Source organism: Abramis brama (genome assembly GCF_963993115.1).
Source record: "Abramis brama genome assembly, chromosome: 23".
Lineage (NCBI taxonomy): Eukaryota > Metazoa > Chordata > Actinopteri > Cypriniformes > Leuciscidae > Abramis > Abramis brama.
In genome coordinates this window covers 10,606,923-10,662,152 of record NC_139985.1, presented here as the reverse complement: position 1 = coordinate 10,662,152, position 55,230 = coordinate 10,606,923, and the positions used below count along the sequence as shown (strand labels likewise).

Below are 55,230 nucleotides of genomic sequence, written 5' to 3'. Positions count from 1 at the left end.
CAAGAAATGTGTTCATAAACATGGAATTCTGCTTAAAATCATGTGTGAGATGAAATTGCAAATTTAATATCCATAAAAATAGTCACATTGTTTTATAGGTATACATACAAACAATAAATGGTAGCTATACAATAGTTGCAAGCAAAGCTTAAATTGGAAATATGCTGATATGTCTGCCAAAAGATGTCATTGAGTGATGAGAACATGAGTTCATTTACACTTTGCTGAGTTGCAGATGTGAACTTTCAGTAGTTAAATTGGACAGAAAAATAACACCATGTTCCTTTTGGAACACACATTGTGGTCTTGGAGACCAACTTTTTTATTATTAAAAGGGTGTAGTGTACCATATTACATGTACTTTCTCTATTTCTGTCTGAATTCTGGTACTTTTCATTTGCTATAGTACTAAAGCTTTACAGAATATTGTGAATATCAGTTTTTCCAGATTAAATTTACAAAAATAACTTCAACTCAACTGGAATGTTCAGAAATGTTAAAAATCTCTTTGTACAGTGCAGATTTGTAAAGTTTTAAATAGGGAATTCACAATGCATTTGCTAAACCAGTTGGTGGTTAGGTTTTTTAAAGAAGGTTTTGTTTTTTTTACATCATTGACTGATCAAAATGTTTGTGATAAGAACAATTGTATATCATAACCGGTTGCCACAACACTTTATATGATATGCATAATTCATCAGACAGTAATCAAAACAAAAGTCAGTTCTGGTGACTTGCGGAATAAAAATGATTGTTTAAAACCACATCATATTTTAGGGCAGTCCTGCCACCAACACCCTTACAATCTCTGGGTGGTTGGGATGATAAATGGCTTTAATAAGTCTGTAGCTTCAGGATACACAACAGGGAAATGAAAGTAAAACAGCTTCTATGTATCCATGTTTTGGAGATTAACAAATAGTGTTTTTAATCGTCTGTAGCCCAAAGTCTTAGTGTCAGACGTACAGAGGAAAGCATTATTTCTCATAATTATTTGTTTGTGCCACTGAAGTCATGTTCTTGTTAGACCATTACAGTCCATGACCATTTTCCACACTCTTTCTGACACTTACATTAAACAAGTTGTTCTGTTACTGTACTTGTAAGACTTTTGTATGTATTACTTCTGCTGTGATTGTCTAGCCTTTTACCAAGAGAATTATAATTTTGTAATTTGTTCATGATAAAAAAAATAGTGTAAATATATAACTATTCTTCTAATTTTGTAAAACAAATATATGAAAATATAAGAAATGTATATAAGAAAAAGTTCTTCTCTCATCTTACAAACAGGGTCACTGTGAATAGCTAACAGTTTTGTAGCCGTTCCACCAGTAACTGGAGATCAATGTTCCCGAGGAGCTGCGAATTATTGTGGGTTTTGATCGCACAAGTATCGGCTGACAGTGCCATGCCACATTTTATTTCAAAGAGCTCGCAGTGACAATGGCTTCTGGTAATAATAGTATATGTTTCCCCTCCTGGAGAGGCTGTGAATGCTATCTCCCCACACCATCTCATTCCATCTAAGCCTCACACAAACCGCTGACATATCACACAAATGCCTCCTTTATTAGCTGGCAGTGATTGTTTGCTGAATGAGAGAGTGGCCCCAAGGACCCCAGCAGACATTCCAGCACAGTGTTACACTTACATGACATAAGATGAAGGTATATTTCTGTGGAACAGGTCTGTACTGGCTGCTGCTGAGTTCACTTGCTAGGATGTGGTCTGAACAGAGATGCTCACTACAATCGTTAGACGAAAACTGCTGGATATCCTTCTCTTCACTCTAGTTACAGTTAGTTTTTATCAGATTCCACTATAGGTTAAGATTAGCATAACAGTCAATGTAACAGGATAAACTAATGTATGTTAACCTGAAGAAATTATTTGATACAACCACATTTGGTTCCACTTGATGCTCTTTGTCAGAAATGGTGAGTAGAATGTCATCTTCCCCCACCATTTAATTCCACATTGGTCAGCCAGTGCAGGAAGAGTTATTTAATTAACATCTCTCTCCTTGTGTCTTCATCTGACATCAGCACAGGCTGCCCAGCTGTGTTTTTCTGAAGAGAGAAGGACATGTACACAGTCTCCTCTGACCCAGCGCTGAACTGTGGAGGCAGCCAGTGGAGCTTCATGAAGCTTTGTTACTCAACTAACCTGAGCATGCAGAACTGACAAGGAAAATCATTACATTAGATGGGATTTTCACACGGAACACATTCATGCATTCATAAATGGCAGAATGGAGCAGAATACTGGCATATCTCAGGATTATTTTTCGAATTTGACAGCATCTTAAAAATACAGCACTTATGGTGCAAGATGCTGACAAAAAAAAAGTTACGACGTGATGCAGCAGCCAAGACGTTTACATAGACAAATAATTACAAATAGCACAATGCAATGCATGAACAGTCTGTAACCAGCAAAACAACAAAAACTTTGTTTTTTGTAGTATGTAATTTTATTGGTCTTACTTGTATATTACTTTATTTTATATATGTATTTTAATATTTGAAGCACAGATACAAATCCTTCAAGTGGAGATTTGACTGTTCCAACAAATGGTCAATTCGAAGGTTTCAGTCCAAATATCAACTTTCCATTCTTGAAGAAGCTTCAAGCTGTCCAAACAATGATAGTGGGGGACAGCAACAAGCAACATGAGGCAACCCTGGGAAAGGGGAATGCGCCACTTGGAATAGGGGTAGAGGGAAACATTTTTATTTTCCTTTGCCTCAGAAATATGAACTTGCTTCCCACATCTGTTTGCTTACACTTGCGCCATTGCCAGGTGCACAGATCTACCAGGCCAGGGCGATCACGATGACTTCATGCGGTATACAACATATATTTTTAAGAAATCCATTAAGACTGATCATGACTAAGAGGTGGAGATTAATTACTTTTGGGGGGTGTTTAACTCTTTCTCCGTCAGCGTTTTCTTTCTTTCAGTTTCCAGCCAGCGGCAGCATTTTTTTATCATTTTTATGGCACCCAGAATATTTTGTTGTATGAATATCTGAGCATGCAATGCAACATATCAAAAGAAAGAACAGAGCCTCTTTTTTAAACAACAATAACATGCATACATGCATGAAACAGTCACTACAATATGCATAAGCAATGCTTTTATTGCTTGTTTCTGCTTCTTTTTTGTATGTGTTTTCCAGAGATTATGTACTTTTTCAGAAGATGTGTGATAGCACCCCCTACAATATAACAATGAAAACACAGAAAGCTAGAAAATTCCGTCAATGGCGGGGATGCGTTATCTGCGTCCGAAATCTTATACTCTCTTGAGTAGGTTCTTCTTTTGAATAAGTAATTACTTAACAACTGCTAAAAAAGTATGTTCTATATAGGCTAGTATGAATGTGTGTATGAATGTAATCCGGACGTATGCCATGCTGTCATTATCATGTGACCCACCAGTGTCAGTTGCTTGTGCAACCTGAGCAACTGTAATTGTATTATAGCACTTCAAAACTGGGTCTGATCCATTACACTCTCTTTCTTGCTGTGCCAAAGTTGTCAGAATATCAGTCTCACAGACAAGTTGAAAGGTCATTGCCGAGTTTGTCAGAAATTCAGCTTGCCAGTATTGTTGTTTCTTTAAAGAGCCCTCTCATTTACCTGATATCCACCGAACAATGTTGGAGTCGGAAACCTTGTGCTATACATTACATACATATATTCTGTCTGTATTCTCGTGAATGGCTGCGATAGTATGAACGCAAAATGTTGCCACTCCTTGAAGACTCTCTTGGCATGCAGTTCAGCCAAACTCTTTTCCCTGAAGAATCTGCATCTTGTTTCTTGTTCAAACTTGTTTTCTGGAAGGAGCTTCAGTGAAACAGTACTCAGCTGGTGTTGCCAGTTGAAATTACTAAGCCACGTAGTCAGAGTCATTATGCTATTCACCTCGCTTCGCAGTGTCATAAAGGTGACCTCGTATTGAACTGGTAGATGGAAAGCAGTGGTTTTTATCACTGATCCAGAAACCTATTTGACAATCAATAAATGATCCTAGTGTACTACATAAAATGGCAGCTTACTTGGAAAAAATGAAGAAGAAAAATTCTTCCACTAATGGAAAGAACATCCAAACAGTTTGAAGAGTCACAGAAGTATTATGCAACATTGGAATTTGTCATGTGTACTTGTTCTTGTTTCTCAGTAGACATGCATGATGAGACACATTTCAAGCCAGTCTGAGTTGATGATGCGTTAAGGTCTCAATAAGCCTTGCTTCGAGGTTCTCTTTGTCTTAGTGAGCAAACATTGCAATCATAAGCATCTTAAGGGATTAAAGGTAGAGACGTTCGTTTGGAAAACATCATTGAATTGTCATGCATGAATTGTATAACTTAAGTTATACAGTAATAGAAGAATGTACAAAATTGAGACCATTTAGTCACCAAAGTCTAGTATAACCAGAGTCATTACTGTACTATGGAATTGTCATGCATGAATTGTATAACTTAAGTTATACAGTAATAGAATGTACAATATTGAGACCCTTTAGTCACCAAAGTCTAGTAACCAGAGTCATTACTGTACTATGAAATTTTGAACAGGTAAACCCCAGAGCCAGGTAGGTCACATAACTCAAAGAGGAAAACATTGCTCATGTTTCCTGAGCGCTCTTAAATCTCTGGGGTGTGGTGGTGCTGGGGAGTGGGGGGTGAACCAGAAAGAGGGCATCAAAAGTCCCGAATCCCTCTGGGCCCAGAAAGTCTTGGCTTGCTGTACTTATCATACAGGACTCAGGTCTGGTGCCTTTGGCGTTGAAATCAAACACTTGGCCTTGAACTAGGGTGAACTGTGGGGTGATTCTTAAATTGCAATTATTGCACAAATTTGTCATAAGAGGAATAATGAAGCTTCTTGCTTTAGGGCTTCTCATCTCAAAGTATCATGCCATAAAATGATGATCTTTAAGTGTATATTTTCCGTCATGAATACTGGTTGTAAAACTTGAATCATGTACGATTTGGAATAAGCCAAGAAATGTTACTCAGTAATGGGTATTTATTGAAAGCAACAAGCAAACATCCACAAATACCTGAAGTGCAACAGTGTAAATGTGAATGTGAATAATTAAGTGATTTCTCTTGCTTTTGTCACTGAATACCGTTTGCGGCTGACTCAATTGTTTTAATTTAAGTGATGCAGAGTTTATCTGTCATCAAAGGGTTCAAAAAACAGGCTTGCCATGGTTTGCTCTGTCACTGCAGTGCTAATGTTTTTATTTCTTCTTTCAAGGAGACCATCAGAGATGATCGACTACATTCCTTTCACTAACTGCGCTCTTGTAGAGGTGATGAAAAAGAGTGAATTAATAATTCTAATGCCCTGATGGCATATTTGACCAGTAATGCAAATATGTCACCCTAAAGCAGTTTTCATGCTTCATTTTGCAATATAAAGCAAACTCACACACACATTATTTTTCTCGCACGTGCATTCACTGACACTAGCAATATTATTGTCACACTTATTTAGACTTAGTAATGTTTACGGCTCAACTAGTATGACTTTGATAATACTTTACATGAATCTTTTCTCAAATCCCATTTACAAAAACTAAAAAAGGAAAGCATCACAACCACCCATTTATCTATTCATTTCATATACCACAAGTAGCAATAAAACACTTTCAGATCATACAAACATGTAGATGAAAGTGATTCACAGAAACCCTAATAAAAGTAACCAACATCCTCCTCTGTTTAGAACTTGAGGCACGGAAAGAGCAAATGTACACTTATCCCTGTGCTTAAGGCCACGGACATGGCTGCTTTACCTACATAATCCTGCTATTATTTCTGTTCCTTTCTCTGAAAATTACAGTTTTCACCGCATTAAGCTGGAACTGCTCCTGTGCTGATGTGTTCACAGCCTTCCCATTTGTTTGGCCTCCAGTGCTCAGTTCGTCTTTGACTGGAGTCATTAACACATTCTTTACACATCTAAAGGGATGAAGCCAAGAAGCACACTTCAGTCTTTTAATGTAAAAACACCTACCTCCACCTGGGCTGTGCACTTTAAATATCCCTCCAATATTGTTCCTCTATATTCCACAAATTGGGTTGAGGAACAAGCTGGCACAGGCCTGGGAAGACATTATACATGGAGTGTAATTTTAGACACATGCCACACATGATGAGGAGAGGCCAGCAGGGAGGGAGATCTGTAATTAAGAGCAGTTTGATGGTATTTCCTATGGCAACATGAGAGATCAGCTTCATTGTAAAGCCTCACGGGACCTCCTGTGTCGTACTCCTCATTCGGCTACAACTGTCAGCAACAAAACTCACAACCATTGGAATGTGTTTTAAGTGAAAGTCCAAATACCCAGCCCAACCTCCAAATAAGCACAGACCAACATGCACACGCATACAATAAAGAGATTATGTTGTTTTTAAGAACTTGAAATTTTGATGCTAGAAGGTTGGGCACATTCACAGGTTTGGGTAAGGCAATTCCTCTACACCTTTTCTCTTCAGTTTTAGAACCCTTCTGATGTTATCTATATTAAAAAGAATAGTTCACTCTAAATAAAAAAAAATGAAAGTCATACTGGGGTGCATTTCCTAAAAGCATCGTTAGCCAACGATTGTTGCAAGTTCCATTACAAACACAATTCAAAGATTAGTCTAGTTTCCCCAAAACATAGTTCCAACGAACATTCACAAACAGCATCAGAAAGTTGTGTAGTTGAAACTATCGACCGGTGGTTAGAAACACAGTTCCTTGTTAGTATGATTGTGAACTTTTATATATATATTTTATACATATATTTTATTTATATATCCATTTCATTCTACGTCTTTTAGTTTGTCAAGAGAATTAAAGCACCGTTTTGGAAGAGTGTGCATGTGCGTATGTCCTTTAGTACCTTAGGGGAACCTCGGAGTGAAGTAAGAGGGAAACTGCACTGGAATCAAACATCTGGAAAAGAAACAAAACAACGGAGAACAAAAATAACAAAGTAGTTCTTAGATGTTATGTCTAATTTGCATATATACAGTGCAAGCCAGTACTGTTGCATAATACATTTTGTCTATTTTCCATGATCATAGGCTCAACTATAAGCTTTTGTTATTATACTAAACATCTCAACATGTTGTTCTGCATGCTGGTGTTTTTGTCCATGGGGGTGAGATATACAGATTGTAGCCATCTTTGTCTCATGTGACACCATGTAAGGACCATGATACTCCAGCATGTAAAATAAAGTCATATTATGTTCGAGAAAAAAACTTGATCTACATTTTTGCAGTTCTCTTTTCAAAGGAAGAGAGCAGTAATACTGCTAATCCTTTTTCAAAATACTAAGTTGCCTTAGACCCCCAGGCTCTGATACAAGACATAATTTGAGTAGAATTTTCTATATGTTCTTTTGTCAAGCTCTTCTTGAGATGAAAGGCTATATGACACTTTAATACTGTTTTTTTCTTCTTCTAATTACTATAGAGGTTGTGCACCTGTTGAGCAACCATAGATGTTTCCTATACTTTTGTGGTGTGCACAAAGAAAATAATCAAAGAAACCTAATGCATAATGTCAGATCTGTGAGTGTTGGCCACATTAACAGGATTAGAGTCACTAGAATTAGTTGTTTGGTCAAGCATGATACAGAATGCCATCTGTAAGACTTTATTGCTGATCAAGTAGTAAATAGAAATAAAGAATCATTACACTATAGCTTCACCCTTCAATGACTGCAAGCGTTTTATTATATTATCACGTAATCAAATTGCATAATTTGCTTCTCAAAATATCAGTCTCCATTCATTTTAATTGCATGGATTAGAAAGAAGCTACGGAGCCCCTGAAGGGATGTGGTGGTGGAAAAACTTTTAGGATTGGAGAATTATTTATTTATTTTTTTTCAAATCTTTTGCGTTCCCCCGAGAAACTTTGCGTTCCCTCGCAAAACTTTTGCGTTCCCTCACAAAGTTATTTGCGTTCCCACGCAAAACTTTTGCGTTCCCTCGAAAAGTTATTTGCGTTCCCACACAAAACTTTTGCGTTCCCTCGCAAAGATATTTGCGTTCCCACGCAAAACCTCCGTAGGCTACGTTAATGGAGCGTTTCATAGTGTTTGAACTTGGACTCAAATTTAAAGAAATGCGGTCAGAAGTTGGCAATATATTCACAGGCTATTCGAACTTCCCGGATCAATATTCTTGAGCTAAACATTGTTAAAACACAAACCCAATTCCCCAATTCTTGTTACAACCCAATTCTCCTCAAAACAAGCTTTATAATATAAATTTGTCTCTAACCAGACGAATGAGAGACAAGTCCAAATAAGGGGCCGTCTGCAAAGTGCAAATCCCAAAACCCTTCTGCACATTTTATATTATTAAACATATTCAATAGCTTCACTGTGACTGTCACCAAATTCAGTTCACACATCACTGTTCTCCTGATGGTTATACTACATTACTTAGTTTGATTTAAAAAAAACTACATAATTTTTATGATTATTTATTATGAAATAAAATCACTTCACCCTTTTTAGAAAAAAATATTAAATAATTGGGTTGTAGCTCGTTGTCTAGGTTACTGTGAGTGATTGTAAAGGTGTCGTTTGTGTTTTAACAACGTTTAGCTCAAGAATATTGATCCGGGAAGTTCGAATAGCCCAACTTCACTGAACTCCTTGAGTTAAGCACTGACCGCATTTCTTTATATTTGAGTCCAAGTTCAAACACTATGAAACGCTCCATTAACGTACGGAGCTCTGAAACACTGCCAGCGGGACATTAAACAGGAAGTGTCTGTCCGAGCTCAAAACAGGTTTTGCGTGGGAACGGCACGCAAATATCTTTGCGAGGGAACGCAAAAGTTTTGCGAAGGAACGCAAAGTTTCTCAGGGGAACGCAAAAGTTTTGCGAGGGAACGCAAAAGATTTAAAAAAAAAAAATCTCCCATCTTACATTTTTTTCCACCACCACGTCCCTTTAGGGGCTCCATAAGAAGCAGAGTATTAAAAATTTTCTTTTTTGAATGAATTAATCCATCAACAATTTCATTTAGTTTACTCCATGCACTTACACAGGTGTTTGTATGCGCTACAGGGTTGAACTCTTGGCACTCAAGCAATCATAAATGAAGGGACGCCACTGGCAAATTACAAGTGTATCAGTGGAACATTAAGTGTCTCTCTCTCTGTGCCATCTGAGAACAATTAACATTGTTTGTTGTCTTTATGTTTAATATCCGAGGTGTGAAATTAAAGTCATAAGTTCTTTGAACGTTCATCCACAACAATACCTGCTGTGCTGCATGTATGCTTGTGCTGTAACAATTTAATTAAAAAACGTTATTGCTCTATACATGACTTAAGTATTTTAATAGATTAGGGGGAGTAATGACAGTTCTCAGACTTGTCCCATCTTGTGAAAAGTGTGCAGTCATTTATTTAGGTAAAGGACCGACACACACCTACTTCATTATCTACACTGAATTAACAGCTCATCTCACCCAAAAGTTAATTAGTGACCTCAATGAAGTCATCAATGTTTCCCACTTATCCTAAAAGTGATTAGATGGCACAATCATGACATTTGAAGTTGATTAGTTACCAGACCATGACATTTCTCGAGGACACTGCCAGTCTTCTGCGGCCTAGTCCCGGCAAAGCTCCAGCAGTAGCTTCACGAGCTGGCAGCTATAAATCAAAGGCTTCTGTTGAATTCCAGGTGCGCACAGGTGCGCCCACAGTGGCCCGTAAAGTGTATGTTAGCTGGGGAAGACTCGGTTCACAACCGTCACACTGCTAGACAGGCGTTGACGTTAAACGATGAATGGTTTGGCAGTGAAACAGCGCAGTTTATAGGAAAACATTGCGGGAATCTTAATTAGCCTTTCAATGATAGCCTTTTGGCATTAACAGTTGCTGGCAGACAGCATGATATTAAACTCAAGAACAGAAGTCAGAATGAGGGTGAGGTGCATAGGCAATGTTCTGCCATCATGCCGAACACCTGGCTGGCGGTTTAAGTTAACTTACACTTTCTTGCAATGCACCCATACAGGTGGCTAACACGCTCAACTGCATTACATAGAAGTGATGCTGGAAGGTAATATTTTGATCCCTGCGCATCTGAAATTAAGCAGCCATGATAACATAATGGGGGGAGACACACATTGGCATGATGACAAAGAAACGCAACTCTGAGACGAGAACTTTCACAGAGAGTTTCTGTTAACTAAATGGCTTCATTGTGAAGGCGTAATGAACGGAGACTACTAGATGAGGAATTTGTCTCCCCTTAATTGTTCTTCTAACACTTCTTGTCTCCTCCATCTACAAGTGTTAAGCTCTCCAACGTCATGCCATTCAGAATGTGGAAAAGAATCAGGAGCCTGAGCCAAAAGAGAGTAACATCCAAAAGGTTTTTCAAAACCACACAATATTGTGATTCAGCTCATGGTGACTGGGTGTCGATGTTACTTTAACCAAGGCTGTTTGGCCAGCTGCCCTTTCACACTGCTGCCTATTGATGAGTTTTCATCCGATTCTCAAAGGAGCGTTTTGTGGTGATTATTCAAGGGGTGATGCTAAGATCTTTTCTAACTTTTGGATCGAAATTCCTCTTGACATCATCCTTCACAATGGCAAAGCCTCTCTTTTTTGCCACCCCTTTCGCCTTTAGAGGGAACAAAATAAATAGCATCCAAAAGTTAGCTGGATTTTGCATAGTTAACATTTCGCTAATGGGCAGGCCTGCTTCTCAGGGAGACTGGACAGCATTTTTGGGGGCCACAATGGTGTTGTTGTGGTGATGGCGCTGGGAAGTGAATGAAGCAGATGTCAGAGTAATCCATCACCCCTCTCCCCCACCCCTTCTCTCTCTCTATCTGCCCATTGCTGAGACACCCTCCTCACTGCTACTCATCAATTAAAGCCCTACACCAGCCCTACCATTAACATGCAAGTACTTTCGTTAGCTTCCTCCCTGCCCTGCGGTCATCCATGTAGCAAAAATTGTCAAAACCAGTAGTCAACCATAACTTAACAGCAATGGACGTTTTGCCACTTGTTACCAGTTTACTAATTTGAGGGACTGTCAAGCTAGTGATGACTCTGTTTCGGTAAGACGCAAGGCTGAACAATGGTATGGGCATTCTGATGATTCAAAATAGAAGGTCATTTAGTTCAAGTCAGGTTTATAAAAACTGATTTGGCTATTTATGTTTACCCCATAAAATAAATTAAAAATATGCCTTGGAAATGTTGTGACCCTCTTGGGAAATAAAGTAAAATAACTGGTGCAAGCCAAGGAAACATTTATTAACACTGTTCAAAACATAATGCACAACAATTTATGATGACACAATCATGAAGTACAATCAATTTGGCAAAACATCTGTTGAAATCACTGATTTTGCGAAAATAACTGCATCAATGCCGTCCGTCCTGTTTTTAGACTCTTGACAAAGCGCCATGCTCAAATTCAGATGTTCTTTGGTAAAAACCCTTGGTTATGAATTTTTCTCAGTACCAGAGTTTTGTCCCAGGGTTATTTCACTAGTTTCCCTTACTGATCCCACATCCAGGACCTTTGTCATGAAAATGCTACTCGAATGTTTGAACACCAGTATGATCGTCTTGTAATATGCAATAATTTCATCATTACGTACGTACTTGGTTAACTACACCACTATGAGTGATACTTCATTGAGATGTAGTTTACATAAACTTATCAAGCTCAAGCTGGTACCATGACACAATCACAATCACATTGTTTCTAGCTTATCGCTCTAATTTCTGTCCATCTAAAGGACATTGGTAGTGGGTTTTTCCTTTACACAAAAATAAATAAAATACTCATATAAAAATAATCTCTTACAAAATATATGTCAACACAGGGACAATCTGTCTGAACAACCACATTTGCTCACAACACACAAAATACTACTAGTATTAACTACCGTTGCAGAACAGAACAAAACTAGCAGCAAAAAGTGTTATATTACCTATAATATATAACATTAATAGAATTGGTTATCTGATCTCAACATTCCACATCAGTAGCAGGTGGGGCATCTGTATTGAGGCTGTTCCATTCCAAAGTGAATTAAGTACGGAATCTCTTTCTCTGCCAACAGAGCAAATATTAGCCAAAAGCGAGGGGAGCTTGTGGCCTCATTAGCATAAAGCTTTGTGTCAATTGAGGTCATAAAGTTTAAGTGTAAGTGGGTAGAATTTAGTTCCCATGTAAATACGCTTATTTTGCTTGGACTATTCCAATTTGAAGCCATTTAGAGCACAAATGTTCTTGTGGACCATTGTTAAAAAAGAATGACACTATGTTTATTCGCTTTGGAAGGAATGAGCCTTTAAACATGATGCACAATTCCAGTGTGTATTTGTACATAGGAATATATGTGCAAGGGTTGACACTGAAGGAGTGGGGGAAATGGAAGCACAAAGACTCACAATGATACATTAAAGACAGTATGGTCTCCCCTTTCAGAGACTAGTAATTGCACCTTGAGTGCAGCGCACTTGTTTTTGCATCGTGCATTGTCGTTGTTTCATCCCTAAGCTAAACCACATGATGTACAGTGTAAAAGTTGGTCAGTTTATTTCCATGCAAAACACAATATCAAAACAGGAGAAGAGCTAAATCTAAGCTAGTAAACACAATGAGAAAAATCAGTAGTTTCCTTATTAAATAAATTAACATTAGCCATTTTCTCTAAATTAAAAGTTAAATATCATCGTTGTGTCCATGTACAGTTTTGTATGTTGTAAGATTTGTAACGTCAATCCCTCAGGACAAAAAGCTCCTCAAAAATCCCTTCCGTACTATCTACGGAGCAGAACGCCCTCAATCACACCCCACATCTTTCTCATGGTCCACAGATCAAGCCTTTGCCGGCTACTTCGCTCCGTTGCTCAGTACTGGAACAGAAAGGTGTCTACTGGTACCAACACCGAAGCCTTCAGCAGAGATGTGGAGCAAAGCTGCCAACATTGCATCCAATTACTCCGTCTAGACTCCAACAGACCCACGTTTTCCAGTGCAAATGGCTCTTTCCTCTCAATACCTGGAATCCACAGCAGTGGTCATCCTGTTGCAACACTTGCACACCCTCTACCACATAAATCACAGGCGTGTATCAATACCCCAGCAATAAATATTTCACTTGCACGTGTACACTTCTGTCCGTTCACTGCAGGTGTTGCACTTGACGTAGCAACACCAAAGAAACTTGCAGTTGCACTGCCACACACGTGAGTACTGGTGTGTGTTATATCCCCGGCCACAGCACATTAGGTCGCAGCCATTGGCTTGCTGCGCAGTCTTGTTGCAGATCCTGCCCTGGGTTCCCATGCTACCTGTCACAGGATCTGCCTCACAATAGTTGGGCGACTTCTCAATGTACACCAAATCCGTGTCCATGGGCTTCCGGTACGAGTAAGGCTTTTTAACCTTCAGAAAGGTAGGTCTCTTGTTCCGACTGGCTCGGACCGGTTCCACATGCACGGCATGGTTATACTTCTCCTTGAGAATGTAACCCAGCTGCCGGAACTTTGGGAGAGTGGTCCAGCAAGTCTTGGTGGTGCAGGATCCAGATACACCATGACATTTACACTCTAAACGCATGTTCTTTTCCAAGATCTAAGGTGGGAGGAAAAATAAACAAGTCAATACCTTTGGGATTACTTGGGCACCTAGGTTCCTTTTAGGAATCTTAGGCTAAGGTAATTATGAAAGTAGACTGTTTGATGACTCATTGTTGATTTAGTTAGTCTGACTGGTGACAAATTTGAAGTGTGCAATCATCCGTTACAAAAGATAGAATTACTGATGCTAAGCGGAGAATGTATGAGGAAGGAAAAGATCTTATTTACGAAAAAGTATGTGGTAGTTTTGGTCATAAACCATGGTTTAAACACTTTGCATATATCCACATCATCTACTATAAGGCATATTCCAGCAAACTGTATAGACTAACGATACAGTAGGGATTAGTGAAATAACCCTCCGTGGCATACAGTTGGGTCTTTTAAAGCACATTTCTGGGAACAGGTTGAGACAAAGGTTTTTTTTTAACATTCCGATTTGAAGAATGCAAGGATTGTTAAACTTGCAGTGCTAGACATCCTAATTCCTCTCGTTCTGTCGAGAAGGCCTGCAAAGCACAGCTTGTGTTCACAGGCTCTCTGACTACTTGTAGGAAGCCGTTTCATTTGTGTACACAACACACGCCACAAATTGTTGCAAGGGGCAAACTATCAGAGGTTGTCTGTAGGAGTCTCTTGTCTTGTATAAGCAATAGAGCGGAATCTGCACAGGATATGATATAAACACTGACTGAACGATGATCGCAGAGTTCCTACAACAATCAGGCTGTGTGTAGTGTACACAGATAAAGCTCAGGAGTCAGGTTTCAGGTGACTGTGTGCTTCCCCTTGTTATACCTACACACGTCAAACCCCACAGGTAAAAACAAAACATTTTGAGCAGCAGTGTAACCGATGGAGGCTGAGATCTTTTTCTGACCTGTATTTATTTTTCAGGTGAACAAATGCTAAACATTAATGCATTTCACATACCCTAGCAGTGCAGAAAAAGAAGAAGAAAAAAAAAAACGCATAGAAAAACATAGGTTGGCTCAGAATAGATGAATGAATGGGCAAACGTAAGCAGAACTCAGTGAAGCAGAGTGCCTGTTTTGATATGAAAGATATCCAAGAGGTCTGATTGGCATCAGTGGATTGCCTGTTCGAGGCGGCATAATCTTTGGTGTGGTCTGTTAATGTGTATTTTCTCTTCCTCTCTTTCTCTTCCTTTCACTCTTTTTCACTTTTGCTGGGTGGGATAGGCTTTACCTTGCTTTTTAATATTATCTCTCTCTCTCTCTCTCTCTCTCTCTCTCCCTCTCTCTCTCTCTCTGTCTTAGACTTTTTGGAGTCCTTTTGGCAATTGTCTGCAATCTAGAATGCATATCAGGCTTAGTGTGTTCATGCTCATTCATATAAACAGTAAGTCTCCGGAAAAGTTTACAAAGGAGAGATCCATGATTTTAAGAGAGGCCACACCCCTTTCATTTTCACTGAGGCACTGTATAGCAATCCATTAACCAATTAAAATAATGGGTGTGGCAAGTTGATGCCACAACCCTCCTTTCATTGAGAACTGCTCAATGAAAAGTAGAAAACTGTGAGCTCACAAGGAATTTGTGAATTGACAAGCACAAGACTGAATGTACTTACAATAAAGAGAGTCTTGGTGCATGTGAGGCACCAGGCGGCAGAACATATTTTTATGATAAAACATTACAAAAGGTTACTGGTCAGGCTTAGGGGTTTAAAGCCCCAAAAGAAGCTCTGTCCAGAGTGCTGAAAAATCACACTCTACAGATTAGCACTGAATGATGAAAAGCTTATGAAGGTCAGTCAAACTGCCTGGGGATTCTGGGTATGCGTTTAGATGTTTTTTCTTCAATTACACACCAAATCTTTTTTACTTCTGTGATTGTAAAATCCAACAGGTTCTTGAATGTCTTACCAGCTTAACCTTAGCCCACTATCTAGTGAATTACATCTCCTTAATGATTTCTGAAGGCAAAAATCCCTTAGAAGGCAAAATTACAGTGTTGCCATAATCACAAATTGCTGGTCATGTGCGTGCCAAAACCAAAGTTGCATTGCTACTCCTTACTATTACTAATCTACTACCCGCTCCAAATCAGAGAAAATTCAAGTAACACAGCCTAGCAGAACTTAAAAGAATGTAAACTAAACAACCTAGTAATGTTTTTATGCATGTCTTATAGAGTGTGCCACATACCTTACGTCCCACTTCATTGTTATGGAGGTTCATGAGTGTCCTGGCGTTCTGCTTGATCTCCCGGGCGTCTACGAACACCTTTGAGAAGCTTAGACCGTAGCGAATATCAGCCGAGCATCCTCCCCACTTCCAGCCTTCCTCCTGGTTGTAGAAGCCCTGCTTCTCCTTGTCACAGCCACAGCCGCTCAGCGTACCCTGCGTGCAGGCCGCCGTGATGGCATGGGCGACCCCGGCAGCGATGATGGCGTAGGTGAAGGCTGCCTCCTTACTGCCTGGAACCAAAAGAACATTCTATGTCAGTATTTCTGACAACAAGATCCAGTTATAGGCAGTTTTAAACCCCCCTACATACCTGACATATCTTGACACTCAAAGCAATAATAAAATGTGTTAGTCGAGTCAAGTTTAGTTCATTTATCATGCACACTTCACACTGATTAACAGTATGGCCTCGGGAAGATGGCGTGGGGGCTTACTGAGAAAAGTGTGGTAGGCCTATAAAAAATGATCTAGAGCCCACCATAGGCAAAACAAACACGGATCACATACCTGTGATTACTCAACACACAAATAATTGTCCTTCAGTTGTCATAGAGAGGAAACAGAAAGACAAATAACTGTTTGCACACAGATGAGCAAAGGAAGGAACAGTCCATCTCTTTAATAAGCACAAAGGACAAGGGTTTATTTCAGAGACAATAGAATGGTAGAGATAGAGGGTATGTGTTTAGACTCTAGTCTGGCCACTGTCCCAGCTTCCGTCAGAACGAGGGATCCACCCTGTGGAGATGAACTCCTCAGGCATGCAGTGCCTCCCTGGCCAGAGCACTGCTATAATTGATTGCCACTGTTAAACAGGGCACTTCCAGGTTAACAGTGTATTTCATTTATAAGGACAAAGATAGGTCTGAAAATCCAGCAAACAGTTATTTCAGGGACTTTTTTTATAAGGTGACATCAAGGAACTTTTAGGTGAACTATTAACCAAATTGCAGTTTTACAAATGGACACTTTCACTATTCCTTTTTCTTCTTTTTCTTCTTATATTTTCTTTGTCACTGTTTTAACGCCGCCAACAAAGCACTGGAATACAATAGAAAGCTATGTGAGTTGCTTAGGATAAAAGTTAAAATAAGAGTCCTAGCTACATTGGATTTTTTTTCTTTAAAGATGCATTCACTGTTGCTCAGTTATGTTAACATTCCCGGAAATGTAAATATCCTTTTCTGGATTAATGAGTCATCATATATTGACTGTCCTAAGAATCATTTACACACCTGGAACCAAATAAACACTTAAAACGTTAACCTCTTTAGGCCTGAGTTATTGCAATTAATATATTTGCTATCTTTTAATAATTTCATGGCAAGAAGTGAAATATATATATATATATATATATATATATATATATATATATATATATATATATATATGTCAGACTGTTAACAGACCGGCTCAGCAATTCAGGAATTTTCACCTTCAAGCAATCAAGAAACTTCAGTGGTTTCCTGAAACTCACTAACATTGGTATGTGTTGACCTGCTGATGATAAACATCTTGGAACTCTGCCCATGCAATTTAACAAAGGCCAGTTTGGGGCATCAATTATGTGGAGATTTTTATGAGTTGTTTGGGCTTGTCGCCAGGGGAGAAGGGATGTATCCTGACGAGGGGAAAGGAAAATGAAGACGCAAATGTATTGACGCGAAATCTTCCAATTCTCATCAATGCTACAGAGTAGAATGCTCCTTGTCTTTGTATATCACTCCAGCTATGTTTACTCAAAACCAGATATTCTGAACACAAACACAGCTGATAAGACACCCATAAAACATGTGTGTTATGACATGAGTGTCATTCATTTTCGAGAGAAATCTGAAGCAGTGGCATTGCATGATTCTGTGTGAGACGTCTCTTGCCAGAACTGTAAATGCAAGAGGTTAATTTATAAACCTCATACAATGTACTTGTCTGGACTTGAGGCATTAATGCTGTTGGAGGAAAACTATTTTTGAGCATACCAGAGGGTGGTTAAGTCAGAGAAGATTTAGGAGGTTTGCGCTCAAGCAACATAAAGTAACACAAGCAAAAAGATGATACGCCTTTCGCATATCTGTCCAACTGCTGATTTCCAGCAAGCTATATTTCAATCGCAACTTCATTCATATATACGATAAAAAGGTGAATGGGTCCACGGGTACTGGAGAAGGCAAAATGTGCACCTAAAAGAGGAATCTATGGCCGTGTGTGCCAAATGTGGACCTTGGTACCAGGCCCTGAAAATTATTGCACATTACTCAACAACTTTTTTTTTGGTTTTTTTGAGTACGCAAGCCCCTCCCCACAGGATTAACTACTTCTTTTCATCTCCTACCTTCTACTACTATAAGCATGACTAGTCATACACCCACTGAAACCAATCATGTTTGAACGGTTGTCCATTATATTTAATCCTCCCTATACTGACCATAGACAAAAAGAGTCTGGGTAAATAAAGCAGTTGGACTGTTTTAGAAATGGAGACCACGGTTTGTCACTCTAGGTCAGCGTCAGCTCTGCAGCGCTTAGATGAGAGGGCACACAACACAAGACCTAAAGCAGCTGTCCAAGCAGACAGCATTAAATAATATAATCAGCACCCACAACAAATCCAGGCTGCCATTCAAGTGTGTGCAGCTCCAGAACGAGATGGAAAGAGATGAAAACCTGTGCTTTTTTTTTTTTCTCTAGAGGCGCTTGTCTTTGATGCAAAGGGATAAAATACAGCTTCACCTTCAGCGATAGATACAAGTCTCTACAGATCTTAGCTTTTCCCCTGGGCCTCAACCACACCATCGCAACACTGACTGGGATCCTAAGAGCGCACAGCAAAAAGGAAAGAAGAAATTTCATTAAATATTATCTTGGAGTTTATTTCCGATCTTCCACAGCAAAAAAAAAAACCACGCAATACTGCAAACAACTCTTTGCTAGCAGCCAAAGAGGGTCTGAAACTAAAGCAAAGTCCTTCACGTCACCATTCATCAAAGTGTCGTAGGCTCAATAGCACTGAAGGACCCCTTAACAGGCCAAAGTTTGCCTTGGGAAAATGGATAACATTACACCGAGTGAAAAACTCGCTTAATTACTTTTGCTTTGTCTCTCTAAGGTGACATATTGTTAAATTTCTTCACAATACTGTACTTTCTTTTGGTCCTACCATTCAACCACTGTAACTTATACCCGTGGTAAAGTGAAAACCCTGACTGCCAAATCATTAAAATCTACAGATAAGACAGGACGACTAGAAAAAGAATTCTTTTGAGAGGGGCTATAAATCCAGCCACGTTTGCACTTGCTCCATGAATGCAGCTGAAACCTACCTGACATCCAATGACAAACCATTTCAAATGAGATGTCAAAGTGAGGGAAACAGGACACAATATAATGTCATTCCAGGACCCAAGTATTTCCAAAATTTGTCCAGTCTCTATGTAAAATTTGTAATAAAGAAGTAATAAACAAAGTTAGAGTGTTCTCGCAGGTGTATAAGAGTGGCCTGTGATTTCACTATTAAATATCACAGACTGTCAATCCTTCAGCAAAACTAAAATCTAAAGGTTTCTTCATCCACACGTTTAGCCTAAAAAAGCTTTATTTGGGCTTTGACACTCTTGAGGGATTGAAAGAAAGTGATTTGGTCAAACAACATTCTTTTGTGCTTTTCTCTCTCTTTTCTTTTGCCTGCAATAGGAGGCTGCTAGTTTAAAACTATAAACAATATAAATGTAATAATTTGGTAACATACCCACTTTCAACTCTTTTCCAAAGACAGTTCTTTCCCCGAGGGCTGAGCAGTTCCACCTTCCATTTTTGAATTGAAACTGACACTCATTGATTCCCATTTGCGCTCCTTCTCCAATGACAATGATAGCGTCAGGCCGGCTTTGACAGATAGTCCTTTGACGAGGGGCCAAACCAGGAATTTTGTTACAGATAATACTTGCTCCCAACGCAACCACGGAGGAAAAGCCCCTGTAAATTTAGAAATAAGGGTTTATATTTATACAGAAAATTTTAAATACTTACATTTTTTTCTGGAATCATGGGCCATGACTAAAGGATAATTCACAGTATACATGGATGGTAATAAAACTGAGCACTAAAGCGCTTTGGGAGACAATTGAACTATGATATGGATGTTATTAATTGAGTAGTATTACTCATTATATATTTAAATATTGTTCTACAGGGAAAATAAAAAATATAATTTCATGGGACAATGACGTATGTTCGAGATGATAAAAACTAGAAATCTTAGTGCCAAGTTCTTAGAAATGTCATAATTTTACTCCTGTTGGTTTCATACATTTTCTACAAAAACAGAGTAGTATATCAATCAAGTAAAAGTACTAAAATACTAAAGTTTTTATAGGGTTACTCCATTGGACATGAACAAAACATCATTTCATAAAAAAATAAAAGAATAAAAAAAAACATTATTTAATGATCTTGACACAATGAGGATGTTATAAAGGAGTCCTCTGTGTTAACTTTTTTTTCTCTCATGGCAACAACAGTCAACGTTTGGCCACACTGACTTGACAAATGTTTTTCCAAATATCAATATGTAAAATATAGGTGGTTTCCACTTTAAGCCCCTCAATTTTTTTTTTTTTTAATTTTTGTAAGAATTGCATTTGTTTTTAAGTAACTGAATAAATCCAGACAATAAACGTCATTGAGATATTTCAGATACATTTAACAAAAAAGTTCCACTGTTCTTGTTTCTTTGATATATATATATATATATATATATATATATATATATATATATATATATATCACACAACTATATATATTCACACAACTTTATCAAATGCAAGCGTCATAATGGCAGTAAACCGATAATGTGCTAGCAATAATTAAATTCTCATCAATATAGGAACGTAGGCTATAGAAAATTGGATTTTTGCAAAAATTCTGCAATACTAAATACTTTACAGGTTAAAAAAGGTAAACAAATTCCATTTCACCATACTCACCCAATCTTCAAATATATAATCCCCAAACAGAGGAACATGTGAAAAATCCAGCGGCGTGTTTTCCTGCTCATGTTCAGCCTGTACTTTGTTAATAGACTGTGAAATGATAGTAGTCTCCTAACCGGTGAACAAGAGGTTTTATCACAAGCGAAGCAAGTCCTTAGAGGGATGCAAAACTCCGAGAGAACTTGACGTGAACACCTGAGCTGATATCCTTCGGGACGCGTGGAGATGAACGTTATTCTGCATATGTACGACTTCTGAATCACTTTTACGCGTCTCGATTAACTAACCGACAACTACCCGATCTTACAATCACAGCACCCTTTCCAGCAGATCGTTTATCTGTTAAATCTATCAGGGTGTGTTCTGAAGGAAATTCAACTTTCCGATATTCCTTTTATAAGTCTTTGTGCTCCTGAAGCCGAGTAGCAGGTTGATAACGCGAATAATGACTTCAAAACACACCGCAATCACGCGCGTTCAACCAAACAACACAAGTATGCATTGAAGTAGGCTACGGTACGTATGGAGGTAAAAAATCTGATTGGAGATACGACAGCCCAGTAATAAGCGATAGATGTGTCACTTGGATTTATATATATATATCGCGCTATAATACCATAATGACCAATCTGATTAAGAAAGGAATATTCTCTATGCGCTTCTTGGCGAAGATCATATCGCAGTAACTCCAGCTTCTTAAACAGAGCTTTTATCTATTTTCCTGCACCAGTTTGCTCCTCCCATGAGAAAAGAAAACTTGTTCGACTTTAGATTTCCCCCTCACCCACCTCAAGCCCTTAATTGCGAGGTGAGAGATGTGTTCATCTATCCACCTTCACCAAAAAAACCCCCACGTGAACCAAGACCTGTACAGTGCAATAACTTTATGTTCTTTGATAAAAGGTTAACACATTCCAATTCAATTAATAACAATAGGAGCGAAGTTAGAAGGAATTGAAATTTAGATTAAATGAATGTTCATAACTGAACATTTGTGTAAGCAGTGACTTTAACAATTAAAAGCTCAATTTACCTTTCCACATCAACAAATCCAGTTTAAAATAAAGTACAAATCAATAAATTAGAAAAAAATGACTAAGACTGAACTCTTTTATCAAATTGTCTTATAGACATAGACACAATCTGAAAATCAACCCTGTTAACATGATTTTTGATGGGAAACAAAAACAACTGATTTGATATTGAAAACTGGATATTTGTATCCAGCCTTAAATGTTCTTCCTAGTAGTGGCTAAATGAACTGTCGACCCTGTTACGCAAGGCTCTATCCCAACATATATAAACAAGTTTAACTTGAGAAGGCCCAGTGCAATTTATAAATATAACAAGAGTTTGTCTGACAAATAAAAAAAAGGCACATATTTTGTGGAATGACTCAGAAAAGTCATTGTCGATTTTATTGCAGTTTAACATTCATAAAATTCATATTCCTTGTCAATTACTAGATTTAAGTTGATGTTTGAGCAACAAACTTTTAAAATCCAAGTCCAAATATGACGCGCGCGCACACACACACACGCACGCACAAAAAACCCCACCAGACCCATTATTACGCAGTTCATTATTTCACATAAATAATCTGCCACTGGAACATTTTCCAAAGATTCCCCATGAAGAGACAGATGTAAGTCTAGCTCAAACGACGATTAAACTATCACTAGTTGCTAAGCAACCATTCATCCCAGAATTATCCACAATGCAATTACCTGTGTCCTTCAAGCATTCATAAATTTGGTGAATTTACACCAAATGAATATAAGCCTATAGTGGCATAATAATAGGCAACAGAATAGATATCCAGCACATGCTGGATTACAAATTAAAGACACCGTTAACCCAGGGCTGATCATTCGGGACATACAGCATCTCTCATCCTGTAGATTCAGCCATGTGTTCAATATTTATAGACAATACAAGAGCGCCATCTCCAGGATGAATGTATGATGCTGCTGCGGCGACAACAACCTCTTATTATATATCATACACTTTTTCTATTAATCAAGGATTGTGTCTTCCCCTCTTAACCTGGAAATATTCAGTTTGTAGGCATTACATAAATATCCGTTTTAATCAATGACAAAAACACTGGTAAATTTGCAAATACTTTTATTGCATTAGAGACATGGAAAATGTTTGATTAAAAAAAACACTGCATCAGATTTTCTGACATAATTAGATGTGTTTCTGCCCCTCAGGGAAGGCAATAGATTGTATAGTTATCTTCTACACAGGATAAAATCACTACCCTACAACTATACAATCTACTACCTCACACTGCACAAGCATCAAAATTATTACCATTACACATAAATTATATTTCAAACATTAATAAAACAAAACATACCGTGACAATGCTATCATTGATATTAAACATCAGAAAATGTAGGATGAAACTCCGTGGGTAGCTCCGTTTTCACTTTGAGAAAGACAGTAGGCTGTATAGTTATCTCCCAGTGTGGGTGTGACCCTAAAACTATACAACCTACTACCTCATCCCACGGTGAACATGTCTTCTTCACATTCTTTCCACCTGGAAGTGAAGTGATGCAGCTGGATAGTAGCAGAAATAACTAAACTGATGTCGTCCCAAGTCCTTTTTGCCCGCCATGTTAGGATTTCCAAACACAGTCATTCTGTGGATGGGAAAAAGATTAGTGAATTAAGGTTCATCAATCTGCTGACAAAATAAACCGACTGTTCAAAACTCAAAATAGTCGCTGTTCTCATCGCACAATATTTAAAGTTACTGTGAAAGAACGCATTATGAAAAAAAGCCCCCAACCGGGCATCTGTAGGACTACAAAATGCTCCCTCGAACTGTAATGCAGCAAAATGGAGGGGCTGGCAAAGTCACTGGCACCCTCTCGGCACCGGGAAGCCATGTTGACATTGTGTGTGACTTGGCTACGTACTAACATCTCAGTCAAGATTAAATGCCGCCACATTCGGACTTGGGCCCAGTTTGGCTCTGGGATAGATGATGTCAGTAACAGCAGGCAAGCAAGAGGGAAGCAAAGCACTCAAAGCCTTGTCTTGTTTTCAGCCATCTTGTTGGTAGCTTGTAGGTGCGCATCATTCTAAACGCAATTTCGTGTTTCTGAACTATCTTAAGTCTGTTTCTACAAAAAGCATCAATAATTTTTCATAAAGCAATTCATTGAGTTTATAAATTGTGTTATTAACTATGATAAGCATGCACATGTGAACAGTCACTGAAATGTATAATAAAATATTACTGTCATGACAATAATGAACTGTTCCTTAATGTTGTTTTTGCAAAGGCTGCCAATGTTTTCATTCTGATTTGTTCACAAACTGTATTTTTATTTTTTTTGTCGCATGCTGTGCTGTCAGTGAGGACCACTTGATAGAAAGTTAGAATATTGATATTTATCGTCAATATAATATTGTGTATATTGCACCATGGAGCTGCAGATTCAGTTGTGGTGCAGTCCGTCTCATGAATGCACAACAAAACACTGATATAATGACAACTTGACATTAAGCAGTTGGTTATTGCACATGCTCTGTAAAAGCAGAAGACAGTGGCAAAAGAACTATTCAGAGGATCTGGCTGTGAAACCATTACATTTGCCCACTTGGCATTCGACAACACGCCTAAATTACATTCTGGCAGTTCTGCATGTTTCTAATCATGCTGCATATTCAAGGGACAGTTCACCCAAAAATTAAAAGTCTGTCATTATTTACCAAGCGTGCCGCACAAGCCCTGAAAAGTGAAGCCAAATCGTCTCGATCGCCCCCCGGTGACTGGTCCTAGTATAGGTCATAAACCCCGCCTCCCCGTGTTATTCAACGGGACGCAAGACCAACTAAACAATTAAATTACACTTCAAATATCTTTTTTCCAAAGGTGGTTTCTTTCATTTGCTGTCGTTTTTATCACGCTGATGTAAGTTCAAGTGTCTGTTTCAAAAATAAGTTGGTTTTTAGTTAGTTACGTGATGCTATAAAAACGGTGGTGTAACGTCATGATTGACAGCTGTGATTGACAGGTTCTCTGAGCGAAGTAGTCACTGAAGCACCAACGGACATATTTTTGGGGATCTTCGGAGGACTGAGGAGATTGTATTTACTTTATTTTAACAAGCCTCTTGTCGTACTGCAATACATTTTTAAAAAAGTGCACTCAGGGAGAGTGCATTCTGCGAGAGTGAGGGCGGAGCGTTGATTTCGCGGCTTTACTTCCTGCTTACTACTGCGCAGGTCTGGTCCCGAGATCGCTACTGCGCAGACTCAAGTTCCAAGATGTCAGCGCCATATCGGGACACTGGCGGCTTCAGTTCTCACCAATGGAAGAGAGCGAAGGGGCGTCGTCCATATTTTTTTTTACAGTCTATGTTATTTACTCACCCTCATGCCGTTCCAAACATGTAAGACTTTTGTTCATCTTCAAAGCACATATGAAGATATTTTGAGGAAATCTGAGATTTCTGTCCTTTCATTGACAGCTACGCAACTACCACCTTGGCATAAAGTTCATAAAGAGATCATAAAACTAATCCATATGAATAGAACGGTTTAGTCCAAATTTTCTGAAGAGACACAATCTCTTTATATGTTGAACAGATGAATTTAGGCTTTTATTCACATATAAACACTGATCAGTGAACATAAACAGGAGCTCAACCAAAACTGCTTGAGGTGTGAGAACAAACCTCATTGGTTCACTCGCAAGCATGCTTGAGCTTCCATTTACCTTTACTGATGTTTGTGTTGATGAATATGTGAATAAAAGCCGAAATTAAATGTTCATCACATAAAGCGATCTTGTCTTAGTTTTACTATCAGTGTTAGTTGTGTGGACTGTCAATGGAGCGACAGAAATGTCATGGATTTCAAAAAAATATCTTTAATTGTGTTTTGAAGATGAACTAAAGTCTTAGAGGTTTGAAACGACATGAGGTGGGTGAGTAATTGAAGAAAATTGTCTTTTTGGGGTGCATAAACCCTTTAAACTCCACTCAGGAAAAAAAAAAAGACAAAAAAAAAGAATACTGAATACTATAAGTTACTTAGGCCTATAAAATATAAATTGTCAAATTGACTCGCGTCTTGCACCATGTCTGTTTGTAACTGACACAATCTAATTGTGCTGAACAAGTCCAGATATCTTAAACTAAAGATATCTGATAAAACATGCTCCACATTCCGCATGTATTAAGATTAAAGACTCTCCTGCTCTGCCAACACCTTATTTTACACTAAGAAAATTTGAAGACAGTCACTTATATAAATTTTGTTATTATTATAATGGTGGGCTCTAGTCTCTTAGTTTGTCCTCTCAAACTCTTTGTAGGTTGCTCAAATTTCCCTCGCTTGATTCATAAAAAAATGGCGGTCTCCAGTGGCTAGCCTTGCTAATACAACGTTATCCACCGAATATAACAATCCTCAGTACAAGTAGAAACTCCACGGCATTTTTGACATACACGACACAATAAAATTCTTCAGAGCACCGTATGTGAAATATATCAGCTCTATTCAAACAGCATGCTAGGATATCTGTCCCTCACACACTAGCCAGCGAGCTAATTTACACATCGCTCTTAAATAATGTAGTAAGCAATGGAAACTTCTTGTAAAGTTTATCGGACGTAAGAAAAATACAGATACTCGCGATAAAAATGTCACGGGTTCCTTGGTAACAAGAGAGGACTATTTTTTAAACACAAACGCTCTGTCATACCTTCAGTGTGTCCTCAATGGAAGCTGAAGGCTAGTCGGCTAATAGCGATGAAGAACACCCGCGGTCAGCGTCAGACTCTATGCTGAAACTCCAGGACCCGGATGATGAACGCGTAGAGGACTGACGGGCCGGTGACCTCCCTGTGAGGGAGTTACTGATTTTTTTATTTATATTTTATTTTTTAACATTTGTCAAATATTAAGACATACAGTGTTTTACGTAGACAGCATGCATTTTTTTTATATTTACGTAAAATTGAAAACGTTTATTTATCGCACTCAATGCACGATTGCTTCTGCATTTTAGCCTCATAGCCTCAGTAGCAACTGCAACTTCCGGTGCATCGCGGTGTATTGAAATTGAGAGAAAATTAAGCAAAAAATGCAATCTTAAAGGAAGAGTCACATCAGAACAAAGCAATACTGACACCACGATCCACCTTCATGTTAAATGTATTTAAATCTTCTGAACCCCATTACAAACATGTTATGTTTTAATATAATATAAATGTAATGTTTACCATAGTTAGAAATATATATGTAATATACCATATTATTTATAATATAAGATAATTAGTTAGTATCGACAATTATTATAAATATGACAGAAAGCTTGCTACTACCATGTAAGAATAGAATAGAATAGAATAGAATAGAATAGAATAGAATAGAATAGAAGAAACAGTTAGGTAGTTGGCGTGCATTTCCATTGATGTCTAAAAAACCATAGACTGTAAAAACCTGGTAAAAACCCATACATTAGCATTTTTTTAAAGTGAAGTTGCTGTTTTGACCAACCACCAGGTGGGGCTGTTGATCTGCTTATACAAAATCTTGATTGAAGCTGGAAGCTTCTCATGATGGAAGTAAATCACTCCTTTTTTAAAAAACACTATTAATACTCATCGGCTGGATTAAAAACACTCACCGTTGATTTAACAAATCAGTAACACACTGAATTGCACTAAGTAGTCATTAAAACATTTAAATAAAATAGTTAACTAAACTATAGGCCTATGTTTATAATATAGAGCCTTTTTTAAGCAAACAGCGTTGAAAGCTGAGTAAAGATCCGGGAGAACAAGAGTGTGCCACAGTCTGCCATATACAACCATTCAAATACATTTTTATACACTTTTATACACAAAAAAAAAACAAAAAAAACCAGACAGTTGGGTCATTCCCTGTCAACTCATCCAGAGGTCCCTGGCTAAAATTTTTCTGGCAAAAGGAATACATAAATGAAGAAGAAAGCCCAAATATGAATGTCATGGATGTATATGTACTGAGTAATCCACTGTTTTATAGAGGTGGGTCAAAATTACAGTTTTCACCTGAGATTTGGAGCTAAATTACAGGGGGGTAAAAAATGACTTTAGAAAGATGGCAGCATCATTATTCTATTTTTACACTGAGATTGATAGGTCTATTAGTAAAATCTGTTGACTTCAGCTATATTTGTTGCATTATAGCCAACGTCATGAGTTCAAAAATGGTAAAAATTAAAAAATTAAAAAAAATACAAATAAAAGCACTTTTTGTTTTTTTGCCTGAAGTTTGCTTGCCTCTAACTCAATAAGTATTAAAAATATCTTAATATGCTTTTAGATTCTGGTAGTTAAACTTTTCTTTTGGTATCTTCATTTTGAAGGCCCAATATGGTTAATTTCCAGAGATATAGGGATCTTAATGTGGCTCCATGAGTAAATTGGTCAATTGTACACATTTTCAGTGGTCAAAAAACTAAATGTGGATCACTTTGTATACAGCTGATGCTTTTTTTTTCTTTTAAAGAGGAATATCTGAAGAACAAATAATGTTGAAACTAGAAATGTATCTTTTTTTCTATCAACACAATTGCACAGAACATTCCTGTTAGTTCCATAAATATTGTTTTCCCAAAGTTTGCGTGCCTGTAACTCAAAAAGGTATTAAAGATATCTTGAATATCCTTCTAGATTCTTAATAACTTTTATGGTTAAATCCCACTTTTATGGTTAAATCCCATAGAAATTGGCATCTCAATGTGGCTCCATGTTCAAATTGTTGAATTTGAATCTTTGAATCTTTCTAAAGTCATGTTTTCCCTCCCTCTACTAAATAGTGGATTACTCATGTCATACATTCATGACGTGTTATATTTTGGCTTTCATTCCTACTTATGTGTCTTTCTTAAAGAAAGAAGAAGAAAAGTCTATTAACAAAATAGAAAAATTGAGTTTGGAAGATTTGGTTGATTTGACACGGAATGACCCAGATATATTTAAAAGGTCTAAGCGAGTCAACCGCTCATGAGTTGTCGGAGAGAAAGTTCCACAACTTATAAGACCAAGACTATTCAGCCATGTTATAATCAGAATAATGAACAAGTTAGAGCATATACTTAGTATCAGTTTGATAGGGTATGTAGTATAGAAGCATTAACGTAGACAAATTATATCTATTCTATCTGTAAGAGGATCTTAAAGTATTCTGAACATATTTTAAGTAGAGACTTTTTGTCTGTTTTACAGCACTGTCTTGACCTATGAAACATAAAGTGCTAAGAACACATGCTGTTGTTTTAATATTCACCCCAGATGCTACGTACATCATCTCTGAAGACAAGGTTTCCAAATATCTTTATTTCCTGTAAACTGATAAAGAACAAAATAAACCAGAGATGAACGTCTTCAGTAACAGCAGCGCTCTGAATAAAAGTATTCTCAGCACAAACCCAAATTCAGATTCATCTTCATATTTGGCATACCTTTCAATTAGAATATAAAACACCATTTATCACACTCCGGTGGATTTATGCATGGAAAATTACTTTCTGACCTAGCAGAACATGAGGCAGGAAAAAAGGGCACAATTTTACGCAACTGGAGTTTGTTTGATGCACTTCTGGCAGTAATTACAGCTGCAGGGCAGCTCCAGAACAGCCTGAATGAAAAGATCCAGACACACAAGACAAGACAGAGTCTTATAAAAAGCATTCTGTGTTTCACACATACCAAGTCCTTTTAAAACTTCATGTGTTATCTTGCCTTATTCAAAAGCTGGAGTTGGTTGGAGAGCAACACTTCAAAAAATACAGTAGGAAACACAACTATCAGAATTATAATTTGCAGCATTAGCTGACCCCGCAGTCTAATTGCAATGGTGAGGTTTTCTTTCATGAAATTATGATCCAGAACACAATGAAAATGAACAAGGTTTATTTAATAGTGTAAGAAAGAATCTTGGTTAATGGAGGCAAGGTTGAATTAGTGTGTTAATAAGACACTATGCAAAAAGATACCATTCAGATCTTTATTTAATAGACTTGAATGAAAAAGTAATAAATAAAAAATATTTAGGGCCTGATCCACTAAACATGGCAAATTAGCATAAGAGCGCAATACCATAAAAGCGTTAGCATCAGGATTAAAATTATTTTTGGGGCGTGGCGCATAGCAATAAATTGACTAGCGCAGACCTTAGTAATAGTAAATCGCGTTGCCGCCATTGCGTGATTCATTAATAGTATCCTCTCATAAATTTTGCGTCTGAAAGGGAAACTCCAACAAATGCATGTGCAATAAGGTCAGCCGCAAAAATAACTGCATTCATTCCTTTTCAGCGCTAATTTTTCACTGTATGTCTTTAGTAAATCCTGTCAGTAGTTTAACGCCAAAAGAGCTTTTCAAACTGTTAGTAAATCTGGCCCGTAGTGCTTTGGAAAAATCCACAATATCCTGTCTTTAGGAATCGGACAATTAAACATCTTACAATTCTTCCACAGACATGAATGAATAAACGTGTATTCTGCTGGCTACATTATATTTACTTAAAAAGACAAGACAATGTTAGCATTTTAGTTGACAAATGAGGTCAGTTTCAACACCACAGTGTTATTTACTAAAACACCACATGACGAACATAGTACATATATTCCTATTTTAAAGTTCATTAAAAGAAGCAGCTTAGTTATAAATAATGCCAATAAAAGGTATAGATCATCCTGCAAAAGCCTGTAGGCTACAGGACAGCATTGTGTTTTAGCAGGAATTGTATTGATACATTCTCAAATGAAATTATCAAGACCATTTAATCAAGGCCATTTTTGAGCTATTCCTAAAGTAAACTGTGTTGCATTATGAATGAAAGCATTCACTTGTCCTCTATTGTACCTTAAATACAAACCTTTAAATTGCAAAGGCAAGAGTAAGCAAATCTGACAATTTGCTTCATTCAATAAAAGTATTAAAGACTGTGTCATAAAATGAGACATGTTGCACAGTGATATTATTTTGGTTTAGTCAATAATGAGGTACATTTAACATCATCCATCTATTCAAACAGTATTCTTGTATGACAAAACACATTTTCATGAGAATCCTCAGTTCGTTAGAGCCAAAGGCATAAAATAAATACATGACATACTTATTAATAAATAGTTTCCTCAGTTAGCTAATAAATATTGTGTACCAAAAATAAACTATTAAGGAACAAAATTAGAAAAATAGCTTGTGGCACATACAGGAATGGCAGTAATTATTGTTCTCTCACAAATAAAAGATGTTAAAATACATTATTTGGATGAGTATTCATGGCTAAGACACCACTGAAAACAGAAAAAAAAAAACACTAAACCTGTTTGTTTGTGACTGTATTTGTTTCTTCAAAATTACAGTGCAGACTCCAGAATTCAGATTCCACATCCAGAGTCAGGGTACGTGGGGAAAGTGGCAGGTCAGCTCAAGCTCTTCCATTGCTTTTGTCCTCATATCACTGAGGACAGGGATCATGACATCTTTCAGAGTCTTATAGATTCTCTGCCCATTCTCTGAATCTGAGGAAATCTGGATTAGCCCAAGATTAGAATCACAGAATTAGGATAAACAATTAAAAAATTCAACTTCAATTTCACCAGTAGTCTGTTGTGAAACTATTTCGTGGCCATGACTTACCCAAGTAAATGCTTTGATTGTGCGTTCAAAAAAGGCATTCTCAACCTCCTCTGGTATTTTTAGCAAATGAGCAGCGCAATCAAGAATACACAGAAGGGTTTGTTTTTGTCCCTAAATAACAAAGACAAACAGATGTTTTAGCGTACACATAATCCATTTAGATGGTGAAAAAACAAGTCACATTTGTAATTAAATATATGTGTTCACACTTGTAGTTCAGTTCGCTTGGTTCAGAAAAAAATTAACATTTAGTCCTGGTCCGCTTAGCGTTCAAATTGGAATTTTTACAACAAACCTAAAGATACTGAACCTAAAGGCATAGGGATATATTCACAACCTGATTGGTTGGCTTTTATTATGTACATTTGTTTCGTGACCAAAACTATATTGTGTGCTGCTAAATGCGCTCATTGTTTGAGTGTAGCCTACATATGATGTTAGTTTGACAAACATACATCAGATGTACATATTTGTCTCTAACAAATTGGGGGGTTTGGAGTCAAAAAGGTTGAAACCACTGCTCTGAAGACACTTTTCCATGTTTTTGGTACCTTGTCGAGTGAATTCAGAGCATCTTGGGGATTGAATTGGTTTCCAGCCAAAGTCTCCACATCCTCTTTTGTGATGGTTGGCTCCTTCAGTTGCTCTAGCCAAGACCACATGAGTGTGGAGAGCACAACAGGATCTCTTTCGGTGCACAACCTCTCCCATGCACCTTCACGGGAGTTCAGCTCTGTCTGAGGGGCAACAGCAATTGAGGAAATGACTGAAAGTTACTGAGTTGCATTATAGAAGAACAGGATATGGAATTGAAGGTCTGAGACTCAATTCATCCAAAAATCTATGGAATAAAACAAAGCTACCTGCCACATTGAGACTGTGCTGAGTTCCTCTCCATCAATGTCCATCGTGAGAGCCTTGGCCACAAACAGATGACGAGTCTCAGGTGAGAGTTCACTTTGAAGCATTAAAATAGGAACATCTGTGAATTGTTGTATGGCATCAGAGGTTGTGTTTTCATTAGGGCTCAGGTGACTTTTACTGCCTTGACACGTTGAGAACATTGTCCTGCTGTCACTGGTCTTCCCTAGAAAGCCGTAGGACATGCTACGCTTTGCCTCCTTCAGAGGTACACGTTTTATGGAGACAGGAGAGCAGGATGCATGGCCTTCAACTTTTTTGGATTGTACCAGGGAGCTACAGGAACCAGTTAAAGAGCCATGTTTGGGACTGTTGTTGATTTCAGATGGCAATGGGGACGACAGAAGTTCAGGGGTTTGTATAGCTAATCTGCTCTGCGACGAATAAAGTTCTGTAAAGTTTAACCCAGATTTGCTGCCAAGAGCATTCTGGGGACTTTGTAGTACCTGCACCCTTGGGTCCAGTTTGTGCAAGGCTGAGTCGCTATAGCTAAGACATTTTCTTAAGATGAGCTGAGACTTGTAGGTATTGTCTACCGTCGGCCATCTCCAGAGAACATCAAACTCCTGGTCGCTACAGAGCGGCCGGTCGTGAGGTGGATCACACTGCGGTCCTTTAAGAAGCAAACTGGGTTGGTCAGGAGAGCGAGGTAAGGATATGGGAATCCCTTTCCCCCTCATCTCCTTCCCCAACTGCTGAATGGCTTGCAGCGAGACGGTCTTCTCCACTTCCTCCGTGAGGTCTGGGATGTCCAACACCTCCTCTTCCACCGTTTGCCGGTTCTCTGCTATGTCCAGTAGGAGCCTGCAGACCAGGTGTATGATCTTTGGCATGTTCTTCATGTGTCGCGCTTCATAGCCGTGTAGTAGGTGCCGCTGACGAGTCAGGTACTGCGACAGTGTGACCGTGTGAGCTTTGGGCTCGGCACACGAGAATACACTCCGCAGTGGCACAAGGAACTGTGCGAACTCTCGCACACACAACAGTTGACCACGAGTCTGGATGGAATTTGGACGTTTAGCTCTAACAAACAAAATGGCTTGATCTGCACTCATCCGGGATGTGAATACTAAGAAGCATGCTATTAAGACACCTATGAGAAGACGAATGTGCATGAAGGGTAGTTAATAATCAGATAATCAGTGAAATGGGTCAAAGCAAAACTACTGCAGTTATTTTCTTAAATTCTTAAGTTATGACTGCAAACTGTTCAATCAAAATACTGACCTGTTCTGCCAAGTCCAGCATGGCAGTGGACAGCCATTTTGCCCTCTTGCATGGCGAATGACATCACCTTCACCATGTCAAGAATAGTAGTCAAGGATGCCACGCCATAGTCTTTCCAGCCAAAGTTGTAAAAATAAACTGGAAAAGGTAAAATTCAAATCTCATAAGATGAAACAAAGTCATGCATTTCAAGATATTCAGTTCAGACCTAAACATTTTTTTGTTATTTGCTTTTGGCACAGAATCATGGGAATTTTTTCAGTCACTTTTATGTCCCAGAGGTTGGTTTTTAGTAAAAGTAACATTTCAAGATATCTTATTACCCTTGTCCAAAAAACTCAGACTTCCATATTAAAATATGAATTAGTAAATGTTAAATCTCTGATAATCAAAGAGTGAAATAAACTGACATTTATCAACATTTGTGTAAAAATGTAAAATGTTGCACAGTTGTGGTGTCATTTTCACCAAACCAAAGTTGCCCAAGAAGACAACCAATTATTAGATTATCACTCGTGAACATTTCCAATCAAGCTGCAATTTTGTCAAACTATGGAAAAAAAGTAACTAAAATATTACATTTCATATAGTAACCATAAAATGTTATTTATTTTATTTTTAAAATATTAAAAATGTAATTTCCACCAGTGTCTTTTCCATCTTAGAATGCTATTAAGTATAAAACATTATCTGTGATGAGCTGGAAATGGCATTGTGGTGGAAATTTTCATTGAAGATCATAAAAGTCCAGGAGGCCAAAAGACCACATAGTTGAAGAAACGCCTCAATATGTTATATACAAACATAAATTATCTAACACATGGAGGACCTCTTCCTTAATTTGAGAGACGTTTAATGCATGTTTGGACATGCTGTGCCTGGAAATAATAATGTGCTGGAAAATTGTGCCTTACATAGTTTCCCAGTGGGTGCCGTCTATAAGCACAGCAGCACTCTCAAGAGAGCTTATTAAGGGCTTCCAATCCCCCTAAGCCTCAATACCTGAATGGAAGCTGAGCAACTGCATGATCACTATGTTTAGAAAGCAAACATTGCTTAAAAGGGTTCTTTAGATTGTCAAACACATTGACAATGTAATGTGATAACAGTGAGGATTTATCCCAGCGTGATTCCCCTGACTACTGATGGAGGAATAGGTGTATGTTTGAGTACATGTGTGAGCTACTCACTCCCTGCCTCCATGAAAACCTCTGGGCGATATGTGAAGCCGCTCTCTGGCTCCAAAGTGCTGCCGCAGCTGGCGTGTTCCCCTGGACGCTGCAGGTTGATTACTGTCTTTAAGCCACACCTAAGAAAGGAAGATTAAGCATCAGCAAAGTCATCCCTGGTGCATCTTGGGAATCACTTACTGGTAGCTTTCCGCTGAGTTCAACATACATATGAAACTGTTCGATGATGTTGAATTTTTCAATGATTTCAGTTGAAGGTCTTGCCATGGCCAACAGGTTATCAGTTATCCTGTGAACAGAGTATGACTTAGATATCAACAAAATATCTGACTGAATATCATTCATATAAATATTAGAACATAAGAATGGAAAGCAAATGATAAGTGTCAACTATTTATTAAATAAATTTATGTAAAATAAATGGATAGATGGAAAATAAAATAAAATATATTATTTTTATTTATTATACAGAGTCCAAAACGCAAAAGTGCAAGAAGTGCAACGTGCAGCAAAATGGTTTAGGTATCAAAATGTTTTGCTGACAATTGCACAATTGGCCGCTGTATAATAAACTGATGGGAGCTTTTTGGATTATATTTTGATGTGTGTGGATCTCGATTTTTCATTCTTCAATCTATGAGCTATTTTTGGTTCTATGCACTTAAAGGCTTTTTTTCCATCCTATTACCTGGACAATTGTTTGGCGCTACTCTATTTCCTTTTCTTATTTATTTAGGCGTATCCGTATCAAAGGCTATATATTCATGGAAGATAAGACAACCCAAGACAAAAGATAAGATGGACTGGTCATCTGTCCAAGATAGACAAGCAGTTAGGAGAATGGTTGGAAAAAAAAAGCTCAAACTTATCCCTAACATTTTCGTTGCCTTCAACTAACAGTGTATCTAAGTTGTGAGTTGTGTAGGACTAGCACAATGAATGGATGTTGACTCTGCTAAATATTTGATATGTTTACTTGAAACAATACACATTTACTCCGTTTCTTCTGACAAAAGAGCAAGAAGACAACTTACCAAGAGGAGTACAGTCCTTTAATGGCTTGCTCTTTGTCGCTCCAGCGAGAAGGGTTTTCGTATTTGCATGCTCGACCACCACACGCCATTGAGCACTGCATATGTCCTGGGATGACATGCCTCAAAGTCTCGCCCACCTTGGTGTACTTTGCGGTCGGTACTCTGACATTCACTGGAGAAATAGATGATGAAAAATTAGGATGCAGAATTAAGTAGCTTCAACTTGAACACGACACATTACACCTACAGCCTGTGATGTCAGTCTGTGCCTCGAACATGCTAAACGCCACAATAACCCTATGTGAAGATGAAGTCAGAGCTTCCACAGCTGAGCTGCGCCTCCTCCTCAGGATCTTCAGCAAGATCTCGGAAGCAGAGTGCCGACGTGTCTTTCGAAAACCCATGAAGTTCTTGTCTACCTGGGAAGAGCAAGCCCGTCTCTTCATGTCTCTCGTCAAACACACTGATGATAACACTACATTCGGCACAGCCTGAGCAAACTAAGCGCTGACCCCAGAGCAGTGAATCATCGCCACACAACCACCTAGCTGCACAAAAGCAGCATTAGAGACCAATACAATTCAACCAGTTCATCAGATGCACTTGAAGGGGATTTCCATGGTGACCAAGTCCAAAGTCAGTGGGAGGCTGTGCAGAATCTTGTGTGTGTGTGTTGTCTCAGGTGGAAGAGAAACAGGATGATGTGTTTTATGTAAATGATAAAGACAGCTCTGGTTGCGTAACCCTGCATGCACTTCAACAAAATTAGGCTGAAATTACACCTTTTCAACTAATGCATTCCATCTGCTGCAGCAAATACAAAGACTTTACGTAACTCAGAACTCGGAATACTACATAAAAGAAAAGTAGTTTCATCATACGTCAGTCTCCTCAGCATTTGAAGAGGCTTATGAAATAATGGAAATGAGTTTGAAGTTCTTGTTAGCATGGCCATTAGAGTGCCCTTTCTCACCTAAACCATTTGGATTCAAAGAAGATGCATTACCTCTGTATTTAAAGGAGCCCATCGGGATGGAATGAGTCATTTAAAATAGATGGGGAAAAGATAACAAAAGACTTTACGACGTCTGCACCAGTCTATATATGTTAATGTAGCCATGTTGTTACCCGTTATTACCCTTCATGGCAAAAAAATATGTTTCAAATGTTTGGGGTCGGTATGTTTTTGTGCTCGCAAAGGATGCAATTATTTGATCAAAAATACAATATAAACAGTAATATTGCTAAAATAACTGTTATTGTAATATATTTTAAAATGTCATTTATTCCTGTGATGACAAAGCAGAATTTTTAGCATCATTACTCCAGTCTTCAGAGTCACATGATCCTTCAGAAATCATTCTAAATGCTGATTTGCTGCTCAAGAAACATTATCAATAAATCATTATCATAAACATTATCTTATTAGGATTCAGGATTCTTTGATGAACAAAGTTCAAAAGAACAGCATTTATTTGAAATAGAAATCTTTTGTAACATAATATATACCTTTACTGTCACTTTTGAATAATTTAATGTGAACTTGCTAAATAAAAGTATTAATTAAAAAAAAAAACTTTTTGAACGGTATATCCAAAACAATGAATCCACAAAATTTACAATTTGAATGGTGTATTATAATATAATACAATATAATCAAGCTCTAGTGCTCTTATTTTTGATGTCTTAAAATAAAATTAAATACATTAAAATTAAAATCCCATTTATTGTATACATGCTGTATACAACTAAAATGTTATTGTACTTAATTACAATGCAAATATTTTCCCTTATGATCGGTTTTTGTTTTCAAGTAAATCAGTAATGATACATTGTCGAATAAGATCTCAAAATTATATTATAACATAGCCTACATCAAAATTTTATTTCGTAACAAATAGGGCTCCAGTCATTTCACAATATAAAACACACTTTTTTTTAGAATATACAAAAAGCTATTAAACATTTCTGTCTGTTCAGTTCTTGCATCAGAATCACATCTTATTTGTTTTCAATTAAAGACTGTGCATTAACCGTTTAAAATACCTCCCAGCCACAGGTAGAGAAATAGCAGTGTAATACCTGGCTCCATGTCAGCGTTGGACTGTCCGCTGTTAGCTGAGCTGCCGGTGGTGTAGGGCAGGTCACTCAACAAACTGACGCCTGCTGCCATGGCAGACACTGAAAGGTGGATGCAAACATGGTTTTAAAGCCTCAGACACAAAACAATGGCAGAGTAAACAGTCAAGACACAACATTAATGAGGAAGTTGTAAGGCTGGTTGCCTGGGAGTTTTCCCTCCCTGGAGGAAATTGAACGAAGTGTGGTGCAGTGTCTCACGCTGGATATAGTGTCACTGCAAGTGGAATATATAATGAGCGAGGAGGTTACAACCTCTTCTATATAGGAGCCGTGTTAAATAAATAACCTTATGCATTTAAGGGAGACCTTGACTCTTGAGGAACCACAAACAAATAAACCCTTATGATGTTGCTGTTTTTCCATTCAGACTAATCAAATCATCGAGATTTTCACAGGAATCAACCTTATAAAATATTGGGAGGACTACAGATTACCAATCTCTTGTTCTTGTGTATATACTGTGAGGGATTTTTCACCTATACTAGCATGTACATAGATGGTATGGAAACTTCAATGTGTCAGTTTAACCCTACAGTGACCACTGCATATCATGTGTCAACGACTGACTACTCACATTGCCATTGTGACTGTAGCCATAACTTTAATCACAGGTAAGAGTGGCAATGGCTATAACCATCTTGCTGAAAAACAGAGTTATTACTTAGGGATTTTCATATTTCTGCGTGTTAATATTTTGCATGCTAAATAGTTTTGGTTTGACAAAGGCAAGACACTGTTATTGTACAAAATTGGGTTACACTTCATTCCTAATCACAGACACTTCTAAATGTAACTCCTCTTAGTGCTTTCTAACTACATTCAGTAAACTTCGCACAAACCTACTGACGGTTCAATTTACTCCTATACCTTTTCTAACTACAGTAACAATGAATATTTTCCTGTAGCTGATAATAAAAAAATAAAAAAAAACTACAAGAAAACTCTCAATGCTGCATCCAATAAAAAAAATCGTACAAACCAACAGCCTATCTATCTATCTATCTATCTATCTATCTATCTATCTATCTATCTATCTATCTATCTATCTATCTATCTATCTATCTATAATAGATTAATAACATCTAACATAAAAGTTTTTTTGTTTACATAATGTGTTTATATATTATATTTATACATATATATATACATATGTCTCTGTGTGTATATACTGAATATACACATACACATATATATATATATATATATATATATATATATACACACACACACACATATATATACATACATATATATATATGTCTGTGTATATATATATATATATATATATATATATATATACACACACACAGACATGCACGCACACACACAGACATATAACATTAATAAATATAATAATATATACACATATTATGTACACAAAAACTTTTATGTTAGATGCGATTAATCGCATCAGCACTAATATATTTATTCATCTTTAACAATGATTGTAAGTGGAGAAGAATAGTGCTGCCTTAAGTAATGCCTAATTTTCGTTGGGTTTGTTTGGCAAAGTTTGGCACATTCAGGATGATGTTAGCAGTCATTTGATACACCATGATTAATTCACAGTGTAAATTGAGAAGACAGGACAGCGGAGTGGCATTACGAGACTCATTTGCATTGTAACATATGCTTCTCCTTACGCACAGATCCGACAGAGACAAAGTGAAACCCCACTTGAGCCGTCCAAAAACTCAACCTGACACTAGTCAATCAGTGTGTGCTATTCATCTGATTAGAAAGGGAGTTTTCCTTATCCTGATTAACACATTGATAGAAAAGACAAGTCAGTCTTGAGTCTTATATTTTAATATACATTTGGAGATCATTTTTCTTCCTAACTTCATTCCTATTTTAGTCCTGCATTTCCAGTGTTTTTAATCATTATAATGTATTTTAATCAATTAATATGCTTGCAAACAATTTTCCAGCTGTCACCCTTACAAAAGCTGTCCGAGTCTGAGCTTGGGTGAATCCTTCAACGCTGCCCACTGAATTTAATCAAAGCACAGCGATCACTTTCATCTAAACTTTGAACTGGTTTTTCAAAGCGTTTTCAAACAGAGTTATAAAAAGGAGTGTATACATACTTTATATCAGATTAGTAATATTGCACAATGAGTTTATGCACAATGGGTGTGTTTAAATGCATTAAAGTGTTAGTTCACCCAAAAATTCTGTCATCATTTACTCATCCTCATGTCGTTCCAAACCCGTAAGATTTGCCCGTTCATCTTCAGAACGCAAATGAAGATGTTTTTTGATGAAATCTGAGCGATTTCTGTCCCTCCATTGACAGCTACGCAACTACCACTTTGACGCTTCAAAAAGTTCATAAAGAGATCGTAAAACTAATCCACATGAATTGAGCGGTTTAGTCCAAATTTTCTGGAGAGACACGATCACTTTATATGATGAACAGATTGAATTTAGGCTTTAATTCACACATAAACATTCATCAACTTACACATCAGTTATATTAAACAGAAGCTCAAGCATGCTTGCTTGACGTGCGAGAACCAATGAGGTTCATTCTCGTGTTACACAGCACGTCTGAGCTTCCGCAAGAACCAATGAGGTTTGTTCTCAGACGTCAAGCAGTTTTGGTTGAGCATCTGTTTATGTTTGCAGATCAATGTTTAAATGTGAATAAAAGCCTAATTAAATCTGTTCATCATTTAAAGCGATCGAGTCTCTTTGCAAAATTTGGACTAAACCGCTCAATTCATATGGATTAGTTTTACGATCTCTTTATGAACTTTTTGAAGCGTCAAAGTGGTAGTTGCGTAGCTGTCAATGAAGGGACAGAAATCTCTCAGATTTCATCAAAAAGATCTTCATTTGTGTTCCGAAGATGAACGAAATAAGTATTACAGGTTTGGAACGACATGAGGATGAGTAAATTATGACAGAATTTTCATTTTTGGGTGAACTGTCCCTTTATCCAGACTACTGATTTGTTTCTGTTAACTTACTAGCTACTATTTTGATGACTGCATTGATAAAATGAGAATTGTTTATGTAATAAAGCATAAAACAATCATTTTGAATTAAAGACTGTAGTTTATTCAGCATGTCTCTTTATTGTGACAGTAAATTGTATCAGCTTTAGTCACCACAACACGCTCAGTCTCAGCATACTGTATTAAAAAAATAAATAAATGTGTGTTTAGTTAGGCTTAAATGGCCTTTCAGATATGACCACAGAGCTCGAGTTCAAGTGTTGCCTCAGCCATAGCACTCACTGAACCGTTTAAAGAAATCTTGCTGTTGTTGCTGGCTCAGTGTCTGACCCTTCACATGCCCTCTTTTTAGAAACCACCAAGTACATGTCACTAAAATTTCTGCAACTATATGCAGATATCTATCATGGGAAACATTTGTTAAGGAGTCAAGTTTATTTACATCAATGTAAGACATCCAGACTAAACTGTACCATGAATTCCAGCCCAAGTTCAAGTGGGAAAACTTGTTTTTATGTAATCTTTGTACTGCTTCCCTGATTACTGCAAAGTGATCAGTTGACTAAACCTTTAAAAAAGTGAGGAAACAATTTGCCATTTTCAGTAAATAAACTTCATGCGTAATTGAAAAAAATAAGTTGTGAACTTGACAATTCCCCATAAGTAATTTTTTTAAAAGTTTATTTACTTAATAATTTTAAGGCAACAGGTTTCCTTACTTTTTTTGAAGTGTGAGCATTCAGCAAAGTACATTTTAAATGCAACATCCAAATATAAAGAAATAGCCTATAATAAACAATTATGTTATTATGTTTTGCAAAGTGTATGAGAATGCAATGTTGGGTTACACTTTATTTGGTAACACTTTATTTTACAGTGTCCTTGTTAAACATGTTACATAGGCTATAGGATTTACTATAAATTATGCATAATTACATGCAACTAACCCTCAACCAAACCCTAATCCTAAACTAACCCTATAATAAAGTACATGTAGTTAATTATTATTACTCAGTACTTAAATATATAATTACACTGTAACAAACACCTTAAAATAAAGGTTAACCCTTTATTATAAGGTGACATAGATACATTGTACTTACTCAAATAACCAATATTAATTAATTACAGCTACTTATAGAGTTACTGTTAAGGTTAATGTTATGGATTGGTTTAGGGTTAGTTACTTGTAATTATGCATAATTTACTGTTATTACTATAGTAAGTACATAGGAAGACTTCAGATGCAAAAGCCTCTAAATGCCATCTGAAATTTTCTTCTTGATCATTTTTATCAAGCTTGTATGTTTATGTTCAGTTATTTCACTTTAATGGCAATAAAATTACCTATTAATAAATAAATAAATAAATAAAATAAATAAAATAAATAAATAAATAAATAAATAAATAAATAAATAAAATACATACATACATACATAAAAATGTAACCAATAATTATTTTTTTTCTCACCAATGAGCTTAGACAGACACTACAATAATAAGCTAAACACATGGGAGCATATAAGATCAAATATATCTCTCTTCTGCACACTGGACAATAAAGTCATCCTCTACAGAAACATAAATACATCACCGTTATTAAAAAGGATACTTAAACTCTATAACAGCATGCTTTGAAAAGACTGAACATATGATCATGATTCATAACACAAATTTCCAGATTCTCACCAGTGTAAAATCTCTGCTTTGGTCACAGACATTAATGTCCAACATTCATCACTGGCAGTAACATGCATTACAGCTCACAAAAAGGACAATGCAGCTTGTTTTCCCCTTTGCTCTGTAGATCTAGCGTTGCTGTATGAGAATTACTAATATACACTGTATCAAAGGAAACCGAGACAACATGATAGAGTTTAGAGAGTAGATCTCTATATTAACTAATTGACTGTATGTTAATCTCTTGCGGTGCATCTCTCAGCTAGCTAACCATTAATGCTATTGCGCTAAAAGCAAAGGCTAACATTAGGGTTCGTGTGTCCTAATGGTACATACCTCGTCCTCGTCCGTGGAAACGGATTTTGTTAGTTACAGTCCATTGCTTCCACTGGAGTCATTGTGAAATGCAAACGCATGAATCAACAGCAGACAGTGTCGCGTGCATTTGTATCAGTTTCGCTGCTCAACTGGATGTTACATTGTAACAAGTTGAAGGAAACAGATAAGGCTTGTCATTGGTCGATCCGTGGTCATGTGATCAAATGAGGGCTATAAAGCAGGGATGAAGGACGGTGAGCTCATGTGAGGAAATGGGACAAAACACTCGAAGAACAGCACATTTGGAAGTGTTGTTGACTCATCTTAAGAGTGTAGGCTACTTGATCTACTTGAACTAATGAACTGAAGCACTTATTAAAAGGTATTGTCATTTATGAAATCCAAAACAAATTTAATAGGAAATTCACGCATACAAAATCACCATTTCATTTGAATAAAGACGTCTATAATAACGTCCAAATGTGAAAATGCTACTATTTAGCATTTTTCTAATTGAATATCTGTACTATAAATTAAAAGAATAACAATTTAAGTACAACGTTGCTCAATATTTGCTTGAATGTCACCAGCACTTGAGCTATACCTAGACCATGTTATGCCACTTGATTTGAGAATTTTCCAAAGGTCATTGTGTACTTTAATGGAAGCAAGAACATCTGACCTTTTGTAAAAGAAGCTCATATGGCCAGTGCCACACATTTGTTTATAGAATGATGGCCTGTTTAAAACTTTTTAAAATTCTACAGTGTTAGACAATGCTACATTTGAACTCCATATAATATTATATGGACAGGCATGCCTGATCAATTTCGATGGATGTTTATGATGCTCTATGTGGCTATGGGCGTCTTGTAATTGGTGGCGCACGTGGTCAAGCACATAATAGATTAACACAATAAGCTTTTTAGTGGTCCCACCTCCCACAATACATGGCTTATATATTTATGCAGTTTAAAGCTGCATTTGATCTGAACTGTGACTGCAATGCACGCAGATAGTGAGAGCCTGACCTAAACTGGCTTTAATTAAAAATAGATCATTATATCTGCGCATTTGTACACTGGTGCTTTGCAATCTGCCATTCACATGATGTCGCCTAGTGGTTGAAATACAGAAGTGCTCCGACAAGAGGCGATGGCATCGTTCGTGCTTTAGACTTACTATGTACAATCTTATCTTAAGTGAATAATGAGAAGGGGTTGAACGTTTGTGATGTCTGTCTTTCTTTCTTTCTTTCTTTCTTTCTTTCTTTCTTTCTTTCTTTAAGAAATAATAATAAGCTAATTACACACAACAAAAAGTAACTAAACATTTTATAAATATATCACTATACCTTATATTTGATTATGATTAATGTTTTTCATGGTTGCCTTTGAATATGTGTTCATTGTTCAAAATGTTGTAATAAAATTGTTTGGATAAAAAAAGTAACTAAAACTAATACTAGATATTTGTGTCATATGGCACACGATTTCTGACAGTAATATAATTTCGCATGGACGAAGAAAAATAGAGTATATGATGAAGAAGATAGAAAAAGAGGACATGCATGCTTCCACAGCTTTGGCATAACGATACATGTTAAAATCGACGCGCCATTAGATTTTATTAAATGTGTAAAAACTAAGAAACAACGTTTCTGTCAAAAGACTGTAAATATGAGAGACAATTCAGTGGTTATTCTGTGGTTTATGAGTGACAGCGTTTCACCACTGACCAGTGTCTTACTTTATAATTTAATGTTGAATTATTTATAGCCTATTTCAACATAAAGCAGAATGCTATGAATACAGAAAAAAAGATGTAAGCAAATGCCTCGTGTCTGATGCGTAATAATAAGACCTTTTATAGGATGTATGATATACCTTGTATTCTACAAACAGTATTTTTATTATTATACTGGGATCACCATGTTAAACGGATTTAGAGTGTTTTCAGGAGAAAATTAGCGACTTGTCCTCTTAACATAAAGTTGAAAAATTATTTTAAATTAATTTCCTGTCTATGAATGATTCAACAGTATAACAGGAATGGCATTGTTTTATTCATCATTATTCAAAGTTATAACACAAGGGCAAAAGCCTTTTCTGGTTTTCTATTACAACATCACAACAACAAAAAACTGTGTGCCAATTATACTATGCGATTTAAAAGACCAGTTAGCGTTAAACCTTTTTTGAACTACAGATTTTGGGGCCCAAACTTAAAAAAAAAAAAATTCCCATGGCCTTTTTTTCGTGGACATGTTTTTTTAAAGACCCAGTTTCTTACGTTTAAATTTAAAATAAAATCTAATCGGTAGGCTATATCTATTAATAACCAACCGAATTGAAGAAAAAAAAAAAAAGAAAAAATTAAGTGAAGTTGTGTCATTTTATGATGATCTCAAATCCTTATTTTGAGAGGACCAGACCTATTCTGTTTTATTTTTTCAAGACTTTCGTTTATTTTTTTACAAGGTTAAATTTAATATCTTAATGTGTTGATAATGTTATAACCTATTTGTTTAGTAAGCTGATAGATTAGAGACAATAATTAATAAACCAACGTTGGTGAAAGATGACTAATCTGATTTAATGGTCAAGAAGAAATAAAGATGTTCGAGACTATAATAAAAAGCAGAAATGTAGAGTAAAAATGTAGAGCTACAAAAAAGACTTTAAAACAGAAAGGGTGTAATTATCATATTATTATCATTGCTTTTTTTTTTTTAATGTAAGCTATTTTTGGATAAAGTAACAGATCCTGCCAAAAGCATCACTGATCCGCTTTAAAATGGAACTTATTGAAATAATCGAAGACATTTCACGAGTCTCACGACAAGTTGAATGTTTTGACTATGTGTTTTCCCTTTATTGACAGAGGGTGCCCGAGCACGCTGAGGAGGAGGAGGTGTGGCGTTGAGCTAGACCTCCTTAAACTCAGATGTCGAAGTTCCTGATTCAGAGCTCGGCTGGTGCGTTAGGAACAGAAACAGGCTGCCCTCACTGGGCGGATCAGACTTCTCACTCCAGCTGCGTGGACGGGACCACACATTTCGGAACTCCCCGAAAGAAAAGAAATCAATTTCACTCGTACTTTGAGCGTTCAAAGATCGAGAATCTGTCAAAGTCTTCTTCGCGTATTTCAAAAGCTCTCCACAAACGCGAGGATGATTTTTTTTAGATGATCGTCGTATCTAAAAAGCTGAATGGACGTTTATGCATCGGTGCTTCACAGGGACATCTGAATCCTCAATGTGACCTCAAGGTTTCTACTGGCTACCAGGAGGTTCGGGAACATCTGCTACATTTAAACTATAATAATGCAACATCCTTTGGAGATTGGGGCGCACTTCTACCCCCATGATGTCCATCCAGACCAAAGGTCTCACAGGTACAGGAGTTTCATGATTGAAGAGATTCTTACAGACCATCCGGATCACAAAGTATCAAGTCCCACTGGAGACCTTCTCAAATTTGGAGTACATGCCCTTTTGTCCGCCAGACCATACCACAACCACTTAGGTAAGTCCCGTGACCTTTCAGTCAGACAATATTTTGAGATCCGGCAAGGGCAATCCTTTTATCTTAACCTTCTCTTAATACAGGGACATTCAAATCGCAGAACCTCTCTATTTGCCTACACAAAGATAAAATACTCCACGTTGTCTTTGCATACCAATACAAAGCAAATCAGATATCTCAGACCGAAATATATGCAATGCAGTGGACCGAGCAAGCTTGTGAAAATTGCAAATGCACGTTCATTTCAGGCCCACTGCATGCAATTCATGCTTTCTTTTCTGTTGAGAATCTGGGAAAGAAAACTCTTAACTGGCCGCTGCAAATAGCCTAAATAAATAATACAACTAAATATTCGCTAAAATACAACGTTTTTTTTTTATTATTTTTTAATCACAATTTTAAAATGTGAAGTGAAAAATAAAAGTGGTACCAAAGTTACAACCTGCATTGATAAATTCACTGCTTTTCAACAACTTTGAATTGAATTAGAGATTAAGGAAATTCTGTTGAAAGCTGCGATAATCGAGTAGAAGTGACTAAAGTTAAATGGTTGGAAATAACGATGTTTTTGTAATGAAAACAGTTTTGCAGTGAGGCTGCTAATTTCGAGGTTGACGCTGAAATATTCATGTACGAAAAATAAGACTGTCGATTTTTTAAATAGATTTAAGCGCAAATTAACCTGAGACTCATTTAAATAAACCTTTGTCTGTTTTGAAACAGTTATTCAAGATTTATAGGATCCTTATGTAAATGCTTATGAATTAAAAAGTTTACAGTTCAATTGTAGCTAATAGCTATAGATCGATCAGCGAAATTTTATTTGCATATAATGTTATTTATATTATTATTTTATATGACCTACAGGCTATAAATCAGCACATTCACGTTGATGAACCTTTATGGGTCCATCCAAACTTTTTTTTTTTATTTGACATGAAAATGCCAAGAAGTTTTAATTCAGACTAAATTATCATGGCTAACACATACACTCAACTGTTTGATTTCCAGTCCTGAAAGCAGACCAGACCAGTATCCTGAAGTTCCCTGTGTCTCCTCTGTCCTGCTCACTCGGGTCACCTCTGGGCTCCGCGCTTCTGTCCGGAGCTGCGGGTCTGCAGATGGGCTCTTCATCCCACCATCTCCCGCTGGACCTCCATCTTCGGGGTAAACTCGATCCTGGAGCTGATGCAGTGAGCAAGACGAAGAAAGGAAGGAGGAGTAGGACTGTGTTTACCGAACTACAGCTGATGGGCTTGGAAAAACGATTTGAGAAACAGAAGTATCTTTCGACTCCTGACAGGTAAACACGCTTTTAATGTAAAGTATTTTACGTATGAGACAATGTCAGTGACTTTTTTCCAACTGTATTATTTTGTTTTGTATACAGTTTACATGTAAAGAACAGTTGGTATTGTCTGAGGAATGACTTAGTCGACAACTTTCTCTTTTACAGGATAGACCTGGCAGAGTCTTTAGGCCTGAGTCAGCTTCAAGTCAAAACATGGTATCAAAACAGAAGGATGAAGTGGAAAAAAATCGTAAGTTCTAATAATAGGTCCACAAATTATGATTCAACTGTCAATGAAAATTTAAGCTGATGTGTACCGGTGTTGCTTTCAAGGTGTTGCAAGGAGGAGGACTAGAATCTCCGACCAAACCCAAGGGCCGTCCAAAAAAGAACTCCATCCCCAGCAGTGAGCAGCTGTCGGAGCAGGAGAGGACGCGAGAAGCCGATCGCTTATCCGACGGCGGGGCTTCTTCACTTTCTGATGCAAACCAAGAGGAATAAGCGAGAACATCCGAATACGTTTGTCTCCAGGACGCAGTCGGGCCCATAATCGGCCTCATCGGATCATTGCGCCCGATGCCTTTATGATGGCACTTACACAGACCTAACCACTTGGCCTGATTTTATACTACCTATGTTTTGTCTGTTTGTTTGATTACGCCAACTTTTGCGGGCCTCGAAAAGTCATACTGAACTTTTTCCATGGACCAGAACGGTGGTTGGTAGTGAATGGCCTTTCTCTCAGCATTGAAGGCTGTGGTGTCATGGACTTTCTTTCTTTTTTATCAGAATATTGTGCTTTTTTATGATTTTCATTGGTATTTCAAAAATATTAAGAAAAAAAAAATAAAATGTAAATTTTCCGAAGACAGTTTGACGTTGTGGCATTGTGACGTTCTTTCTTAAACATGGTACCACGAAAGACACAAATGACGACATGAAACTCAATTAATAATAATAATAATAATAATAATAAATGTAAAAGTCCTCGTTGCTGGTTTTCGTTTAATGTTGTGTCCAATTCTTGCTCTGTCTCTGAGGCTCATCGATTGCGGGCTGTGTAATTTTATGCGGAATTGTTTATGGCCTAACTGAGCGCCATCACACCGCGCATTAAACTTCTTTTGGCGTGTTTACGCAGTAAAAGTAAATATGTGGTAACACAATATTTTCGAAGTGAGGTTATTTATTTTCACAGAAAGATCCTTTTAATCAAAGACACTGGTTATGGTGCCAAGAAGAAGTGTCTGAAGTAAGCGATTTGCAGTGTGATGAATGTGTAGGCCTGTTCATTTTGTGCAAGTATTTGCAAAATCTAAAATGATCTTATTCTGCGGATAACTTTGGAATTTGTCTATTAAAAAAATAAGACCCATATTTTTAACGCCCAGGACTTCTGCCTCATGATGCAAGAAAATACTATCTTGAAATAAACAGTAATAATGCTTTATTAATAAAATTAACAAGACCTTTATAATGTTAACTAGCAGCAGAACCAAAGACATGAAATTAATGATAAATAATGTGGAGAACTTAAAACTCTCATATTAAAGTCTTGAAGATTCAATTAAAATATTTTATTAGAAATGATTATTATTATTATTTATACATTTACAATACATATATTATTTACAATACATGTTTGTACCCAAATAAACAAGTAATGGAATAAAAAAAATGTCCAAAAGGAAAAAAATAAAATAAAAATCAGACCATCGAAGTGATAGCCTACATTAGCAAGTAATAAAAAAATAAAAATAAATACATGAGGTTGTTATTGAGTCTCTGTCTGAAATATATAAACAAACGATACGCTTTTATTCTAGGAGACACATTAAATTAAAACAGTTCGTTATTTTAATATCATATCATTGCTGAATGTAACGAAACCATGAACAAAATCACAGTTAGCTGAATTTCTGCATTTGATCAATTTCATAATATATTTGGCTGTGCTAAATTTGAGACAAGACATTTGGGATTTTTATTAAGTCCATGCATTTAAATTTACACAAATAAATACACCAATTACTATTTCCTTACACTAATTTTTAAATGCCAAGGCAATATAGGCTACCAAGTAGGCTAAGTGGAGAAAATTACTGATAACCTGTCTGTAATATACAGAGAGCATAACCTACTGTACCTTAGTGCTTTAGTACAATTTATTTCGCATGTTCCTGGTTTCATTTTACCATGAGAACTCCAGACAGGGCTATTATTCAAAATCATACATTAATGAAGGAATAATGATGCGCTGCATTGGTTAAATTAATCCTGGAACTGTTCGCTTGGTTCGGTCTAAATTCTGGAGACTGGAGTTTTAGTGCCAGGACAGGATCATCATTCAAGAACGCACATAAAACAACGGTATCATCAATAGCTCGTATGTGGTTGCGTACAATAACAGGGGAAAAACATTAATTAAAACGTTGTTAGCCGAGTGCAAGGCATGGTTTCATTTCACTCTGCAACCCAACCCAAAGTCTCTATCCGCCTTTTCCGAAAATGATTTAAATTATGTATAAGCTATTTATATTGACCAAATACTTTATATTTAGGGATATTTAGGAATTTTCGAACACATTTTTAAAATACAGAATATTTACGTTTAGCGTATAATCAGTTGTTGTCAATTAAGACAAGGAAGAATTATCATAGGCCTAAGTGTCAAAACGTGCATCTAACTTTTAAAGTATCAAAAAGGGCTGTAGTTTGCTATAATTTAGGTATTATGACCCTGACTCCATCCAGCACATCTGCGCCTGGAATTTCACTAATAAATCTAATTGCCTACAACATGTTTAACTGTATTTAAGTGCAAAGTGAAATAACTTTTATTTGAAGGCCATATCTATAGAAAAGGTTACATAACTTATGTTACAGGCCTATACACAGTTACATATATCAGATAACGTGCTCACTTTCTATTCTGAGAGAGATTTGTGAGTAGGCTAGGCTACATTAGATATTGAGAATCCAGTTTTAGAATTGAGTTTTTTTTTTAAAAAAAATACAATTTCTTATTAAATAAATGGGGCTAAATTAAACATTAGATATTTTAGTGTATTGTAGCCTATGTTTGATTGTTGTCGTCTTATACGTGACGTCGTCCGTTGTTTTAGATTAAATGTTGGATTAAAGTTTGCTCGCTTCCGCAGCGCGTCGACGTGAAGCACATCGTGACTGGAGCTGTCAGATCCAAATGTGCTGAATTAAGACCAAAACCCCTCTAGCGAGTGTCAGTCGACATCAAAATACTGCCAAACACAGAAATTACATGTTTTTTTTTTTGTTTTTTTTTGTCTAAGCGAAACTTATTGAGCAGTAACAAAAATAAGTTTGGCTGACGAGGGTAATGACAATGTTATTTTAATATTTGCTGTGGTACAAGAGTAAAAAAAAAAAAAAAAAAAAAAAAAAAAAAAAAAAAAACCTCTCATTAGGCTACTTTAAACTTTTTTATGAAACCAAGTTACATTGCAAGTTACAGTAACCCTGAAAACCTTGAATTTCGTGACATTTTATACATACAAAATCAATGAATAAACAAACGTTAAAAGTTCGTTTATTAAACTAACATGGACACATACAAATCCTTGGTGTGTTATATATATATATATACATACATACATACATATATATATATATATAGACACACACACACACAATAGCCTACTATATATAGTGCCTGTCAAATTTGGAAACATTACAATTTATTATGGTTTTAAAGAAGTCATTTTTATTACTTTTAAAGTCACTTATGCTCACCAAGGCTGCATCTATTTAATCAAAAATACAGACAAAAAAAATGTAATATTGTGAAATATTATTACAATATGAAATAACTTTTCTATTTTATTCAAATTTTAATATAATTATTATTTTGCACACACACACACTGCAATATGTCTATGATACAGATTTAAATACATACTGGTTTAATTTGGACCTGCTTTTCGAGGACGAAGAGGATGATAATGATGAGGAGGAAGAGTGGAAGGTTCTCATTTCAAATCTCCATTGCTAGGGTAACTATTTCTTTACTGAACTGTGATAATTATTGCAGGTCAAATATTTCTCGGGAAATTGTATCTCTCAGTCTCTAAAAGAAAGAAAAGAAAAAGAATTATCTGTTTAAGTTGCACATAGCAGACTAATAAAGCACAACCAACTAAAAATACGCTGAACATCTGAAGTTACTTTTCATTTCTCAACTTAACCTTGACTGAATACAAAATGACATATCACCAAATATCATCACATAACAAAGCAGCTTTCTAACATATGGATGTCTTTCCACACAATTTAATAACCTACAATTATTTCCTTTTGGTGTTTAACTGGATTACAAGGAAACAAATAGTTGACTGAATCATCAGAGTGAATTTCTGCAAGTGATGGAGACAGATGTTTATACCAAAACAAAAAATAACCCACAACTACCAATTTACTGTAGACCACATCTCATTTGCACATGTAAAGCAGTTAAAAGAGTTCACGAGACAAAAATGTCATGAAAACACAAGAAAAAATGAACTCAGGTAAAGCGGGGGTCTTTAGGAGAGATAACCACAGGATTGTCATTTTAGTTTCTGTTCCACAAGACACTTAACACCGCTAAGTGCACAATGACAACAGTACAAGTTTTAGGAAATAAACCCTGCACAATCCTGTACAGCTCTTCCTTCCTAATGGGACATTTAATGTTATTTGCAGTCCTGCTGGGTCATTAGCATGGATTTCATCTGAACAAAAGAGATGGGTTTACAATACAGGTGCTGAAATTTCGCTCCGAAGTATTTAGCTTAAGAGCTTGTGGAAAATAAATGCACACATTGTCCTCTGGATTGAAGGGAATCCATTGTGGATGAAGTCATGGGTAGGAATGCCTAATGCACTCAAGTGAACAAAACCTCATCCCAGAAACAGACTTTCAGCCTGGACTTGATAAACTCCAAGTCTCTTCAATCAAGATCAAGATTTTAAAATGATCCCGCAAAGCCGAAAATATATTTTGCTCCATTGTGCGATCAGACAACCTCTTTAAGGGAGATCAAAATGCTTTAAAACACAAAATCCCAAACTCTCCATCAACATGCATTACCTTTCCTAGTGTTTTTGTTTTAAATGACTAACTGAGCATGCATATCTGAAGGCCCCAAACCCCCCATGTCTCGGTTAAACAGTTTTATCATTCGTCAGCATTCACCCATGTCATTTTCAGGTCTTGTTGCAATCCTTATGCAGATTAAGAACAGGTGCACACGCACTTCTAGCAACAGCATGAAAGGCAACCAGTGATGACCGTGGCAACTTTCATTATGGCGTAACCATGTGTTGTGAAAGTTAGCGTGTTTACGGACCGCGCGATGCCAACTCCAGACGTTCAGCACACGGCTAAATGCTCCACATGTCTTTTCTTTCCTGTCTGGACCTCGTGAAGGCCGAGAGTTGGACGGCAATGACTTCCGACATAAATTACAATCAGCAGGAAGAGTCAGCTATGAGGAATCTGGTGATTTGGAACTTCCACGTGAGATGCAATTTAATCATTAAGTGGACTCTGTTGGGGTGGCATGTTCGAACATGCGAACTAGGATGAGTGGGGGAGGGAGACCCTAAATTTCTGAGATGGGTGTTTGTGGAGTCAAAAGGTGCACACTTAAACAGAACTCAACTTAGGGGCCCACAGTTGAGCGTCTGCCCAGCCACACACAGGAGAATTCTTCACGATTAAAGCCCCTCTGATTAATCTAACTTATGTGCCAAAACTGCACATGCTGCGTATGATCCCAATTACGCTGAAACTCGATTCAGCATGGAGTACATCTACGGTTGTCCAGCCTGCCCCTGTTTTCATTGGACTGTGTTTGACAGCATGCTATAATGTCACTCTCTGTTCAAATTTTAAGTGATAACGTCAAATGTGTATAACACACTTTGAACTACATTTACATTTATTTTATTGTAATGAAACATTCACCAAAAAATGAAAACTCTGCCATCATTTTCTCACCCTCGTGTCGTTCCAAACTGACTTTCCTTCTTCTGTGGAACACACACACACACACACACACACACACACACACACACACACACACACACACACACACACACACACACACACACACACACACACACACACACACAGATATTTTGCTCCAGCTGTTTGTCTACATAATAAAAGTCAATGGGACCCAAAAATGTCAAGCTCCAAAAAGGACATCCATATAGTGTGAAATGATTCCCTACGACTTCAGGTCTTCTGAGGCAACATCATCACGTTGTATGATGAACAGATCAAACTTTTTGCACAAAGTTTGTGTTGCCATATTAAGAGGCATTGTCATTCCATTGACTTCTATAATTTAGACAAGAACAGCTAAAACATTCTTCAAAATATCTTCTTTTGTGTTTCACAGAATAAGCCATATGAATTCAGAATGATGAGTGAGTGTAAAAGACGTAAGAAGTTTAATTTTGGGTAAACTATCCATTTAAGATATACCCCCGGTTTCACAGACAAGGCTTAAGCCTATAGACTTGAGCTGTTTTAACTGAAAGTAACTTGCACTGGCATATCTTAAAATACATCAGTGCCATTGTTTTGTCTCAAGATTCACACCAGTAATGTTTTTTTTTCTAAGGCACGTTTATAAAAGCTACTTAAATGTCCTAATTGAACTAAGGCTTAAACCTGGCTTAATCTAAACCCTGTCTGTGAAACCAGGCCATAGAGTTCAGGCATTCTGAGAATCGATCCCATGACCTTGGCGTTGCTAGCTACATGCTTTACTGTTTGAGCTACTAGAAATACGGATGCTATTGTTGCTGTTGGTGGTAGCCATGCCAATATATGCACCATGCTCACTAGCTTCATGCTAAAACACAAAAGTCCTATTCACTGAAAATGCATTGTAAAAAATCTAAATAAATGCATATTGCTACGCCACATTTATCAAAGCACATACTAAAAGACCATTTCTGAAGAACGGTGAGGTGATGACATTTTTACGAGAGAGGAAAATTCAAATATAGAGTGTATATGGTTTAAGGGTCTCTATGCCTCATTACTATCCATGCACATTATGAGCTATTCATTGGGTTGAAGGCTCTGAGCTCCTGGGCGGCTCTGTTCAGATCTCACTTGCCGAGCTCAGCAAGCGAGGTGTGAATAAGGTCTCCACTGTTTCAGCGTTCTTACATGACCACGCCAGCGAGAGGGCACTCTCTCAGAGCCCAGCTTTAAAATAAACACAATTTGTATGTGTCTCAAAGCTTAACAGCCGTAGTTTGTAATTCCTAATGACCGCAATGTGCACGCTACTCGCGTAATGCTCAAAAGCAGGCATTATTGCGTCATTGTACAAACAGTACCAAAACACGTGTTGTCTTCGCCTA

At 37.1% G+C, this 55,230-nt stretch overlaps 3 protein-coding genes across 3 annotated transcripts; 1 reads left to right on the top strand and 2 right to left on the bottom strand.

Annotated features, from left to right (window-relative positions):
- Positions 1-11,305: 11,305 nt before the first annotated feature.
- wnt7aa (wingless-type MMTV integration site family, member 7Aa) lies at positions 11,306-21,553 on the bottom strand. Its single transcript, XM_084101345.1, has 4 exons — positions 20,864-21,553; positions 19,627-19,853; positions 15,840-16,111; positions 11,306-13,664 (listed from the first exon to the last, which is right to left on the bottom strand). The coding sequence occupies exons 1-4, from the start codon at positions 20,932-20,934 to the stop codon at positions 13,185-13,187; spliced, it is 1,050 nt and encodes a 349-aa protein (XP_083957471.1). The 5' UTR covers positions 20,935-21,553; the 3' UTR covers positions 11,306-13,184.
- An 8,229-nt stretch (positions 21,554-29,782) lies between these two features.
- On the bottom strand, positions 29,783-43,190 carry ptpdc1a (protein tyrosine phosphatase domain containing 1a). Its single transcript, XM_084100733.1, has 10 exons — positions 43,027-43,190; positions 37,988-38,086; positions 35,906-36,077; positions 35,080-35,160; positions 34,872-34,990; positions 33,682-33,819; positions 32,397-33,547; positions 32,085-32,270; positions 31,534-31,644; positions 29,783-31,425 (listed from the first exon to the last, which is right to left on the bottom strand). Exons 2-10 carry the CDS (start codon positions 38,076-38,078, stop codon positions 31,291-31,293), a joined length of 2,184 nt encoding a protein of 727 aa, XP_083956859.1. The 5' UTR covers positions 38,079-38,086; positions 43,027-43,190; the 3' UTR covers positions 29,783-31,290.
- Positions 43,191-45,891: 2,701 nt separating this feature from the next.
- On the top strand, positions 45,892-48,968 carry barx1 (BARX homeobox 1). Its single transcript, XM_084101471.1, has 4 exons — positions 45,892-46,535; positions 47,547-47,838; positions 47,992-48,076; positions 48,160-48,968. The coding sequence occupies exons 1-4, from the start codon at positions 46,334-46,336 to the stop codon at positions 48,325-48,327; spliced, it is 747 nt and encodes a 248-aa protein (XP_083957597.1). The 5' UTR covers positions 45,892-46,333; the 3' UTR covers positions 48,328-48,968.
- The last annotated feature ends 6,262 nt before the right edge of the window (positions 48,969-55,230 follow it).

Bases quoted from the DNA above. Each gene is read 5' to 3' on its own strand.
- barx1 (XM_084101471.1), top strand. From the start codon at position 46,334: ATGCAACATCCTTTGGAGATTGGGGCGCACTTCTACCCCCATGATGTC. The intron at 46,536-47,546 runs GTAAGTCCCGTG...TTTGATTTCCAG, and splicing joins ACCATACCACAACCACTTAG to TCCTGAAAGCAGACCAGACC. The intron at 48,077-48,159 runs GTAAGTTCTAAT...GTTGCTTTCAAG, and splicing joins GGATGAAGTGGAAAAAAATC to GTGTTGCAAGGAGGAGGACT.
- wnt7aa (XM_084101345.1), bottom strand. From the start codon at position 20,934: ATGAGCAGGAAAACACGCCGCTGGATTTTTCACATGTTCCTCTGTTTG. The intron at 19,854-20,863 runs GTGAGTATGGTG...CTAAATTTACAG, and splicing joins ATTATATATTTGAAGATTGG to GGGCTTTTCCTCCGTGGTTG. The intron at 13,665-15,839 runs GTATGTGGCACA...CTCCCACCTTAG, and splicing joins ACAATGAAGTGGGACGTAAG to ATCTTGGAAAAGAACATGCG.
- ptpdc1a (XM_084100733.1), bottom strand. From the start codon at position 38,078: ATGGCAGCAGGCGTCAGTTTGTTGAGTGACCTGCCCTACACCACCGGC. The intron at 32,271-32,396 runs GTAGCTTTGTTT...GTTGCCCCTCAG, and splicing joins GCACAGTCTCAATGTGGCAG to ACAGAGCTGAACTCCCGTGA. The intron at 31,645-32,084 runs GTACCAAAAACA...TTTGTTATTTAG, and splicing joins CTCTGAATTCACTCGACAAG to GGACAAAAACAAACCCTTCT.